The sequence below is a fragment of the Oncorhynchus gorbuscha genome, linkage group LG16, assembly GCF_021184085.1.
Source record: "Oncorhynchus gorbuscha isolate QuinsamMale2020 ecotype Even-year linkage group LG16, OgorEven_v1.0, whole genome shotgun sequence".
Lineage (NCBI taxonomy): Eukaryota > Metazoa > Chordata > Actinopteri > Salmoniformes > Salmonidae > Oncorhynchus > Oncorhynchus gorbuscha.
This window is the reverse complement of record NC_060188.1, coordinates 60,071,565-60,143,398: the sequence shown is the minus strand read 5'-3', so window position 1 is coordinate 60,143,398 and position 71,834 is coordinate 60,071,565. Positions and strand designations below refer to the sequence as shown.

General features: G+C 44.0%; 2 protein-coding genes and 1 pseudogene across 6 annotated transcripts; 1 reads left to right on the top strand and 2 right to left on the bottom strand.

The window, feature by feature from the left end:
• Window positions 1–16,598: 16,598 nt before the first annotated feature.
• On the bottom strand, window positions 16,599–21,479 carry LOC123999781 (annotated as a pseudogene).
• Window positions 21,480–26,230: 4,751 nt separating this feature from the next.
• LOC123999687 (BRCA1-A complex subunit RAP80-like) lies at window positions 26,231–38,976 on the bottom strand. 3 transcript variants are annotated; one of them, XM_046305674.1, is made up of 17 exons: window positions 38,103–38,972; window positions 37,748–37,817; window positions 36,803–36,927; window positions 36,324–36,650; window positions 34,870–35,650; window positions 34,569–34,696; window positions 34,023–34,457; window positions 31,499–31,864; window positions 31,335–31,393; window positions 31,058–31,212; window positions 28,662–28,717; window positions 28,132–28,471; window positions 27,870–27,951; window positions 27,586–27,709; window positions 27,353–27,401; window positions 27,186–27,234; window positions 26,231–26,584 (listed from the first exon to the last, which is right to left on the bottom strand). In XM_046305674.1, exons 1-17 carry the CDS (start codon window positions 38,211–38,213, stop codon window positions 26,356–26,358), a joined length of 3,486 nt encoding a protein of 1,161 aa, XP_046161630.1. In that variant the 5' UTR covers window positions 38,214–38,972; the 3' UTR covers window positions 26,231–26,355. The 3 variants fall into 3 exon arrangements, with proteins under 3 accessions (XP_046161630.1, XP_046161629.1, XP_046161631.1); XM_046305673.1 differs by having other exon boundaries at window positions 31,043–31,212; window positions 38,103–38,969; XM_046305675.1 differs by lacking the exons at window positions 26,231–26,584; window positions 27,186–27,234; window positions 27,353–27,401 and having other exon boundaries at window positions 27,862–27,951; window positions 31,043–31,212; window positions 38,103–38,976.
• An 11,837-nt stretch (window positions 38,977–50,813) lies between these two features.
• On the top strand, window positions 50,814–56,156 carry LOC123999319 (zinc finger protein 346-like). 3 transcript variants are annotated; one of them, XM_046304949.1, is made up of 7 exons: window positions 50,814–50,941; window positions 51,804–51,907; window positions 52,017–52,112; window positions 52,247–52,394; window positions 52,608–52,844; window positions 53,672–53,771; window positions 53,999–56,156. In XM_046304949.1, the coding sequence occupies exons 1-7, from the start codon at window positions 50,857–50,859 to the stop codon at window positions 54,147–54,149; spliced, it is 921 nt and encodes a 306-aa protein (XP_046160905.1). In that variant the 5' UTR covers window positions 50,814–50,856; the 3' UTR covers window positions 54,150–56,156. The 3 variants fall into 3 exon arrangements, with proteins under 3 accessions (XP_046160905.1, XP_046160906.1, XP_046160907.1); XM_046304950.1 differs by lacking the exon at window positions 50,814–50,941 and adding an exon at window positions 50,946–51,050; XM_046304951.1 differs by lacking the exon at window positions 50,814–50,941 and adding an exon at window positions 51,060–51,209.
• Window positions 56,157–71,834: the final 15,678 nt, after the last annotated feature.

Sequence of the window (71,834 nt, the reverse complement as noted above, 5' to 3'; positions counted from 1 at the left end):
AGAAAAAACATCATCCGGATGGGCCATTCGTGTGAGAAACTCATCATGCAAGCGGTCAGACAAGTGGAAATTATTGTCAGTAAAGAAAATGTAAGCACGTCTCTCAATTAAAAAAATAAAAATGTGTCAATACTTTGCCCCTTGATAACCAGCGCACTCCTGTATGTTGTAAAAGGGTTACATGGTCGCTACCCATATCATTGCATAATGCAGAACATACATGAGTGTTCAGGGGCCTTGCATTAACAAAGTTAACCATTTTCACTGTAGTGTCCAAAACGTCTTTCAAGCTGTCAGGCATTCCCTTGGAAACAAGAGCCTCTTGTGGATGTGTACCCAAGTGGTGTCTGGAGCAACTGCTTGCACGTGCGTTACCCCTACACTATGTCTCCCCGTCATGGCTTTTGTGCCATCAGTACAGATACCAACACATCTTGACCACCAAAGTCCATTTGATGTCACAAAGCTGTCCAGTACTTTAAAAAATATCCTCTCCTGTTGTCCGGGTTTCCAGTGGTTTGCAGAAGAAGATGTCTTCCTTAATTTGCCCCCATAAATGTAACGGACATACAGTATACCAGGAGCTGTGCCAGGCCCACCACGTCTGTTGACTCATCCAGCTGTAATGCATAGAATTCACTGGCTTGTATGCGAAGCAGTACTTGTTTCAAAACATCTCCTGCCATGACACTGATGCATTGTGAAACAGTGTTGTTTGATGGAGATATTGTCTGTATAGTTTTTTTGGTCTTTTCCCCCAGCATTGTCCCAGCCATATCCGCGGTAGTAGGATGAATGAAGTCCTCAACAATAGTATGGGGCTTGCCTGTCCTAGCCACTCGGTAGCTCACCATTTAAGACAACGTCATTTTTATTAATGGTATATTTTGCTTTTATACATGTCTTACTACTCGAAAGTAGTCTACTCGATCTTACTACTCGATCTTAATTCTCGCTCAAAAAACTACTGTGGCTTATTTTTCAAATTGGCATGTTTTGTTTCTAAATGTCTGCGCAAGAGTGACGGTTTCATCGAGTTGTGAGATAGTACTTTTGCACATATAACACAATGTGGCTGAGGAAAGGTATGAGGGCACAAGGCGAGACCCAACTGCAGACACAGGAGGCAGATGGTAGTGCTCCTATATTTATTATAACAAAGGGAGTAGGCAAAGGCAGGTCGGGGACAGGCGAGTTCATTAACCAGGTCAGAGTCCAAACAGTACCAGACGATAGGCAGTCTCGAGGTCAAGCCAGGCAGCGGTCAGAAACCAGATCTGAGTCCAAAATCAGAACAACGGGATAGGCAGACTGGTAGACAGAACAGGCAGAGTGGTCAGGCAGGCGGGTTTGGAGTCAGGACAGGTAAGGGTCGAAACCAGGAGGACTAGAAACAGGCAGAGACTGGGAAAAATAGGAGCAAGGAAAAACACTGGTTGACTTGGCAAACAAGAAGAACTGGCACAGAGAGACAGGAAACATAGGGATATATATGCCGTGGACAATAAGCGACACCTGGAGGGGGTGGAGACAATCACAAGGACAGGTGAACCAGGTCACGGTGTGACAGAAAGGCACTACTCCCAATATAAGTGAACCCCAAATGTATAGCCCCGTTGGAAAATATAAATGGACTGTTTGAAAATGTGAAGACATTTTTTTTTGCATTAAAAAAAATATATAAATATTTTTTAAAGTATTTTATATGTGAATCACATTTTTATTTGGTGTACCCCTGACAGCATTGTGCGTACCTCTGGTATTCCCAGTTTGGAAATACCTGCTTTAGAGAAACCTAAACTTACACAAATAACTAGCTGTAATTTTGCTGAAAGTCTTTTTGATTTAGAATCAGTTTGTACTAAAAAATATTAATTGTGTGCTCTCCACAATGTACACGTTTTTGACAAAAAATACATATTGAACAGCATTGTCTCTTCATAATGAGCAACATCTGGTAGTATAATATACACTACAATCCAGATATCATATTAGTTCCTCACACCTTACACTGAAAGTCAAACATGTGCTTATTTGTTATAAAAAAATGGATTAATGAGTGAATGATATTGTCACGCCTTGGTCATTGTATTTTGTGTCTTTGTTATATGTTTGGGTAGGCCAGGGTGTGACATGGGTTTATATGTTGTTTTCGTATTGGGGTTTGTTATTATTTGGGATCGCGGCTGATTAGGGGTGTTGTATAGGCTTGGCTGCCTGAGGCGATTCTCAATCAGTCAGGTGATTCTCGTTGTCTCTGATTGGGAACCGTATTTAGGGAGCCATAGTTTCGCTTTGTATTTCGTGGGTGATTGTTCCTGTCTCTGTGTTGTGGTCACCAGATAGACTGTAATAGTTTCATGTTCCGTTTTGTTGTTTTTTGTATTTAGTATCTGTTATTTCACGCTGCATTTCGGTCCGACACTCTTTCTTCAACAGACGAACGTCGTTACAGATATAGACTTACAAGTCAACCTATAATCTGTAAGTATGTATTAAATATATGAGTAAGATGAAGGCAGTAATATACATTATAATAAAACAATTTAACATTAAAATACATTTTACAAAAATGTTCACAATACATTAAATGTGTGCCCTCCCGCCACTACTCTACTACAACACACAATCCAGGTGTACGTGTGTGTATAGTGTGTATGTTATGTGTGCTTATATGTGTTTGTACCTGTGTTTATGACTCTTCACAGTCCTCTCTGTTCCATAAGGTGTATTTTTATCTGTTTTTTATATCATTTTACTGCTTGCGTGAGTTACTTGATGTGGAAAAGAATTCCATTCATCCATGGCTCTATGTAGTACTGTGCACCTCCCATAGTCTGTTCTGGACTTAGGGATTGTGAAAAGACTTCAGGTGGTATGTCTTGTGGGTGTCACACCCTAATCTGTTTCACATGTCTTTGTGCTTGTCTCCACAGCCTCCAGGTGTCAACCATCTTCCCCATTATCCCCAGTGTACTTATACCTGTGTTCTCTGTTTGTCTGTTGTCAGTTAGTTTTGTTTTGTCAAGCCTACCAGCGTTTTTTCCCGTTCTCCTGTCTGTCTCTAATTCCTGTTTTCTATCTTTCCAGGTTTTTGACCATTCTGCCTGCCTGCCTGCCATTCTGTACCTTGTTATATATTGGGGCGGCAGCCTAGTGGTTAGAGCGTTGGACTAGTAACCGGAAGGTTGCGAGTTCAAACCCCCGAGCTGACAAGGTACAAAATCTGTCGTTCTGCCCCTGAACAGGCAGTTAACCCACTGTTCCCAGGCCGTCATTGAAAATAAGAATATGTTCTTAACTGACTTGCCTGGTTAAATAAAGGTAAAATAAAAATAAATAAAATATCACCCTGGATTACTGACCTCTGCCTGCACCCCTGTTTTTGTAATAAACGTTTGTTACTTCAAAACTGTCTGCATCTGGGTCTTCTCCTGAGCCTTGACAGAGGGGTATGCATGGGTGTCCGAGCTGTGTGCTAGTAGTTTAAACAGACAGCTCCATGCATTCAACATGTCAATACTTCTTCCAAAAACAAGTAGTGATGAAGTCAATCGCTCCTCTATATTGAGCCATGAGAGATGTCATGGACATTTTCTGAATTTACCAAATCATGAGAGCAAACCACACACAAGACAGAGTTAGTTATCACAAAGTCCATCTTTAATTATATGAGCTCTATCACAATCCTGTGACTCTCAGATCAATTCAGTGTATCAATGAATTCTCTGAGAGTCCCTTACACATTGCAACTGAGATCCTTTATAGCAAAGACACACATAGCCAGATAGCATCGGCATAATTTATCGTTCAGCTTTGTCTCCTAAACTATGTTATTTTCTCAAACTCAGAACCATAAACAAATCCTCCATATCAACAGCCATATATCAAATCCATCCTATCTTGACAAGATTACAGAGACACATTGGCTGGCACACAGACATTGTGGAGCCAAGAGATACACGCTTGACCTCTCCCCTCTCTCCGGCCCAAGTAACTTAGTCTTGACATAGAACAGATACTGCAACCCCGTCACAGTATTATACAAACACATTCTGATGAGAAGTACCTTATAAACATATGATGAATATAAAACATCTTACCTATGTTACCAACAAACCAACAAACTGATTATTCCCCAACAGAGATTAACATACATATTATATTGTGGTCCTTCTGTAGCTCAGTTGGTAGAGCATGGCGCTTGTAACACCAGGGTAGTGGGTTCGATCCCCGGGACCACCCATACGTAGAATGTATGCACACATGACTGTAAGTCGCTTTGGATAAAAGCGTCTGCTAAATGGCATATAAATATTATTCATGTTAGCTCTATGTGTAAATTTAAGGGCCGTCTGTGCTGCCATCTTCTGGGTCAGTTGTAATTTTCCCAAGTCCCTCTTTGTTGTACCTGATCAAATGACTGGACATTAGTCCTCTGCGTCAAAACTAGGGCCTGGAGGACCTGCCTTGTTGATATTGTTGTTAAGACAGAGTAGCGCTTTATTATGGACAGACGCCTCCCAATCTTAGCTACTGTTGCATCATTATGTTTTAAACATAACAGTTTACAATCCATGGTTATTCCATCTTGCTCAATTTCCACATTATTCATTATAAGATTTAGTTGAGGTTTTGGGTTTAGTGAAGTAGCTGACGTGTATAGTGTTGACTCATCCACATACATAGACACACTGGCTTTACTCAGAGCCAGTGGCAGGTCATTGAAAAAAGTAAGGGGCCTAGCTAGACACTATCATGGGGAATGCCTGATTCTACCTGGATTATGTTCGAGGATGCCATTAAAGAACACCCTTATTAAATAACTCTCAATCTGCAGTGTATCAGGGAGTGAAAACCATAACATATACACTGCTCAAAAAAAGGGAACACTAAAATAACACATCCTAGATCTGAATGAATGAAATATTCTTATTAAATATTTTTTTCTTTACATAGTTGAATGTGCTGACAACAAAATCACACAAAAATGATCAATGGAAATCAAATTTATCAACCCATGGTGGTCTGGATTTGGAGTCACACTCAAAATTAAAGTGGAAAACCACACTACAGGCTGATTCAAACTAATGTCCTTAAAACAAGTCAAAATGGATGGCCTCCACGTGCCTGAGACATGATGCTCCTGAGAGGTGGCAGATGCTCTCAGGGATCTCCTCCCAGACCTGGACTAAAGCATCCACCAACTCCTGGACAGTCTGTGGTGCAACGCTGGTGGATGGAGCGAGACATGATGTCCTAGATGTGCTCAATTGGATTCAGGTCTGGGGAACTGGCGGGCCAGTCCATAGTATCAATGCCTTCCTCCTGCAGGAACTGCTGACACACTCCAGTCACATGAGGTCTAGCATTGTCTTGAATTAGGAGGAACCCAGAGCCAACCACACCACAATATGGTCTCACAAGGGGTCTGAGGATCTCATCTCCGTACCTAATGGCAGTCAGGCTACCTCTGGCGAGCACATGGAGGGCTGTGCGGCCCCCCAAAGAAATGCCACCCCACCCCACCCCACACCATGACTGACCCACCGCCAAACCGGTCATGCTGGAGGATGTTGCAGGCAGCAGAACGTTTACAGACTCTGTCACGTCTGTCACATGCTCAGTGTGAACCTGCTTTCATCTGTGAAGAGCACAGGGCGCCAGTGGCAAATTTGCCATTCTTGGTGTTCTCTGGCAAATGCCAAACGCCCTGCACGGTGTTGGGCTGTAAGCACAACCCCCACCTGTTGACGTCGGGCCCTCATACCACCCTCATGGAGTCTGTTTCTGACCTTTTGAGCAGACACATGCACAATTGTGGCGGTCATTTTGCAGGGCTCTGGCAGTGCTCCTCCTGCTCCTTCTTGCACAAAGGCGGAGGTAGCGGTCCTGCTGCTGGGTTGTTGCCCTCCTATGGCCTCCTCCATGTTTCCTGATGTACTGGCCTGTCTTCTGGTAGCGCCTCCATGCTCTGAACACTACGCTGACAGACACAGCAAACCTTCTTGCCACAGCTCGCATTGATGTGCCATCCTGGATGAGCTGCACTACCTAAGCCACTTGTGTGGGTTGTAGACTCCGTCTCATGCTACCACTAGAGTGAAAGCACCGCCAGCATTCAATAGTGACCAAAACATCAGCCAGGAAGCATAGGAACTGAGAAGTGGTCTGTGGTTGCCACCTGCAGAACCACTCCTTTATTGGGGTGTCTTGCTAATCGCCTATAATTTCCACCTGTTGTCTATTGCATTTGCACAACAGCATATGTAATTTATTGTCAATCAGTGTTGCTTCCTAAGTGGACAGTTTGATTTCACAGAAGTGTGATTGACTTGGAGTTACATTGTGTTGTTTAAGTGTTCCCAGTATTCTTTTGAGCAGTGTATGTTTTTTCAACAGCATACTATGATTGATATGTCAAAAGACGCACTGAAGTCTAATAAAACAGCTCCTACAATCTTTTTATTATCAATTTCTCTTAGCCAATCATGAATTTGTGTAAGTGCCGTGCATGTTGAATGCCAACCAAAAACTAAACAAAACACAGGGTTGAAACCCAAACAAAAGAGCGAGGAGTACCTTGAATAAATAACACATGCACAATGATTAACACCCGCGTTGAGACCCATAATCATCTGCAATCCACAATGGCACAAAAGCAAAAACATACAGCACAGGTACTCACACGCACCAGTGGAGATTGTAACAATAATCGACCGCCCAATGGAAACCAAAGGGCACATACAGTGGGGCAAAAAAAGTATTTAGTCAGCCACCAATTGTACAAGTTCTCCCACTTAAAAAGATGAGAGAGACCTGTAATTTTCATCATAGGTACACTTCAACTACAACAGCCAAAATTAGAAAAAAATCCAGAAAATCACATTGTAGGATTTTTTATGAATTTATTTGCAAATTATGTTGGAAAATAAGTATTTGGTCAATAACAAAAGTTTATCTCAATACTTTGTTACATACCCTTTGTTGGCAATGACAGAGATCAAACACTTTCTGTAAGTCTTCATAAGGTTTTCACACACTGTTGCTGGTATTTTGTCCCATTCCTCCATGCAGATCTCCTGTAGAGTAGTGATGTTTTGGGGCTGTTGCTGGGCAACATGGACTTTCAACTCCCTCCAAAGATTTTCTATGGGGTTGAGATCTGGAGACTGCCTAGGCCACTCCAGGACCTTGAAATGCTTCTTACGAAGCCACTCCTTCGTTGCCCAGGCGGTGTGTTTGGGATCATTGTCATGCTGAAAGACCCAGCCACGTTTCATCTTCAATGCCCTTGCTGATGGAAGGAGGTTTTCACTCAAAATCTCACAATACATGGCCCCATTCATTCTTTCCTTTACACGGATCAGTCGTCCTGTTCCCTTTGCAGAAAAACAGCCCCAAAGCATAATGTTTCCACCCCATGCTTCACAGTAGGTATGGTGTTCTTTGGATGCAACTCAGCATTCTTTGTCCTCCAAACACGATGAGTTGAGTTTTTACCAAAAAGTTATATTTTGGTTTCATCTGAACATATGACATTCTCCCAATCTTCTTCTGGATAATCCAAATGCTCTCTAGCAAACTTCAGACGGGCCTGGACATGTACTGGCTTAAGCAGGGGGACACGTCTGGCACTGCAGGATTTGACTCCCTGGTGGCGTAGTGTGTTACTGATGGTAGGCTTTGTTATTTTGGCCCCAGCTCTCTGCAGGTCATTCACTAGGTCCCACCGTGTGGTTCTGGGATTTTTGCTTACCGTTCTTGTGATCATTTTGACCCCATGGGGTGAGATCTTGCGTGGAGCCCCAGATCGAGGGAGATTATCAGTGGTCTTGTATGTCTTCCATTTCCAAATAATTGCTCCCACAGTTGATTTCTTCAAACCAAGCTGCTTATCTATTGCAGATTCAGTCTTCCCAGCCTGGTGCAGATCTACAATTTTGTTTATGGTGTCCTTTGACAGCTTTTTGGTCTTGGCCAGAGTGGAGTTTGGAGTGTGACTGTTTGAGGTTGTGGACAGGTGTCTTTTATACTGATAACAAGTTCAAACAGGTGCTATTAATACAGGTAACGAGTGGAGGACAGAGGAGCCTCTCAAAGATTAAGTTACACTTCTGTGAGAGCCAGAAATCTTGCTGTTTGTAGGTGACCAAATACTTATTTTCCAACATGATTTGCAAATAAATTCATAAAAAAATCAATTGGTGGCTGACTAAATACTTTTTTGCTTCACTGTATATACAAATACAATCAGTGGGAATAGGGGCCCAGGTGTGCGTAATGAAAGTTCCGGAGGGATCCGTGACAGCCTGAGGGCACACACGTTTTGGTATGTTTAGATTGAAAAGATGGCAAATGGGGGTGGAAATATCATCCGCTGTCATCCTCAGAAATGTTCCATCCAAGTTGGCAGTCCCAGGTGGCTTGTCATTGTTGATAGACAACAACCATTTTCTCACCTCTTCCACACTCACTTTACGGAATTCAAAATTACAATGCTTGTATTTCATAATTTGATCAGCTATACTTGGATGTGTAGGTTCAGCATTTGTTGCTGGCATTCCATGCCAAATTTTTCTAATATTGGCAATAAAAAATTGCCACTTATCTTTGTTTCATACTATAGTTTGTTCTTCTTTTTGTCTGTTTAGTCACATGATTTCTCAATTTGCAGTAGGTTTGCCAATTGGTTATGCAACCAGACTTATTTGCAATTCCTTTTGCCTCATCCCTCTCAACCATAACATTTTTCATTTCCTCATCAATCTACAGAAATTCAACAGTTTTTACAGTCATTTTACAGTCAAATCAAATCAAACTTTATTTGTCACATCCGCCGAATACAACAAGTGTAGACATTAGCGTGAAATGCTTACTTACAAGCCAAACAGTGCAGTTAAAGAAGAGTTAAGAAAATATTTCCAAATAAACTCAAGTAAAAAATAAAAAATAATAAAAAGTAACACCACAACAAAACAATAACGAGGCTATATACAGGGGATACCAGTACCAAGTCAGTGTGCGGGGGGTATAAGTTAGTTGAGGTCATTTGTACATGTAGGTAGGGGTAAAGTGAATGTCCATAGAAAATAAACGAGTAGGAGCAGCTTATAAAACAAAAAGGGGGGGGGGGGCAATGTAATAGTCTGGTGGCCATTTGATTAATTGTTCAGCTTGGGGGTAGAAGCTGTTGAGGAGCCTTTTGGTCACGGACTTGGCTCTCTGGTACTGCTTGCCAGAAAACAGTCTATGACTTGGGTGACTGGAGTCTCTGACAATTGTATGGGCTTTCTTCTGACACCGCCTAATATATAGGTCCTGGATTGCAGGAAGCTTGGCTCCGGTGATGTACTTGGCCGTACACACTAATGGGTGCATGCTTATTAGTAACTGGAGTAAGGAATTTTATAAATGTGTCTGGTTGCTCCTCATTACACCCCACAGACCAGCTAATATTATTTAAGTCATCAATATAAGAATCACTACAAATCCTCTTGTAGGACATCTTATACACAAATATTAGGTCCAGCCTTGGATCTTTGGTTTTCCTAGATATGGCTACTATATTGTTATCACTACAGCCAATGGATTTGGATATTGTTTTACAGCAGATTTCTGCAGCGTTAGTAAAGATGTGAGCAATACATATAGATGATTTAATTCCTGTGCTGTTTGTAAATACCCCAGTAGGTTGATTGATAATCTGAACCAGGTTGCAAGCACTGGTTACAGTTCGAAGCTTTTTCTTGAGTGGGCAGCTTGATGAAAGTCAGTCAATATTTTGGTCACCCAGAAAATATACCTCTCTGTTGATATTACACACTAAGCTAAGGACCCTTGGACACCTCCCTATGCAACTGGATCCTGGACTTCCTGGTGGGATACCCCCAGATGGCAAGTGTAGGCAACAACACGTCTGCCACGCTGATCCTCAACACTGGGGCCCCTCAGGGGTGCGTGCTTAGTCCCCTCCTGTACTCCCTGTCCACCCACGACTGCGTGGCCAAACACGACTCCACACCATCATTAAGTTTGCTGACGACACAACTGTGGTAGTCCTGATTACCGACAACGATGAGACAGCCTATAGGGAGGAGGTCAGAGACCTGGAAGTGTGGTGCCAGGACAACAACCTCTCCCTCCACGTGAGCAAGACAAAGGAGCTGATTGTGGACTACAGGAAAAGGTGGGCCGAACAGGCTCCCATTAACATCGATGTGGCTGTAGTGGGGTGGGTCGAGATTTTAAAGTTCCTTGGTGTCTAGATCACCAACAAACTATTATGGTTCAAACACACCAAGACAGTCGTGAAGAGGGCATGACCACACATTTTCCCCTCAGGAGACTGAAAATATTTTGCATGGGTCTCCAGATCTCCCCCCAAAATTGTCAAAGACTCTAGTCATGTACAAATGACCCCCGCACATTGACTCGGTACCGGTACTCCCTGTATATAGCCTTGTTATTGTTATTTTATTGCGTTAATTTTTATAATTTTTTTGTTCTATTTTATTTGGTAAATATTTTCTTAACTTTTTCTTGAACTGCATTGTTTGTTAAGGGCTTGTAGGTGTTATGCAGGTGAATGAGGACCCAAAAGCGACTTGGCGAAAACAGAGTCTTTAATCCAGTAAAGTAAATCTACAATCATAAAGCATAATTCCACTCGTAATGACGAGAACAGACTGGAGACTCGATCATGAACTGCAGGTTGCCTCGGGAAGGCACTTGAACGTAGCAGACTCAGACACCTGCTCACCACGCAGCATCTGAGGGAAACACGACACGACAGGGCGATACACAGACACAGCACGGTGAACAATAGACAAGGATCCGACAGGGCAGAAACGGAAAACAAGGGGAGAAATAGGGACTCTAATCAGGGAAAAAGATAGGGAACAGGTGTGGGAAGACTAAATGATTGATTAGGGGAATAGGAACAGCTGGGAGCAGGAACGGAACGATAGAGAAGAGAGAGAGGAAGGGAGAGAGAAAAAGGGGAACGAACCTAAAAAGACCAGCAGGGGGAAAACGAACAGAGGGAAAAGCAAAATGACAAGACAATATAAGACAAAACATGACAGTACCCCCACTCACCGAGCGCCTCCTGGCGCACTCGAGAGGAATCCTGGCGGCAACGGAGGAAATCATCAATAAGTGAACGGTCCAGCACGTCCCGAGACGGAACCCAACTCCTCTCCTCAGGACCGTAACCCTCCCAATCCACTAAGTATTGGTGACCCCGTCCCCGAGAACGCATGTCCATGATCCTACGTACCTTGTAAATAGGTGCGCTCTCGACAAGGACGGGAGGGGGGAGGGAAGACGAACGGGGGTGCGAAGAAAGGGCTTGACACAGGAGACATGGAAGACAGGATGGACGCGACGAAGATGTCGCGGAAGAAGCAGTCGCACAGCGACAGGATTGACGACCTGGGAGACACGGAACGGACCAATGAACCGCGGAGTCAACTTACGAGAAGCTGTCGTAAGAGGAAGGTTGCGAGTGGAAAGCCACACTCTCTGGCCGCAACAATACCTTGGACTCTTAATCCTACGTTTATTGGCGGCTCTCACAGTCTGTGCCCTGTAACGGCAAAGTGCAGACCTCACCCTCCTCCAGGTGCGCTCACAACGTTGGACAAACGCTTGAGCGGAGGGAACGCTGGACTCGGCAAGCTGGGATGAGAACAGAGGAGGCTGGTAACCCAGACTACTCTGAAACGGAGATAACCCGGTAGCAGACGAAGGAAGCGAGTTGTGAGCGTATTCTGCCCAGGGAGCTGTTCTGCCCAAGACGCAGGGTTTCTGAAAGAAAGGCTGCGTAGTATGCGACCAATCGTCTGATTGGCCCTCTCTGCTTGACCGTTAGACTGGGGATGAAACCCGGAAGACAGACTGACGGACACACCAATCAAACGACAGAACTCCCTCCAAAACTGTGACGTGAATTGCGGGCCTCTGTCTGAAACGGCGTCTAACGGGAGGCCATGAATTCTGAACACATTCTCGATGATGATTTGTGCCGTCTCCTTAGCGGAAGGAAGTTTAGCGAGGGGAATGAAATGTGCCGCCTTAGAGAACCTATCGACAACCGTAAGAATCACAGTCTTCCCCGCAGACAAAGGCAGACCGGTAATGAAGTCTAGGGCGATGTGAGACCATGGTCGAGAAGGAATGGGGAGCGGTCTGAGACGACCGGCAGGAGGAGAGTTACCTGACTTAGTCTGCGCGCAGTCCGAACAAGCAGCCACGAAACGGCGCGTGTCACGCTCCTGAGTCGGCCACCAAAAGCGCTGGCGAATAGACGCAAGAGTGCCTCGAACACCGGGATGACCAGCTAACTTGGCAGAGTGAGCCCACTGAAGAACAGCCAGACGAGTGGAAACAGGAACGAAAAGGAGGTTACTAGGACAAGCGCGCGGCGACGCAGTGTGCGTGAGTGCTTGCTTAACCTGTCTTTCAATTCCCCAGACTGTCAACCCGACAACACGCCCATAAGGAAGAATCCCTCGGGATCAGTAGAAGCCACAGAAGAACTAAACAGACGGGATAAGGCATCAGGCTTGGTGTTTTTGCTACCCGGACGGTAAGAAATCACAAACTCGAAACGAGCGAAAAACAACGCCCAACGAGCTTGACGGGCATTAAGTCGTTAGGCAGAACGGATGTACTCAAGGTTCTTATGGTCTGTCCAAACGACAAAAGGAACGGTCGCCCCCTCCAACCACTGTCGCCATTCGCCTAGGGCTAAGCGGATGGCGAGCAGTTCGCGGTTACCCACATCATAGTTGCGTTCAGATGGCGACAGGCGATGAGAAAAATAAGCGCAAGGATGAACCTTATCGTCAGACTGGAAGCGCTGGGATAGAATGGCTCCCACGCCTACCTCTGAAGCGTCAACCTCGACAATGAATTGTCTAGTGACGTCAGGAGTAACGAGGATAGGAGCGGACGTAAAACGTTCTTTTAGAAGATCAAAAGCTCCCTGGGCGGAACCGGACCACTTAAAACACGTCTTGACAGAAGTAAGAGCTGTGAGAGGGGCAGCAACTTGACCGAAATTACGAATGAAACGCCGATAGAAATTAGCGAAACCTAGAAAGCGCTGCAAATCGACACGTGACCTTGGAACGGGCCAATCACTGACAGCTTGGACCTTAGCGGAATCCATCTGAATGCCTTCAGCGGAAATAACGGAACCGAGAAAAGTAACGGAGGAGACATGAAAAGAGCACTTCTCAGCCTTCACGTAGAGACAATTCTCTAAAAGGCGCTGTAGAACACGTCGAACGTGCTGAACATGAATCTCGAGTGACGGTGAAAAAATCAGGATATCGTCAAGATAGACAAAAACAAAGATGTTCAGCATGTCTCTCAGAACATCATTAACTAATGCCTGAAAAACAGCTGGCGCATTGGCGAGACCAAACGGCAGAACCCGGTACTCAAAATGCCCTAACGGAGTGTTAAACGCCGTTTTCCACTCGTCCCCCTCTCTGATGCGCACGAGATGGTAAGCGTTACGAAGGTCCAACTTAGTAAAGCACCTGGCTCCCTGCAGAATCTCAAAGGCTGATGACATAAGGGGAAGCGGATAACGATTCTTAACCGTTATGTCATTCAGCCCTCGATAATCCACGCAGGGGCGCAGAGTACCGTCCTTTTTCTTAACAAAAAAGAACCCCGCACCGGCCGGAGAGGAAGAAGGCACTATGGTACCGGCGTCAAGAGACACAGATAAATAATCCTCGAGAGCCTTACGTTCGGGAGCCGACAGAGAGTATAGTCTACCCCGAGGAGGAGTGGTCCCCGGAAGGAGATCAATACTACAATCATACGACCGGTGAGGAGGAAGGGAGTTGGCTCGGGACCGACTGAAGACCGTGCGCAGATCATGATATTCCTCCGGCACTCCTGTCAAATCGCCAGGTTCCTCCTGAGAAGTGGGGACAGAAGAAATGGGAGGGATGGCAGACATTAAACACTTCACATGACAAGAAACGTTCCAGGATAGGATAGAATTACTAGACCAATTAATAGAAGGATTATGACATACTAGCCAGGGATGACCCAAAACAACAGGTGTAAAAGGTGAACGAAAAATCAAAAAAGAAATAGTCTCACTGTGGTTACCAGATACTGTGAGGGTTAAAGGTAGTGTCTCAAATCTGATACTGGGAAGATGACTACCATCTAAGGCGAACATGGGCGTAGGCTTGTCTAACTGTCTGAAAGGAATGTCATGTTTCCGAGCCCATGCTTCGTCCATGAAACAACCCTCAGCCCCAGAGTCTATCAAGGCACTGCATGTAGCACCGAACCGGTCCAGCGTAGATGGACCGACATAGTAGTACAGGATCTAGATGGAGAGACCTGAGTAGTAGCGCTCACCAGTAGCCCTCCGCTTACTGATGAGCTCTGGCCTTTACTGGACATGAATTGACAAAATGTCCATCAAATCCGCAATAGAGGCACAGGCGGTTGGTGATCCTCCGTTCCCTCTCCTTAGTCGAGATGCGAATACCTCCCAGCTGCATGGGCTCAGTCTCTGAGCCAGAGGAGGGAGATGGTTGCGATGCGGAGCAGGGAAACACCGTTGACGCGAGCTCTCTTCCACGAGCTTGGTGACGAAGATCTACCCGTCGTTCTATGCGGATGGCGAGAGCAATCAAAGAGTCCACACTGGAAGGAACCTCCCGAGAGAGAATCTCATCTTTGACCACTGCGTGGAGTCCTCCAGAAAACGAGCGAGCAGCGCCGGCTCGTTCCAGTCACTAGAGGCAGCAAGAGTGCGAAACTCTATAGAGTAATCCGTTATGGATCGATCACCTTGGCATAGGGAAGCCAGGGCCCTAGAAGCCTCCCTACCAAAAACTGAACGGTCAAAAACCCGAATCATCTCCTCTTTAAAGTTCTGGTAATTGTTTGAACAATCAGCCCTTGCCTCCCAGATAGCTGTGCCCCACTCTCGAGCCCGGCCAGTAAGGAGTGAAATGACGTAAGCAACCCGAGCTCTCTCTCTAGAGTATGTGTTGGGTTGGAGAGAGAACACAATATCACACTGGGTGAGAAAGGAGCGGCACTCCGTGGGCTGCCCGGAGTAGCAAGGTGGGTTATTAACCCTAGGTTCCGGAGGCTCGGCAGGCCAGGGAGTAACAGGTGGCACGAGACGAAGACTCTGGAACTGTCCAGAGAGGTCGGAAACCTGAGCGGCCAGGTTCTCCACGGCATGGCGAGCAGCAGACAATTCCTGCTCGTGTCTGCCGAGCATGGCTCCTTGGATCTCGACGGCAGTGTTACGAGCGTCTGTAGTCGCTGGGTCCATACTATGGTCGGATCCTTCTGTTATGCAGGTGAATGAGGACCCAAAAGCGACTTGGCGAAAACAGAGTCTTTAATCCAGTAAAGTAAATCTACAATCATAAAGCATAATTCCACTCGTAATGACGAGAACAGACTGGAGACTCGATCATGAACTGCAGGTTGCCTCGGGAAGGCACTTGAACGTAGCAGACTCAGACACCTGCTCACCACGCAGCATCTGAGGGAAACACGACACGACAGGGCGATACACAGACACAGCACGGTGAACAATAGACAAGGATCCGACAGGGCAGAAACGGAAAACAAGGGGAGAAATAGGGACTCTAATCAGGGAAAAAGATAGGGAACAGGTGTGGGAAGACTAAATGATTGATTAGGGGAATAGGAACAGCTGGGAGCAGGAACGATAGAGAGAAGAGAGAGAGGAAGGGAGAGAGAAAAAGGGGAACGAACCTAAAAAGACCAGCAGGGGGAAAACGAACAGAGGGAAAAGCAAAATGACAAGACAATATAAGACAAAACATGACAGTAGGTAAGCATTTCACAGTAAGGTCTACACATTTTGTATTCGGCACATGTGACAAATAAAGTTTGATTTGATTTCACACATAATATCCAGATACTGTTTGTTAGCACTTGGTGGTCTATAGCAACTTCTTACAAGAATGGGCTTTAGGTGAGGCAGATTAACCTGTAGTCATATTACTTCAACAGTTTAGACATGAGATCCCCTCTAAGATTTACTGGAATGTGGCTTTGAATAGAACCTTGTTTCTTAGGATACATATGTTAATGTGGGCTATTTTTAGCACTTTTCTGGGATGCTTGATGGTTTTGACTTTTTTTTTAGATTAGTTTTAATATTGCAGATAGATTGTGGATTCCATCAACATAATTGTCCACATCATTTCCAATCGTCCATAGGAAAAGCAGCCAACAAGTGCTGGGAACTCCTTCAAGACTGTTGGAAAATCATTCCAGGTGAAGCTGGTTGAGAGAATGCCAAACATGTGCAAAGGATGGCTACTTTGAAGAATCTCAAATATAAAATATATTTTGATTTGTTTAATACTTTTTTGGTTACTACATGTGTTATTTCATAGTTTTGATGTCTTCACTATTATTCTACAATGTAGAAAATAGTAAAAAGAAAGAAAAACGCTTGAATGAGTAGGTGTGTCCAAACTTTTCACTGGTAATGTATATAAATACATATATTTAAAAAAAAATCCTTCATTATTTTCCCGTTTTGATTGTTTTATATTAAAAGCAGTTCATATATAATTATGACAAGACTGTATGCATTATGACCACATAATAATACATCGTACATGTACGCATATAAAGTGCATATGACGTGTTTAAAAAAGTATATGCTTTATTATAGTGTAGTGTTACATAAAGTGCATATAAATGGTTAACATATTTTCATTATAACAATCAAATGTTGCAATACATAGATTAATTTTCCCCTGTGCGTTCCCTTCATCCTCCTCCTCTCCATCACATGAGGGCTTGCTTAGGTTGATCAGCCCGCCCCTGAGTCATGGCTGCCAATATGGCTGCCCCTCTCCTGCTGCCATCCTCAGAAACATGGAAAGTGAGTTTACATTTTGAGCCAGGATGGCCACAGTCTCCTTCAGCCGCTCACTAAACCTGGAGGAGACAGAAGGGAGAGAGTCAAGGATAGTCGAGAGAAGGTGTAGTATATTATTGGGACACAGGAATGGCGTTTAGATATGAATAGCAATAGAGGCAGAAATGATTAACAGTTTTGTAGACATGGTGTTGAGACAGGGTTAGCTTTGGTATGGGAGTTGTCTCTCCAGACATTTGCCTAGGTCTGGGTTTCCGAGACTTGTACGGGAGTACAGTGATAATTTTGGTCAATTGGGTTGACAAAAGGGAATACAAAATGCAAAATAGAGTTTAGGTAAGTTTGATTTATCCTTACTTGGGGTGTTCTGTATAGACAGAGCCATCCATCCCCACATTGATACATAGCTTGTCCAGTCCACGGCTGCCACGGATACAGTTGCCAATGGTTACCAGGCAAGCAGCGCACAACTTGGCAGCATGTTTAGACACCGCTTTGCACACCAAATACACTATCTCACAATCCTCAAGACTGAATGGCACCAGTCAGAATCCCCTGGACTTTCCTAGACACAGAAGGCACCAGACAGAGGGAATCAGTGGTCCAAAAAACATAACGCTATAAATAAATATTCTATAAACCAAGCAGTTTGTTCATGATAACTGGAGCTGTACTATAGTTGGGTAGCCACTCCCTGACTGAAATGTGAGTATGGTAGCTTTTTCCAAGACCATGATGTAGTACACTAGCCAGGGTACCAGTCTGTTTAGCTAACATTCCACTCCTTGTACCCAAGATTAGCAGATTAGATTGTTTAGTATGGCCAGGAGTAGAACAATAGATAAAAACAGACTGGTACCAGAATAGTGGTGCACAGTATGTCCCTGAAAATCTGAAGTAACCAATATCATTTAAAAGAGAGCTAGGGGGTGCCACCAAAAGTTTTGCCTAACAAAATCGAATTTGGTGACAAATTCTGTTGCACCCCAATTTCTTAGTCAATTAAGTAGCCAACCACATGAGAGTTAGTAGTCAGCTATTTAGCTGACTGTGTCAATGACTCACCCCAGGCCCTGTCATGGCACAAAAAAATACATATTCTTCAGTTACTCATAGAGACAGGCTCTAAAAGGATGCAAACAAATAACAAAGGCTGTTGACAATGTCTAATGTGTGACATCTCATATCAATATCAATATACCCTCTCGTATCAACATCAATATAGTAAACTGAGTCTCAAGGAGAAAATCATTTTAAAAGCATCACTTACTTTTCTATGTCTGAGATGTATTTGGTTTCAAATACAAATCCTTTGTCCACAGACAGCCTCTCAAAAAGCTTTAGCTGGTTCAGTTTCATCAAGACCAGTCTGGCTATCTCTCCCAGGTATTGTCCACCGATCATCTTCTCAAACCTGTGTAAAGTCACACATGTGCAGTGTCACAGATTCCTCCAATGTTCATAAGGGACAGGGCTGTTATTAATAAATATTACTTTGAATAGAGACATTTGCTGAGCTTCGCAATTCAGAGTCTTATCAAACTCAGTCCGGAGTAACTCTAAGGATCCGTCGTCTCCAAATCCCCCATATTCTGTGTTGATGCACATGCATCTGTCCTCCCCCTGCACTCTCTCTATAATCCTCATCTCCTCCATGTAGCACAGGTTGGCACCGGTACCTAGGTAGAACCTTAGGAGAATCACTTTGAAGCGGACTTCCTAGGTCCCATATCCAATGGATGCCCAACAGCGACCATTCCTCCATATAGAATATTTCCAGAGCCTTGATATTCTTCTTATGCGCTTCTGGACTGCCCTCTTAAATTCAAACCACAGGTTTTCAATTGGGTTCAAGTCCGGAGACTGAGATGGCCATTGCAAAATGTAGATTTAACCATTTATTTGTGGAACTTGATGTGTGCTTGTGGTTATTGTCTCGCTGGAAGATTTACTCGAGGCCAAGTTTCAGACTCCTGGCAGAGGCAACCAGGTTTTTGTCTAAAATTTCCTGGTACACAAATAGTGATAGAGAACAAACTATCACTATTGATCACACAATCACTATTGTATTATTTTCTCACTGAGACTTGAATAATGATTTAGCCAGTGGTGTTTCTAAGGTAGTGTGGTACTATACATACCGATGATGAAGCCAATCTCACACGGCAGCTCAACACATGTACCCACAGGTAATCATAGTTGCCACTGTGTTGTTCAGAATGGCCACTAGAAACAGAATCAAATCCTCCCAGCAAAGGAAAGAGGAGTAAGGCTAGGAGCTCATTTGGCAAAACATATACCAAACATTAGGAACACTTTCATCCCTACCGTAAATTGTGTTGGTGGATCTTTGATGTCATGGGGCTATTTTGCTTCCACTGATCCTGGGGCCCTTGTTAAGGTCAACGGCATCATGAACTTTACCAAGTACCAGAACATTTTTGCCAAAACCTGGTTGCCTCTGCCAGGAGCCTGAAACTTGGCTGCAAGTAAATCTTCTAGCAAGACAATAACCCCAAGCACATATCAAAATCCACAAAGAAATGGTTAAATCTACATTTTGCAATGGCTATCTCAGAGTCCGGACTTGAACCTGTGGTTTGAATTTAAGAGGCAGTCCATAAGTACAAAAGAAGGATATCAAGGATTTGGAAAGATTCTATATGGAGGAATGGTCTAAGATCCCTCCCAATGTGTTCTCCAATCTCATTAAACATTTTAGAAAAAGGCTCAGTGTCATTATACTCACAAGGGGAGGGTGCTGGTATATTGAAAACAGGGGATCCAATCATTTTTTAAAAACAACATCTATTTCTCTGAGCAATTGTATAAAACAATTTGAGCACACAATACAGATCAGTATTTGTATTATTTATTTGATACAATCTTTATCAATGCATCAAATAATTCCAGACCCCACTGTAAGTTCGTTACATAAGAACTCACCAGCTCCTTACTGTTGATGATATTCTGTAGCAGACAGATGACATTTTTTGCCCTCTTTGTCCTTACGCTCAAACCGCTTGGTCCATTTTTTCAACACAAACTGGAATTGAGAACCATATAAAAAAATAACACCTGTGTTACGTTCGTTTAAAGACGGATTGGACCAAGGTGCAGTGTGGTAGGTGAACATCATAAATTTATTAAATGAACACCAAAAACAAGAAAGAATAAATGTCAAATAAAGTTTTGTAGCGCTAACACAGCAACTAACCAAAAACAAGATACCACAAACTAAGGTGGAAAAAGGGCTACCTAAGTATGATCCCCAATCAGAGACAATGATAAACAGCTGCCTCTGAATGGGAACCATACTAGGCCAACAAAGAAATAGAAACATAGATTTGCCCACCCAAGTCACACCCTGACCTAACCAAATAGAGAATAAACAAGGCTCTCTAAGGTCAGGGCAAGACAGTACCCTCCACCCCCCCCCCCTCCCCTCCTTCAAGGTGCGGAAACCTGAACATATAGGGGAGGGTCCGGGTGGGAATCTCGTCTCGTTGGAGGCTCCGGTGCGGGACGCAGACCCCGCTCCGCTTGAGGCTCCCCCCACTTTGGTGGCGCCTCTGTTGCGGGGATCGGCGCCGGGGACTCCGGACCGTAGATCGTCGTCGCGGACTCTGGCCCGTAGATCGTCGTCCCGGACTCCGGACTGGGGACCGTCTCTGGAAGCTCCGGACCGGGAGCCGTCGCTGGAGGATCCGGACCGGGGACTGTTGCTGGAGGCTCCTGACTGCAGACCGTCGCTGGAGGCTTCGGGCCTTGGATCGTCACTGGAGGCTCCGGGCCGTGGATCATCACTGGAGGTCCCCGGACTGTGGACCGTCTCAGGAGATTCCGGACTGTGAATCATCTCAGGAGGTTCAGGACTGTGGACCGTCTCAGGAGGTTCCGGACTGTGGACCGTCTCAGGAGGTTCCGGATTGTGGACCGTCGTTGGAGGTTCCGGACTGTGGACTGTCTCAGGAGGTTCCGGACTGTGGACCGTCGTTTGAGGTTCCGGACTGTGGACCGTCGTTGGAGGTTCCGGACTGTGGACCATATTTAGAGGTTCCGGACTGTGGACCATCGCCGGAGGTTCCGGACTGTGGACCGTCACCGGAAGCTCTGGACTGGGAACTGTCACTGGAAGCTCTGGACTGGGAACTGTCGCCGGAAGCTCTAGACTGGGAAATGTCACCGGAAGCTTGGTGCGTGGGGCCGGCACTGGTGTTACCGGGCTGGTGACACGCACCTCAGTACGAGCATGAGGAGCAGCCACAGGACGTACTGGACTGGGGAGGCGCACTGGAGGCCTGATGCGTGGGGCAGCTACAGGTGGCACCGGGCTGGTGACATGCACCTCAGAGCGAGTGCAGGGAGGAGGCAAAGGACGTACTGGACTGGGGACACGTACTTCAGGGCGAGTACGAGGAGGAGACACAGGACGTACCGGACTGGGGAGGCGCACTGGAGGCCTGATGCGTGGGACCGGCACAGATTGCACCGGACTGGTGACACGCTCCTCCAAACGTCTACGTTGCCACATACTCCTCGCCAACTCCATTCTCCAGTATCCCTCCTCGCACTGTTCTATTGAATCCCAGGCGGGCTCTGGCACTCTCCTTGGGTCGACCGACCACCTCTCTACCTCCTCCTAGGTTGTCTCTGGTTCACACCTCGGCACCGCCGACCAAGCGGCCTCAAACCGCTTGGTCCATTTTTTAAACACAAACTGGAATTGAGAATCATATAAAAAAATAACACCTGTGTTACGCTCGTTTAAAGACGGATTGGACCAAGGTGCAGTGTGGTAGGTGAACATCATACATTTATTAAATGAACACCAAAAACAAGAAAGAATAAACGACGAGTAAAGTTTTGTAGCGCTAACACAGCAACTAACCAAAAACAAGATCCCACAAACTAAGGTGGAAAAAGGGCTGCCTAAGTATGATCCCCAATCAGAGACAACGATAAACATTTTATATATTTTATTTTATATATGATTGATTCCGCTCAGTGTTTGAGATCAATTGACACCCTTTACCATGGCACTTTGAGATTTATTTTAAATTGCAAAACCCTTACGCACCACTTCACTTTGTATACCAGGGTTGGCTGGCATTCTCTAGTCACTCGTAGGCTCAGGCACTGGTATACCTTTATTTACAAAGCCATTTTGGGTTTATTACCTTCTTATTTGGGCATTTTTATTGTTCAGAAATGTGGTGGGTACTCTCTTCGTCCGCTGGACTGCTAACTGTTCCAAATGTCCGAACTGAATTTGGTAAAAGGGCTTTTATGTACTCTGCGCCATCGTCTTGGAACACCTTACAAAATACTTTTCAACTGGAAGAACTTGTCCCGATTGGTATTTTTAAATCACTGATGAATGATATTGAGACTGATTCTCTGACCTTCTCAATGTTTTTAATTTGCTGTTTTTAATTTTGTTATACTCTTGTGAATTCTATGGTTTTTACTAGATTACTTGTAGCTTTTCATATTGTTTGTCTGTAATTTTTGTAATGACTTGGTGCTGCCTTTCTTGGCCTGGACCATCTTGAAAAAGAGATTTTAAATCTCAATGAGCCCTTCCTGGTTAAATAAAGGTTATATAAAATAAATAAACTAAAACAGCTGCCTCTGATTGGGAACCAGACTAGGCCAACAAAGAAATAGAAACATAGATTTGCCCACCCAAGTCACACCCTGACCTAAACAAATAGAGAATAAACAAGGCTCTCTAAGGTCAGGGAGTGACAACCTGTCTATATAAAGTAAGTGCCGTTTTTAGTCCCTTAATACAACTCTATATCAGATACGTTAACCCTTTAACCCTATTCTCAACCGTCTAGAAGAGCATGTTTTAACAATGGATTTAGAAGTGGATATGAAAAAAAAATCTTCACTTGAACTTGATTGGTCAAATACCCCAGCTTTCCTGCATCAATTTACATAATTGGTCAACTTTGGGTTGCGGCAGTTCAGGGTTGTGGCACTCTAACTTTGCCTACTCAGAGGGCTGTCAGAAAACCAAAAATCAATCTCAGAAAACTTCAAATCAGTCACCAAAGATATGGGCAGGAATTCTGTTGGTTTGGGATGAATATTTCACCACTCCTGTTATAGGGACCTTGATGATTATGAAAATAGATAGTTAAAATGTAAAAAAGCTCAAAAGCAAGAACTTTGTAAAAAATGTACTCAACCAGTTGGTTGATATGTCAGTAAAAAGTACTGTGGACTAAAATACTTATTTTGGTTAAAAAGTACATGATCGAATTGTTGACAACCCACTACATTAGACAACATACAGTTGAAGTCGGAAGTTTACATTAGCATAGCCAAAAATATTTAAACTCAGCTTTTCACAATTCCTGACATTTAAACCTAGTAAAAATTATAGTTTTAGGTCAGTTAGGATCACCACTTTATTTTAAGAATGTGAAATTTCAGAATAATAGTAGAGAGAATCATTTATTTCAGCTTTCATTTCTTTCATCACATTCTCAGTGGGTCAGAAGTTTACATACACTCAATTAGTATTTGGTAGCATTACCTATTAATTGTTTATTTGGGTCCAACGTTTCGGGGTAGCCTTCCTTTGCACTTTTCGCACCAAAGTACGTTCATCTCTAGGAGACAGATGTGATGACTGCGTGGTCCCGTGGTGTTTATACTTGCGTACTATTGTTTGTATAGATGATCGTGGTACCTTTAGGAGTTTGGAAATTGCTCCCAAGGATGAACCAGACTTGTGGAGGTCTACAAATGTTTTCCCGAGGTCTTTTGATTTTCTCATAATGTCAAGCAAAGAGGCACTGAGTTTGAAGGTAGGCCTTGAAATACATCCATAGGTACACCTCCAATTGACTCAGATTATGTAAGTTAGCCTATCAGAAGCTTCTAAAGCCTTGGCATAATTTTGGGGAATTTTCCAAGATGTTTAAAGGCACAGTCAACTTAGTGTATTTAAACTTCTGACCCACTGGAATTGTGATACAATGAGTTATAAGTGAAATAATCTGTCTGTAAACAATTGTTGGAAAAATATTTGTGTCATGCACAAAGTAGATGTCCTGACTGACTTGCCAAAACTATAGTTTGATAGCAAGACATTTGTGGAGTGGTTGAAAAACGGGTTTTAATGACTCCAACCTAAGTGTATGTAAACTTCCGACTTCAACTGTACATTGGTTAAACCACAATTCATCAATTTTCAGACTACAGGTTGCCTATATAAAAATGCATAGTAGTAATAAAAAATAGTAATAAAAAAATGTAGTTTGTCCAGAAAAACATTTTGAAGGACATTGCACGATACATCACCTTAAAATGCATTAATTTCAATGTAATAAATACTTGTGTTTGGACATACCAAAGTACCATAACTTGTTCAAATTTGACGTCAGTCCTCATTTAACAATGCTTGCCAACCTATAAAAGCCATTGAAGCAGACCTAAATTAATGCTTGTAATATTGTTGAGATTAGTAAAATTGCTATGCATATTTCCTTTCTAATATGGCATCAATGGCTACCCGGACTACCCCCCCCCCCCCCCCCCCATTTTTACGCTGCTGCTGCTCTCTGTTTATTATCTATGCTTAGTCACTCATACCTCTATCTACATATTCATATCAAATCAAATGTTATTTGTCAAATGCGCCGAATAAAACAGTTGTAGACCTTACTGTGAAATTCTTACAATCCCCTAACCAACAATGCAGTTCAAGAAATAGAGTTAAGTTAATTTAGTAAATATTTTCTTAAGTAAAAAAAACAAAATAAGAAGTAACACAATAAAATGTAATAACAATAACGAGGCTATAGACAAGGGGTACCGGTACTGAGTCAATGAGCGGGGGTACAGGTTAGTTGAGGTAACAGTCTATGACTTGGGTGACTGGAGTCTTTGACAATTTTTTGGGCCTTCCTCTGACACCGCCTAGTATATAGGTCCTGGATGGCAGGAAGCTTCCCCCCAGTGATGTATTGGGCCGTACACACTACCCTCTGTAGCACCTTATGGTCGAATGCCGAGCAGTTGCCATACCAGGCGGTGATGCAACCGGTCAGGATGCTCTCGATGGTGCAGCTGAAGAACTTTTTGAGGATCTGGGGACCATTGCCATATCTTTTCAGTCTCCTGGGGGGGAAAAGGTGTTGTCGTGTCCACTTCACAACGGTCTTGGTGTGTTTGGACCATGATAATTTGATGGTGATGTGGACATCAAGGAACTTGAAACTCTCGTTCCACTCCACTAGTCTCTTCAATGGGGGCCTGTTCAGCACTTCTTTTCCTGTAGTCCACGATCATCTCCTTTGTCTTGCTCAAATAGAGGGAGAAGTTTCTGTCTCTGACCTCCCTAAAGGGCTGCCTCATCGTTTTCGCTGATCAGGCTTACCACTGTTGTGTCGTCAGTAGACTTTCTGAAAGCTGTTCTTTGGGGAAGCCACACACACATTTCACTTCAGATTTCAGAAGATGGCGTGGGGTCCAGAAAAGAGGAGGTCAGGCAGAAACTGACCGTAATAGTTTAACAAGATTAATCTCAACTGAGTTTATTTCCGCTTTTACAACATTGAGTCTCTGCCGTTCACATTGGTTTCCAACACTAGAACAGTCCACAGTCCAGAATGTCACCTTTTATTTTAGGCTACCTTTCATACATACACTATGTATATACTTGGACAGTGAAGATAAAATTTGGGATTTGACAAATATTTTCACAGTAGAGAATAAAACCTTTTATTTAAGGGTATTTTCATGAATATCGTTTTTACAGTTTAGAAATGAAAGCACTTTATGGATCTAGTCGCCACATTTGAAGAGGTTATAAGTATTTGGACAAATTCACTTGTGTATTTAGTCAAAAATGTACTATTGAGTCCCATATTCCACACAATGACTACATCAAGCTGGTGACTAACTTTTGGATGCATTTGCAGTTTGTTTTGGTTGTGTTTAAGATTATGTTGTGCCCAATAGGTACTGCAGGAAATGTATTACTTGTGTATTTGAGGTTTAAAAATGCTTCTGAAGTTTGTAATTTCCACTTAGAAATGTCAAACTTGATTTGACCTTAAAAAAAAAAATTAACTCATACAAAAATTATAACTTGCATTATTATTATCCTGCTGTAGCAAACTGGCTCAAATTAAAGATCCAACATCTGCAATGTATCATGTCATTTGAGTCACTTATTTAAATAAGAATAAAATGTGAGCCCATAGTTTGGGTCACTGTGTGCATTTCTAGTGTGTAAAGATGAATCAAATCTAACAGATTTGTAAGAAAGTACACAAAATAAACATTTAGATGTATTATTTAATCACACATTAACACACATTTGTATCACTTGATTCAGTGTAACAAACAATACAAAGAAAAGATATGCAGTGGTATTAAAAAAAAGAAGAAGTTGACAGTATTTTCTATTTTTTAGTAAATTTGAATTTCCTATTGAATTTCCTCCCTCTTTGTCTGGGCCTAGAGGAGGAAGAGGAGGAAGTACAGGAAGAGTACTGGCGCTTGAAGTCAATAAGGCAGTCTGTGGCTTCTGAGATGGAGGTGAAGGATCGGATGGGCGAGGTGCTCACTCTGAAACCTGAGACGGCGATGTCTCCACTTCCCCCAGACTCTCCCAGATCCTCAATAAGGCCACTGAAAGCAACAATCACATGGTTATAAATGGCAGGGTCATGATCATTAGAGCACACCGTAGTAAAACTTTATGCAATGAAAAAGGAAAAGTGTTTATTGGACATGTCCAGGTAGTTCCTCCCTCTTTCAGTCCATGTTGTGCCTACTGAACATGATCCAGGTGTGAGCTAGAGGTAGTACACTGATATTGTTACAGTGACACTGTCGATAGTCACACAAACAATCAGGCAAGCACTAAACTTCGTGGTCTGCTTACCATCTCATATTCACAAAATATGTTAATATGCATTCATAAACTATTAAACCAGAAGAAAATACACCACTTCAAATGAATAACTACTTTACATAGGGGTACACAACAGTCTTAGTCAACCATGGACAAATATGAAGGCATAAGCATATAATGGAGTTGCTATGATGCTTTAGAGAGTTATTCATCAGGGTGTATCCTTGACAGACATACCCAACCAGGGTCTGCTTATCAGACTTCCCTACCTATCAAACACATGGAACAGCCTGTGTCAGAGGTGGGTGCAACAGTAACATTAGTCAAATGGAGTTTCCAAAAACAATCCATTAGTGCATTTCCTGTTTTGCTTACCTGTGTTGGCTCCTGAAGGCAGCATCACATGGTCCGGCCTCAGCAGTCCCTAAAAGGAGACAAAGTAGAGTGAAAACATTGGCTCTCTTTTTCACCAATTCAAACAAGGTGGAACGAGGCATTTTGAACATGTAAAACAACATCACAGTTTGAGAGAGTGAATGTACCTAAATCTCTGTGCTCTGTCTGGTCCAAAGCACTCAGCAAGTCTCCACTCTGGAAGATCATCCATCACACAGAGGGAAGAAAGAGCAGAAGACCAACGGTGAGTGCTTCACGACAGCTAGGGAAACCACACTGTCTGCAATTAACTACCAATGGTCTACAACAGCTGGCTTGGTTTTGATAACAACTACATATACAGTGTATAATGCTGTGCAATAGTGCTAACTAGGAGTACCTTTCCGGCCCTGGATGCAGCCTTGGACACTTCTTGGTTTCTGATGCAGTCCTCTACGTGCTTCTCATAGTCCCGGAGATGAAATAGCTGCTGACACAGGAAGCACTTCTCTCCCTGCACTGCCCTGCTCGGAAGACAACACAGACAGGTTAAAAGGTATGAACAGGTTACTCTATAGTAGGTATGTCAAAATAATTTAGCCTAAAGTGACGTTCCCTGTGAATGTAAACTATGTATAGGAGACTAGTTGTTAGACCAAGGTCAATCCACCCATACCTACTTACTTGCCAGAGTCAGAAGAACAGGGCTGCTCCTCTCCAATTCTTTCTCCCCTTCTGGTCCTCTTCCTATGAGACTTCACTGTAACTACATATTAAGCAAGGGACTGTTTTACGCTCTGGGGTCAAACATAATATTTCACTACACATCCTTGACTTGCATTGTTCCTTTGTCAACATCCTTGCAACATCCTTGCAACATCATTACTTTAGATTGAGCTGAAGAAACGAGTGTCTGTTGTATGCGTGTCTTGCTGCGTGTTCTCACCTTGCGATTGGCTCGGAGCCATCATCTCCTCTTCCTCCATGTTAGCGGTATTACCATCACAGTAGGCAGCGTGCAGCTCAATCTCCGTCAGGGGGAAGGGGCGCATGCACATGGGACAGTCCATGCTGAGGCTCTGAGGGGGTGCAGGTTCTGAGACCCCACCCTGTACCTCCCCAGTCTCCTCCATTTCCACCCTCACGTCCTCTCCTCTAGCAGGACTCCTAACAGGGCCACTCCTCCTCTCCTCTTTCACCTCCATCCCCTCTACACGCTGCTCCAGAGGATGGGGTAATGAGAGAAAAGTCTGGATCTGAGGCAGGGACTGCCTCTCTGGTTGGGGCTAGGGGTAACCAAATCAAACCACAGACATTAAAAAACACACAACTATGATAGACATCTACAACACAACCTCACAATTCGATGAACACAGCCACAATTTCTAGGTGTTGGATGAAAGAAGGAGAATCAGTCAGAACTGTAATCAGAATGCTCAGTTTAGGTGTGTCATTTGTAGTGCAGAAGTTACTGACCCGTGCAGGGTTGGTGACCATCAGGTCTTGGGTGTCATCGTCACTGAGTTGAGTCTCTGCCATCAGAATCAACAAGAACAAAATAGAGGCATGACACCCAACTACACATCCAATTAAAAGCTACATATTATGAAGTGAAGCTCACAACATTTAGTATTTAGTTCTAAATGTAACCATATACACAAAGTATAGCAAACAATAGACATTAGGCACACCTTCCTAATATTTTTTCACCATTATTTAACCAGGTAGGCTAGTTGAGAACAAGTTCTCATTTACAACGGCGAGCTGTCCAAGATAAAGCACAGCAGTTCGACACATACAACAACACAGAGTTACACATGGCATAAACAAACAGTCAATAATACAGTATATATATTTTTTAAGTCTATATATAGTGAGTGCAAATGAGGTAAGGTAAGGCAATAAATAGGCCATGGTGGCGAGGTAATTACAATATAGCAATTATACACTGAAATGGTAGATGTTCAGAAGATGAATGTGCAAGTAGAGATACTGGGGTGCAACGGAGCAAGATAAATAAATACAGTATGGGGATGAGATAGTTGGATGGGCTATTTACAGATGGGCTATGTACAGGTGCAGTGATCTGTGAGCTGCTCTGACAGCTGGTGCTTAAAGCTAGTGAGGGAGATATGTGTTTCCAGCTTCAGTGATTTTTGCAGTTCGTTCCAGTCATTGGCAGCAGAGAACTGGAAGGAAAGGCGGCCAAAGCAGGAATTGGCTTTGAGGGTGACCAGTGAGATATACCTGCTGGAGAGCGTGTTACGGGTGGGTGCCGCTATGGTGACCAGTGAGCTGAGAAAAGGTGGGGCTTTACCTAGCAGAGACTTGTAGATGACCTGGAGCCAGTGGGTTTGGCAACGAGTATGAAGCGATGGCCAGCCAACGAGAGCGTACAGGTCGCAGTGGTGGGTAATATATGGGGCTTTGGTGACAAAACAGATAGACTGCATCCAATTTGTTGAGTAGAGTGTTGGAGGCTAGTTTATAAATTACATCACCAGAGTTGAGGATCGGTAGGATGGTCAGTTTTACGAATGTTTGTTTGGCAGCATGAGTGAAGGATGCTTTGTTGCGAAATAGGAAGCCGATTATAGATTTAATTTTGGAATGGAGATTAATGTACAGTGGGGCAAAAAAAGTATTTAGTCAGCCACCAATTGTGCAAGTTCTCCCACTTAAAAATATGAGAGGCCTGTAATTTTCATCATAGGTACACTTCAACTATGACAGACAAAATGAGAAAGAAAATCCAGAAATCATATTGTAGGATTTTTAATGAATTTATTTGTAAATTATGGTGGAAAATAAGTATGCAAATTAATTACTTAAAAATCATACATGATTTTCTGTATTTTTGTTTTAGATTCCGTCTCTCATAGTTGAAGTGTACCTATGATAAAAAATGACAGACCTGTACATGCTTTGTAAGTAGGAAAACCTGCTAAATCAGCAGTGTATCAAATACATGTTCTCCCCACTGTATATTGTCCTGCTAATAACAGGGTTAATTATATCTATGAGAATATCCAACAGGCTTTTATATAATTCTAAATGATTAATAATAAGAATTTGCTTTGTTTAAAAATATATATTTTGGAGATGATTTTGTTTTCAAATAACGTAAATAGAGCGAGAAAAAGGCCATTCTTGAATATGGGGTGAGACATTGTTACTAATTTGTAAATAAAGCCAGTTTGTTATTTAGAATTATTTATTTCTGGTTTTAGAGGGTGAGAAACCAAATAAAAATAGTAATCTCATGGGTATCCCAGTCGAGGCCGGCACAGGTATTGAACCAGCATCTGAAGCAACACAGCTTGCACAGCTATGCAGTGTTTTAGACCGTTGCACCACTCAGGCGCTGCACAACGTGACAGGTTGGGAGTGGCCTACAGTACAAGCAAAATAACCCTAATAAAATCAAATAAAACTAGTGTCAAATTAGTGTAACAACAGTTTTAGTAAGTAATACTGAAGTTGTGCACAATTATCAGTTTGTATTTAGGTTTATGTCACCCAATCAATGTCAGTTAGAGACACAGTAGGACCCAAAATCATAATCAGTGCTCCAACTCCCCCTTGCGCTGGTCTGGAGCAATGAAGTGGTGACGTGCTAAACCACAAACTACCTCTAAGTCCTGAAGCATAATCACACAACTTTTAGTGGAGCAAGCCACTGTAGGTATCATAACCAGCCATAAAATAACACAATATATGTCACAACAGGTCTAAAAATGTGTCATGACAGTGTTATGACCATATTATGACAGGTTATGAGAAATTGTCTGCTGTTATTACATGGTTATGACAGTGTCACAATATGTTATGACGCTGGGTGTCAAGTAAAGTCTTACCATCATTTCTTATACCTGGAACTTCTAAGCCACCGTCATCCACTACTTCCTCCCCCATTATTTCTTCCTCCTCCCTCTGCTCTCCCTCTTTTTCATCTTCTTTCTTTTCCTTCTCCAGCGGGACCAGCAGTGGCGATGGTCTTCTCTCTTCTTTTCTAAGGCCAAGACTCCTGGAAATGAGAAATCAACATGTTTTCATTCCTGTGCACATTTAAAGGACTTAAATCATTGAGATTATAGACAAGCTAGGTCCATACTGTATAATGTAGCAGTTTATGCCTCCCTTTCTTACCTTCGAGGTAGAATTTGTTGTTGATTGGATTCTACATGAAATACAGGTGAGGGCGATTTCTATGGGAAGACAAAACAAAGAGATACTTTTCTGGAGAAGAGCCTTTAGAAATACATAAATGTATTGCTCCTTATAAGTATTGACAAAAGTTAAGCAATACTCACTTCGTCTTGTTCAGGAGTGGACACAAACAGTGACTGATAGTCCTTCCACTCCAGTCTTCCTCTCCTCCCTCCCTCTCCCTCTTCCATCCCTCCCTGTGACCGCCGCCACTCCCTTTCCTCACCCTCCTCTTCATCATCCTCTACCACCTCCACAACCTCTTCCTGCTGGTTTCTCACTCCCTGGACTTCTTCCTCCTCTTCCTCCAGAAGTTCTGGGGCCCTGTGTCTCTTGGGGCGTCCACTCCTGGAAAAAGGTCTCTCTGGGGGCCCAGGAAGGACAGGCTCCCCCCAGCCTGCCTTCCTCAGCAGACCCCTCTGGGCTTCCTTCAGGCTCTTCTCATACACCTCCAGCTGGGACATGATCACCTGTAAGGAAGAATCTGTTAATTGCTATCAGTTACATACTCAGTTAGAAGTCATGACATCTGACATCAGGTCAATGAAATATTACAAAATGATGGATGGAGTGTCTACAATACAGTAGCACACAGAATTTATACAATGCATTCGGGAAGTATTCTATACTGAGGAAGTACAGTTCCCGCTCAGCCCAGTCAAAACTGTTCGCTGCTCTGGCCCCCCAATGGTGGAACAAACTCCCTCACGACGCCAGGACAGCGGAGTCAATCACCACCTTCCGGAGACACCTGAAACCCCACCTCTTTAAGGAATACCTAGGATAGGATAAAGTAATCCTTCTCACCCCCCCCTTTAAGATTTAGATGCACTATTGTAAAGTGACTGTTCCACTGGATGTCATAAGGTGAATGCACCAATTTGTAAGTCGCTCTGGATAAGAGCGTCTGCTAAATGACTTAAATGTAAATGTATTCAGACCCCTTGAATTTTTCTACACTGTTACGTTACAGCCTGATTCTAAAATTAATTAAATAAAATGTTTTCCACAATATACATGCAATACCCCATAATGACAAAGCAAAAAAACAACATTTTTTTACAAAATGTTAACACTTTTTTATTTTTATTTTTTATAAATACACACATTAGTACTCAGATCCTTTGCCATGAGACTCAAAAATGAGCTCAGGTTCATCCTAGTTCCATTGATCATCCTTGAGATGTTTCTACATCCACCTGTGGTAAATTCAATTGATTGGACATGATTTGGAAAGGTGCATACCTGTTTATATAAAGGTCCCACAGTTGACAGTGCATGTAAGAGCAAAAAGCAAGCCATGAAGCAAGCTGTTCCTAGGCAGTCATTGAAAATAAGAATTTGTTCTTAACTGACATACCTGGTTAAACAAAAGGTACTTACAAAAAATGTTTTTAATGAAGTTGAAGGAATTGTCTCCGAGACAGGATTGTGTTCGAGGAACAGATCTGGGGAAGGGTACCACAACATTTCTTCCGCATTGAAAGTCCCCAAGAACACAGTGGCCTCCATCATTCTTAAATGGAAGAAGTTTGGAACCACCAAGACTCTTCCTAAAGCTGGCCGCCCAAACAAATTGAGCAATTGGGGGACAATGGCCTTGGTCAGGGAGGCGACCAAGAACCTGATGGTCACTGACAGAGCTCCTCTGTGGAGATGGGAGAACCTTCCAGAAAGACAACCATCTCTGCAACACTCCACCAATCAGGCCATATTGTATAGTGGCCAGACGGAAGCCACTCCTCAGTAAAAGGTACATGACAGCCCACTTGGAGTTTGCCAAAAGGCACCTAAAAGACTCTCAGACCATGAGAAACAAGATTCTCTGGTCTGATGAAACCAAGAATTTAACTCTTTGGCCTGAATGCCAAGCGTCACGTCTGGAAGAAACCTGGAACCATCCCTACGGTGAAGCATGGTGGTGGCAGCATCATACAGTAGGGATGTTTTTCAGCGGTAGGGACTGGGAGACTAGTCCGTATCGAAGGAAAGACGAACAGAGCAAAGAACAGAGATCCTTGATGAAAACCTGCCCCAGAGCACTCAGGACCTCAGACGTTCCAAAAGGACAACAACCCTAAGCACACAGCCAAGACAACGCAGGAGGGGTTTCAGACAAGTCTCAATGTCCTTGAGTGGCCCAGCTAGAGCCTGGACTTTAACCCGATTGAACATCTCTGGAGAGACCTAAAAATGGCTATACAGCGACGTCCCCATCTGACCTGACAGAGCTTGAGAGGATCTACAGAGAAGAACGGGAGAAACTCCCTAAATACAGGTGTGCCAAGCTTGTAGCTTCAGACCCAAGAAGACTCAAGACTGTAATTGCTGCCAAAGGTGCTTCAACAAAGTACTGAGTAAAGAGTCTGAAACTGTTTTTGCTTTGTCATTATGGGGTATTGTGTGTAGATGGATGAGGGGGAAAAAACAATTTAATCAATTTTAGAATAAGGCTGTAAGATAACAAAACACAGAAAAAGTCAAGGGGTCTGAATCGTTTTCAAAAGCACTATATGCCCCTTTTTGAGTTCCCAGATGTCAGATACCCACATTGACTCCTAATCCAGAGAATGTCTATGAGAGAGAATAATAAATTAAGACTACATCAGAAGAAAGATAAAGGATAACCTGTGTGTAGGCATCTGGGTCCTGCCCTCGCGGACAGAAAGGCACGCCCCAATAGTAGCACACCACTCCCCCATCCCCCTGGCCACCTGTGGGGGGAGAGAGGTGGCTGGAAGAGGCCTGGGGCTGGTGGGAAGAGGGGTATCTGGCTTGTGCCTCATCCTGGCTCCCTCTACCTGCAGCCTGTCTGGGGAGAAAGGGGGAGGGAGATCCATACATGCCCTTGAAGGTGAACTTCTTCCGGATGCGCTTGGACTGGCTCTCTCCGTCCTCGCACGAGGAGTCTTCAGAGATGTGTGTGCGTTTCTTGGGGACGAGGCAGGGGCTGTGTATGTGTGGAGGGGAACAGTGGTGGTTGGTGTTTGTGGAGAGACATTGGTTGCTTGGTTGTGGGAGGTCATTCTCTTGTGGGAAGACTGGGCTGGGCAACTGAGCCGACTGCAAGAGAGAGAAGTTCCCACAATACACTGTAAATTAGGTTTCAGGTGAAGTCAAAGGCTAAATAACAGTACTGCTAACATACAATCTCTTGTAGTTCCTTGGCATTACCTTTGCAGGACCGTCTTCCTCTTCGTCATCATCTGACCAGCGTAGCGCCATATTACTGGTTAACTCCTGCATTGGCTGAGTCTCAAAAGCCAATGTAAGTTCCTCTGAATTAAGGTCTTCTTCTGCAGCTAAAGAGAACAATCATGCCAATACATACATAGGGTCAGAACATAGAAAGCCAAAGGGCAGGAAGAGGCCATATGAACCTGCCCTACCGCTATTACTTGCTCTCATTAAAACTCAGTGTTGTTGTAACATTATTCTGTATGTATGATAGTTGTTAAAACAATAGAAAACATACCAAACTTTGCAGGCGTACTAATCCTGTTTACAGCGCTCTGCGAGGATTCACCCTGACGTTCCTCTTGGTCAACAACTTTGTCTGCAACTCCAGCTGTCTTCCTTATAGGCATGAGTCTCTTGTTCAGGGACAAGGTTGTTCTGAGGCGTGGTGGAAGGCACTTTGAGGATTCACTGCTCTTCACATCCTCTCTGTCTCTGACCTCATGGTCTTCTGATGTAGAGACACTTTCAATACAGTTCTGTGGACCCTGGTCCCTTATCTGATCAATTCTGGGGAAGACTGGGCTTCCAGGAAAGGTGGGACTTGCCGCTTTCTCTTCTTCTCCTGTATCACTACTGGAGAACATGGCACTTTTAGGAAAAGTTGGACTTGCCTCTTTTTCTTCCTTTCCTGAATCAGTCTCAGAGAACATAGGGGGACTCCCTTGGCCTGGTTCCCCACCTGCAGTTCTCTCTGTCCTGGAGAACACAGGGCTTTTGGAGAATGTAGGGCTCTTTGGCTGAAAAGACTGAGATATCTGGGACTTTGTGGAAAGAGTTACACTTGGAGGACTCTCTTGAGAACATAGTAGGAACCCAGAGGCCTGACAGTCTACTAGGAGGTCCTGGCTGAGCTTATGCAGGCACAGGATGAGTTTGCTGGCTGAGGGGACTGTAGTGGCGAGAGGGAATACAGGGGACTTCTTCCTGAGTTGGGACTCATTCTCTGTGGACTTGCATTCCTGAGATTCGACGTGGGCTGAGAGGTCTCCGAAAGGGTTCTTTAGAGAAGACCCCTCCTTAAAGTGGCATAGAAAATGTCATTAAAATAACTTTGTTTTTTATTTTACCATTATTTAACTAGGCAAGTCAGTTAAGAACAAATGCTTATTTTCAATGACTGCCTAAGAACAGTGGGTTAACTGCCTTGTTCAGGGCCAGAACAACAGATTTTTACCTTGTCAGCTCAGGGATTCTATCTTACAACCTTTCAGTTACTAGTCCAACACTCTAACCACTAGGCTACCTGCCGTCCCGGTAAGATCACTAGAACCACCTCTTTAAGGAATACCTAGGATAGGATAAAGTAATCCTTCTCACCCCCCCTCCCCCCCTTAAAATATGTAGATGCACTATTGTAAAGTGGCTGTTCCACTGGATGTCATAAGGTGAATGCACCAATTTGTAAGTCGCTCTGGATAAGAGCGTCTGCTAAATGACTTAAATGTAAATGTAAATGTAACTAAATTGATTTGGAATGCAATCTAGACTGGTGATGATTGAAAGATGTGGCATTTAGATATAAGTAAGTAATTGGTTCTTCTAGACCTACATTAATGCTTATTAACACAAGTCTTCAGGTTAAAGTATCAATCAGACTCATAGAGAGTTAGATTTAGGCCCATAGTATCCCCTGAAGAAAGACAGAACTAAATGATTGCCATGACAGACAAATAATGAGGCACCACTGACCTGTGAAGAGAGAGGCATGGAGGTGGAAGCTTGGCTGAGGGGAGAAGACTGGGAGTAGACCTTCTGGGTCTGAGACAGGTCAGGCATATCTAGTAATGGACTAGCCTCTTTTTTCCCCCTCCTGCTGGTTTCTGGGTTAGAAACCCCTACACTAACACCTACACCGTGAGCTCCCTCCCTGTCAGCCACACCATGGTTGGGGTAAGAGAGCTTCCGCCTGGGGGGCTGTATGCTGCTTTCTGCCTCTGGTGGGGAACATTGATATTTCTGGGTAGGGCTCCTGTCCACCAGCAGAGATTCTGAGTGGGGATGAGTGTGTCTGTCCGCCTGGAGGGATAGAACAACACTCATGTATCACAGGAATAGATACAATGGGAGAAACATTTGTGGTTTTATCTGAAATAATGGCGAGGACTGCGACTGTCCTAGAGGAAATGTCCAGGCAACCTTTTATATCTGTCAGTATTTTCGACACTTACATAGAGGCTTTCAGCGATGGCCTTCCTCATGGTCTCCTCCTCCTGTCGTTGCCTGAGAGCAGTGTTGCTGGCCTCCTGTTCACTCAGCCTCATGGCCAGATCCAGCATCTCTTCCTCAGTCATCTCTGAGAAGAGAGGGGACAGCTTCAGTACAGTAGATGACAAAGCTCCAACTAGCAGTGCTTCAGTGGTTACATTTTGGTGATTGATCATGACTCAGTTCCATTACAATATGTACAGTGGAGTTGTGTAAGGAGCCCCGGCGCTCAGTCTGAACATTAACACGCATCACTTGTCTAACGGTTTTGGGCGGCAGGTAGCCTAGCGGTTAAGAGCATTGGGCCAGTAACCAAAAGGTTGCTGGTTTAAATCCCTGAGCCGATTAGGTGAAAAATCTGTTGATGTGCCCTAAAATGTAAACGCATAACAACCTTATCTTTCATATCAGCTAGAAATAATTATATATAAAAAAAAGAAGGCTCAATTGATACACACCTTTATAGGGTTAGTGTTCTCACACAGCCATATATCCATGTTACAGCCTATGTTTATTGGAAAACAGACAGTAGACCTGTGCTAATTAGCTACCTGCATCTAACACCTGCGTGTAAACGGAAGACAAACGTGTTGTCACAAAATACTGTTGACTGCAACTGTGTTAACACCAGTTAAAACAGTGTAGAATAAGTGTGTATTTTGCATTTGTGAAATTATTTTTATGTGATATGAAAGTAGAGATTTATGTTTCTATAACCATACTGCAATTGAGAATTGACTCAGGTTTGAGTATTTGGCCGTTTTGGCTTCCAGAACATGTAAGGTCCTTGGACTATAAACAATTAACGCTAGGCTCCTTTAGTCCATTATAGGGCTAATGTGCTACATGAGAATGATACGTCTAATTCGCTACGTTACAAATAAGGAGACGTATATTGGACAGTATACCGTTAGATCGTATTTTACTCTCCTTCTCCCGTTTATGCTCCTCTAACGATGTTGGTCTGAAGTCTTCATCCTGGGTTAGAAGAGAGATGAGTTGTCAATTACAGATTATTTTATATCTTGGGTCAGGTGCCTTTCTTTAAGAGACATACAAGTGGTCTGAAGCAGAAATACTACTTGGCCGACAATTATCAAGTATAGTATAGAGTTATTATTTTGTAGTTAACATTTAATGATAGGTCACTTTACACATATAGATAACCAGTAGTTAGGTAGTTCTGTATCCGTGTAGCTAGCTAGCCAGTGTGTAACCAGCTTGCTAGCTAACGAGTTTGTCAGTTCAGCTGGGTAACGTTACCTCGTCGCTGTCTGAGATGACGACTCTGTCCTCTTCATGATCAACTGCTCGTTTTCGTTTCCTGGGACCATCATCAGCGTATCTGTTCTCTCGCTTTTTCCGAGGAGGCATGTTGCTGGGTTGAATTTGGTGCTTGATAACAAATAGACGGTAAATTAGCTTAGCTAGCTACCGTTAGCTATCCTTACGACTTGTGTTTGCGGATGTCTGCACACTCATCTTCCTGAGAATTACGAAAAACCGAAAGTAGAAGAGTTACTTAGCTAGCCATGTATATATCGATACATGGAATTTAAGTTACAAATCATTCAGTTAAAGACTGTTAACCACATCCAGTGTTAGTTGGTAGGATTCCTACTTTTACCAAAACATTGACAAATCTCGATTCAAGAAGCCATGTTTTCTTCGATCACGTGACTCAATAAAAGGGAGGTCAAACTATGAAGGGGACTGAAACTAATATTTTTGTAACTAAAACGTTTCATTGTTCTGTCTTTGGCTGAAATGTACGGTGCAATACAGCACTACAATTGCACATTTCAAACAGGAAGAGCATGCTTTTTTTAACGGGACCAGTTAAAAACTGTTCACAAATGAAACTACAGCATGGTGTATTAAACGTCCCTGTGAAAATAATGTCCAAACGTGTGAGCAGAGGCCAGCAAAGTACTTTATGGCACTCTCAAAACACCCCCCTTTGTGGCTTTCTCGACCAATCCAAATATTATCAAAACACTCTTATACTCATTGACCCAGATAACATTTCTAGCTCACACACATAATATTCGTTATTTTGAACAAACTGTAGAAAAAAATGTACAACGTCAGGATTAAACCCTACTGCCAGAGAGGGTGGGCCCTGCTAACGTTACCACAACCACACCATCTTTGCTGCAACTGTCTTTGGTGTAGTCTGAGCGCAAGAGGTGAAGTGAGCACCTGAAGTAAGAGGCTCCTGTCAATCTGTCTTCTTCGATGAGGTTTAACGGAGGTTGGTATCCAATAAATGTTGCATTACTGCCACCAACTAGACTGGATTATAATCCCTTATATTTTGTTTGGGACTTTAAAAAAAAGCTACCATCCAACCCTACTCCATTAAATCTGTCTAGTCGTACCTCAAGCCAACAGCCTGAAATGACAGGACACCCCCTGTAACTCTTCTGCCGTCAAATCCCGTATAAAGCTGTGTATATTCCCCTTCAAGCAAAAGCCACGACAGCTTTTCAAGTAACTACACTGGAAACCACACATCCTGAGGACCAACAGAAACAAACCATTTTCACAAGACCACTCCGGGTTACCATCACCGATTCCACAACACTTAACTCCATTTCCACTAGCCTGAAACCATGGATCAGCCAAAATCAAGGGTCCACTTTTTCCCAAAATGTCAAACTCATCATTACTGTCAGATTCATCTTTATCCTGACCCTCGGTGCAAGCCTCGGGCTCCGAGAACTTCACCACACCTACCACTTTAATAACTCTACATATGACCTTGACTAACCGGTGCCCCCATACATTGACTCCACTTGTACCCTCTGTATATAGCTTCGCTATGGTTATTTTTCTGCTGCTCTTTAATTTTGTTATTTTTTAGGTATTTTTCTAAACTGCATTGTTGGATAAGGGCTTGTAAGTAAGTGTTTCACTGTAATGTCTACACCTGTTGTATTCGGCACATGTGACAAATAAAATTTGATTTGACCTCCGATACCTCCGATACTTCCATTTCTCCTCCTGTCTTCGATCAGTTGTTCAGCTCACTCGGTTTACATTTTCTAACATTTTTCAACAAACCACCTCCCATTTTCCTAAATTTTTAAACAATTCAAGCACACCCTCTTCCTCAACCTCCTGTCTCTCCTCCCTAATCCAAGTTTGTCTCCTGAAAATACTGCACTTGTCCTGACATCTTGTTCTTGCATGTCAGCAACTTTGAGAAAAATATTTTAAATCGGAGTTATACGTTGTTCACACGTACAGTGCATTCAGAAAGTATTCAGACCCCTTCACTTTTCCCACGTTGTTACGTTACAGCCTTATTCTAAAATGGATTAAATACATCTACACACAATTCCCCATAATGACAATGTGAAGTTTTTTTTCAAGATTTTTGCAAAGGTATTAAAAATAAAAAACTGATACCTTATGCACATAATTATTCAGACTCGTTGCAATGAGACAAGAAATTGAGCTCAGGTGCATCCTGTTCCTATTGATAATCCTTGATGTTTCTCGAACTTGGAGTCCATCTGTGGTAAATTCAATGGATTGGACATGATTTGGAAAGGCACACCTGTCTATATAAAGTCCCACGGTTGACAGTGTATGTCAAAGCAAAAACCAAGTCATGAGGTCGAAGGAATTGTCCGTTGAGCTCCGAGACAGGATTGTGTCGCTGCATAGATCTGTGGAAATGTACCAAAACATTTCTGCAGCATTGAAGGTCTCCAAGAACACCATGGCCTCCATCATTCTTAAATGGAAGAAGTTTGGAACCACAAGAGTCTTTCTAGAGCTGTCCGCCCAGCCAAACTGAGCAGTAAGGGGAGAAGGGACTTGGTCAGGGAGGTGACCAAGAACCCAATTGTCACCCTGACAGAGCTCTTGGTTTCATCAGACCAGTGAATCTTGTTTCTCATGGTCTGAGAGTCCTTTAGGTGCCTTTTGGCAAACTCCAAGTGGGCTGTTATGTAACTTTTACTGAAGTGTAGCTTCCGTCTGGCCACTCTACCATAAATGACTGATTGGTGGAGTGCTGCAGAGATGGTTGTCTTTCTGGAAGGTTCTCCCATCTCCACAGAAGAGCTCTGTCAGTGACCATCAGGTTCTTGGTCACCTCCCTGACCTAGGCCATTGTCCTGATTGCTCAGTTTGGCCTAGCGGCCAGCTTTAGGAAGAGTCTTGGTCTGGAGGAAACTAGACACCGCACATGGCTCCTCATCCTTGCAGACCCTGGAATTGTGCCATTGCAGAAAGACGTGGTTAGGAGAGGACAACAACTCAAGGCCAGCCAATCATGCCAAATAGTCCTTTGTTTCGACTGCTCACACCTCCCTAGATGGACGCAGACTCAGTTCTTTGTGTGCACTATGAACCAAAACACTTTGTACTAAAATGTAGTTTTAATCTTGTTAATTAAATGAAACCTGATGTCACTGTTCAGTAATTTAGTAATGTTGGAAGTACACCAGAAATAGAATAAATCCTTTAAAGTCTGTGGCACACAGCTCTTCTGTACATTGTCAGCACTTGATGTTCAAAGAATGCACTGAAACACCTTGTATTGAGATGAAGAAATGCCAAGAGAGCTTTTTCAACACACATAAATAAACCTTTATTCTTGCTTCTGGGCTCTGAAAGTAAGCCACAGTACAAAAGTGTCTGCTGAGAACAGACATGTAAACAAGTGTCTATGGAAACAAATGTGTCTGACTTCTGAGATGTCTGAACAACAACCAAACTTAATTTCACTGTAGTCCCAGTCGTTCAGACCACGTCCTCCTCTTGTCTTGCAGCTGGTGATCAAGTTTCTCCCAGAGTTTTGGCAAGAGTTCATCCCATGAAGTCAGCTGTAGGTGCCAGGGACCTGCGGAGAGGGAATTAAGAGTGTCTGGAGAGGTAGTGTTTGGGGCCGGTGAATAGGCAGTGCTGGGGCGAAGAGAACAAAACCAGGTGATGTCTCCATTCACTGGTGTTTGTGCCTTAAAGAAAAAAAGGGCTATTTAGTACACATATCCAAACCATCCAAAACGTTCGATGAACATCAAATATCATTAACCGACACTACAATAGACTTATCATTTTGCAAAGGTTTGAGCAGTTGAGCAAGACTGGACAGCTACTCAATTCTGCTCAAACGTTTTCAACATTTTGAGTAGCTGGACCTAGCTACAAAACTTTGACTTTGGTTTTACCAATTTGGGAAGCGTATGATGTTCTTTGACAAAATCATGTTTGATCAAATATTGTAAAGGTCTTTAGTTTAGTTGGCTTGATTTCTCTGCACGAGTATGCTCCTAGGCTAGCTAGCCACTAGCCAGCGCTAGCTATTGTTAGCAAACCATGGCTACTCTTTTCAGTGACTACAATAGAAAATACAACATACCTCTCATCCTTTGGTGAAGACATCATGTTGCTTTCAGTCTTCCCGTGCTGAACAAGCCAGCAGCAACATTTATGTAGGAGCATTTCCACTGTGGCCCTTGTTTCTTTTCTTTGCCTTGACAAACTTGTTGCAAGCCATACCCCACTTTTTCAAACAAGTGGTTGGATCGGACCCCAGCGTTTCCGCAATCACCCTCCATTAATTGGCATTTACATGCTGTTCTTTATATAATGCATGGCAATAATTGTAGTGGTTAAGGTACTTCTGTACCTCCTCGGTCAATCCATGCTTGAAGTTGTTTTGTTGTTGTTTTTTATGCTTGAAGTTGTTGTTGTTTTTTATGCTTGAAGTTGTTGTTCGCCATGTTGAATACACACTGAGTTTAGGGCTTCTTCTTCTTTAAAGTTGTATGGAAGACTACACCGGGTGTGTTGCCGCCACCTATGAGTTTCGGGCTGAAGAAGAAGAAACCTACGTCACCCTTACAGTTGACCAATCAAGGACGAAGGGGCATATACTTCGGCTCCCGAATTTCGGCTGGCCTCCAGAACAAAATGTAGTGTGCACGAACAGCCGTCAAAACCCTCGCCGAACACCATAACGAACAAAAACTTCACAAAATGTCGTCATAATTGTGGCGTATAGCAGGTCAGCCATCAGGGGGAGACAGGTCGCGAGCCCTGGTGACAGACCGAGTATACATCACGAGGCGATGGCTCCCTCTACTGGACTTGCCAGGTCTCGACGGGCTCTCCGGCCAGGACTAATTGGGGCTGATTGTGGTTGGTGAGTAATCAAGGGCTGATTGCTCACCAGCTGGACGGGTCCCATAAAGCTGCCAGAAGGGCAGCACACGTATAGCTGGGGATGGTTCTGGAGGTAAAGGGAGGGAGTGCCGTTTTTGTTCACCACAGGATACAGCAAGACCCGGAGCCCAGAAGAAGGTATCTCCTGAGAGGGTCTCTTGAAACTGAGCTGGTCCTGCTCTCTGTGTATACGTTTTGACCAACCCCTCTGGTCTGCCGCATAATATATGTACCAAATGTTTTAAAATGTTTCGGTTGGGAAGCAACCCTGCCTATTTCAGCCATTTCTCTTTTTAAAATTAGATTTTAAACCAAACTGTAATCTTAACCACACTACTAACCCTATTCCTAACCTTAAATTAAGACCAAAAAGCACAGTTATGTTTTTTGGGGGGGGGAGTATAGGCTGTGGTAATTAGTGTAAACTGTTGTGCTTGTTCACATGTGTATCTGCCCTCTCATTGGCTAGAATTGTCCCACCTGATATTGCATCCTTCTCAAAACCCATTGCATGACAGGTCAGAGGTTCCTCCACTCTGACCTCCTTCATGGGTTTTGAGGAAGAGAGGACACTAGGAGTATGCAATTGAGATGATCCCATTGAGATTCTTCCATTTGCTGCGTTCACATGCTAGTCGGGACTGTAAACTTGTCCGACTTGCTAATAGGTTGTAGTTATACACGTGCCACGTTCAATCAGTTAGCAAGTCAGGACATTTCTGTGTTTCCTAGTTCCGACTAGCACTTTTTAAATTTTTTATTTCACCTTTATTTAACCAGGTAGGCTAGTTGAGAACAAGTTCTCGTTTGCAACTGCGACCTGGCCAAGATAAAGCATAGCAGTGTGAACAGACAACACAGAGTTACACATGGAGTAAACAATTAACAAGTCAATAACACAGTAGAAAAAAAAGGGGAGTCTATATACAATGTGTGCAAAGGGCATGAGGAGGTAGGTGAATAATTACAATTTTGCAGATTAACACTGGAGTGATAAATGATCAGATGATCATGTACAGGTAGATATATTGGTGTGCAAAAGAGCAGAAAAGTAAATAAATAAAATATGTGGGGATGAGGTAGGTGAAAATGGGTGGGCTATTTACCAATAGACTATGTACAGCTGCAGCGATCGGTTAGCTGCTCAGATAGCTGATGTTTGAAGTTGGTGAGGGAGATAAAAGTCTCCAACTTCAGCGATTTTTGCAGTTCGTTCCAGTCACAGGCAGCAGAGTACTGGAACGAAAGGCGGCCAAATGAGGTGTTGGCTTTAGGGATGATCAGTGAGATACACCTGCTGGAGCACGTGCTACGGATGGGTGTTGCCATCGTGACCAGTGAACTGAGATAAGGCGGAGCTTTACCTAGCATGGCCTTGTAGATGACCTGGAGCCAGTGGGTCTGGCAACGAATATGTAGCGAGGGCCAGCCGACTAGAGCATACAAGTCGCAGTGGTGGGTGGTATAAGGTGCTTTAGTGACAAAACGGATGGCACTGTGATAAACTGCATCCAGTTTGCTGAGTAGAGTGTTGGAAGCAATTTTGTAGATGACATCGCCGAAGTCGAGGATCGGTAGGATAGTCAGTTTTACTAGGGTAAGCTTGGCAGCGTGAGTGAAGGAGGCTTTGTTGCGGAATAGAAAGCCGACTCTTGATTTGATTTTCGATTGGAGATGTTTGATATGAGTCTGGAAGGAGAGTTTGCAGTCTAGCCAGACACCTAGGTACTTATAGATGTCCACATATTCAAGGTCGGAACCATCCTGGGTGGTGATGCTAGTTGGGCATGCGGGTGCAGGCAGCGATCGGTTGAAAAGCATGCATTTGGTTTTACTAGCGTTTAAGAGCAGTTGGAGGCCACGGAAGGAGTGTTGTATGGCATTGAAGCTCGTTTGGAGGTTAGATAGCACAGTGTCCAATGACGGGTCGAAAGTATATAGAATGGTGTCGTCTGCGTAGAGGTGGATCAGGGAATTGCCCGCAGCAAGTGCAACATCATTGATATATACAGAGAAAAGAGTCGGCCCGAGAATTGAACCCTGTGGCACCCCCATAGAGACTGCCAGAGGACCGGACAGCATGCCCTCTGATTTGACACACTGAACTCTGTCTGCAAAGTAATTGGTGAACCAGGCAAGGCAGTCATCCGAAAAACCGAGGCTACTGAGTCTGCCGATAAGAATATGGTGATTGATAGAGTCGAAAAGCCTTGGCAAGGTCGATGAAGACGGCTGCACAGTACTGTCTTTTATCGATGGCGGTTATGATATCGTTTAGTACCTTGAGTGTGGCTGAGGTGCACCCGTGACCGGCTCGGAAACCAGATTGCACAGCGGAGAAGGTACGGTGGGATTCGAGATGGTCAGTGACCTGTTTGTTGACTTGGCTTTCGAAGACCTTAGATAGGCAGGGCAGAATGGATATAGGTCTGTAACAGTTTGGGTCCAGGGTGTCTCCCCCTTTAAAGAGGGGGATGACTGCGGCAGCTTTCCAATCCTTGGGGATCTCAGACGATATGAAAGAGAGGTTGAACAGGCTGGTGATAGGGGTTGCGACAATGGCGGCGGATAGTTTCAGAAATAGAGGGTCCAGATTATCAAGCCCAGCTGATTTATACGGGTCCAGGTTTTGCAGCTCTTTCAGAACATCTGCTATCTGGATTTGGGTAAAGGAGAACCTGGAGAGGCTTGGGCGAGGAGCTGCGGGGGGGGGGCGGAGCTGTTGGCCGAGGTAGGAGTAGCCAGGCGGAAGGCATGGCCAGCTGTTGAGAAATGCTTGTTGAAGTTTTCGATAATCATGGATTTATCGGTGGTGACCGTGTTACCTAGCCTCAGTGCAGTGGGCAGCTGGGAGGAGGTGCTCTTGTTCTCCATGGACTTCACAGTGTCCCAGAACTTTTTGGAGTTGGAGCTACAGGATGCAAACTTCTGCCTGAAGAAGCTGGCCTTAGCTTTCCTGACTGACTGCGTGTATTGGTTCCTGACTTCCCTGAACAGTTGCATATCGCGGGGACTATTCGATGCTATTGCAGTCCGCCACAGGATGTTTTTGTGCTGGTCGATGGCAGTCAGGTCTGGAGTGAACCAAGGGCTGTATCTGTTCTTAGTTCTGCATTTTTTGAACGGAGCATGCTTATCTAAAATGGTGAGGAAGTTACTTTTAAAGAATGACCAGGTATCCTCAACTGACAGGATGAGGTCAATGTCCTTCCAGGATACCCGGGCCAGGTCGATTAGAAAGGCCTGCTCACAGAAGTGTTTTAGGGAGCGTTTGACAGTGATGAGGGGTGGTCGTTTGACTGCGGCTCCGTAGCGGATACAGGCAATGAGGCAGTGATCGCTGAGATCCTTGTTGAAGACAGCAGAGGTGTATTTGGAGGGCCAGTTGGTCAGGATGACGTCTATGAGGGTGCCCTTGCTTACAGAGTTAGGGTTGTACCTGGTGGGTTGCTTGATGATTTGTGTGAGATTGAGGGCATCTAGCTTAGATTGCAGGACTGCCGGGGTGTTAAGCATATCCCAGTTTAGGTCACCTAACAGAACAAACTCTGAAGCTAGATGGGGGGCAATCAATTCACAAATGGTGTCCAGGGCACAGCTGGGAGCTGAGGGGGGTCGGTAGCAGGCGGCAACAGTGAGAGACTTATTTCTGGAGAGAGTAATTTTCAAAATTAGTAGTTCGAACTGTTTGGTTATGGACCTGGAAAGTATGACATTACTTTGCAGGCTATCTGTGCAGTAGACTGCAACTCCTCCCCCTTTGGCAGTTCTATCTTGACGGAAGATGTTATAGTTGGGTATGGAAATCTCTGAATTTTTGGTGGCCTTCCTGAGCCAGGATTCAGACACGGCAAGGACATCAGGGTTAGCAGAGCACAGCTAAAGCAGTGAGTAAAACAAACTTAGGGAGGAGGTTTCTGATGTTGACATGCATGAAACCAAGGCTTTTTCGATCACAGAAGTCAACAAATGAGGGTGCCTGGGGACATGCAGGGCCCGAACGCGGCAATTGACTGCCACTTGAACGCGGCAATTGACTGCCATTGTTAGGGCGGAGACAAGGGGAGAATCGTGCATCCTCCTCGGGTCGTCTCACCTCCTCAAAACCCATCAGAGGAGAAGGACCTCTGGCTTTCTCATCCAATTGGTTTTGAGAAGGAGGCTAGGAGAGGGGATTCAAGGAGTATGCAATTGAAATTTTCTGAAGACAATCTCATAATTAAAAAGTATCTCTGTCGTCACAATTACACATGGCACTGGTCTGAAAGCTGAGGTAGAATATGCACACGGTTTTTCTGTGTGTGGCCACTGCTCATGCTGTTAAGATGTTGGTTCCCGGAGAAGACATGTTTCTGAGGTCAGCAGGAGGATTATGAGATGGAGTTATGTCGGGATGCCACCGGGCCTCAAGCAAAGTCAAGAGAAGAGGAATGAGGTGGAAGGTGTGGTGAAGAGCTTGGAACCCGAGCCATGCTAGGATATATCAGTTATCCTTTTAGAGCTTTTGTGCCAAATCCACTGCGCTGTTTCATGTGCCAAGTTTATGGTCAAGTCACAGAAGTTTGTAGGAGGTAGATTACAAGATGTGGGAAATGTGCAAGAAGGCATGGTATAGAGGATTGTGTAGTTTCAGTGGATAAAGTTGTATGTGTTAACCGTAGGGGTGCCCATGTTGCTGGGGCTCAGAAGTGTCCAGTGCTAGAGAGAAAGCTTGAGGTGGGTAGACTCAGAGTATTGCAGAAGCTGTCATATGCTAAAGCAGTGAAGAAAGTAAAGGAGGAAAGGTCAAGGGTGAGAGGATCCCTGTAAGTAGTAGATCTGTGCCAGCACAGAGGGATAGGCCAATGAGTGATATATGCTTCAGTAAGGTTCGCTGGCTTCTAAGCAATGGTTATCAACTGTAATGCAGAAATGGAAATTAAATCACAGAAAATAGATGTAGTGGTAGTTGCAGGGAAGTATTTGTGTGTACGGGATTTGACTTCAGAAGAGTTACAGGGTGTAATGAGTGGTGGTGTCCTTTCCTCCCAGGCTGTTGGCACGGTGCAGGAGCAGATAGGGTCAAAGTAGTGGAATGGGGTAGTGGGTTTTTAATGATTGTAAGGTTAGTTGGTAGGGTAATTAAATATATATTTGTTTTCAGTGGCGATCCGTCATTCAGGGCAGGTGGGGCAGAGCCACCTGTTTTGAGCCTCACATTTTTACCAAAGAAAAAATAACATGCCTGTTTTGCATGTTATTTTGGCATTAATACGTGTCACATATCAGTTTGCAAACAATGTAATAACTAAAATAAATCATTGAGTTAATAAAGTCACATACAAACATGGTCTCTTTTTCTGTGGTGGTGGGGCACCCAGTGGAAAATACGTAGTGTATGGGGTTGGGAATGTTCTCTAGTTGCACAATGATTGGCTCAGTGTTCTGTCACTCATGGGGACACTATGTCACCAGCAAGTCTAAGGGTAGAGCTCGAAAATTCAAGCCACTTGGGTGCTGCTATAGATTGACATTAAGAAGTGCCCATCCAATAAGACTCAAGGTCATTGGCCACAGATAAAATTACGTCAAATCACGTTATATCAACAGTAGCTTTGATTGGACTGATCATATTTTCAAAATCTTAGCAAGCAGTCATCATCATGAATCAAGTCAACAATATACTGGCAAATCCTTTTAAATCCTTGTCATATGAAGAGAAATAATGAAGAGAAATTATAGATAAAACATATCGGTGCTCATTGGCCATTGGACATAAACATTACACAACAAGTTGGAAACGGTAAATTCAACAATGAGTGGTTTGGAAGGAATCAGTGGCCAACTGCAAGCATTGCAAAGCAATCACTTGCCTGCAATTCAGTGGAGTGGCTGTGTGGTCCAAAGTCTGGTTGTAAGGGTCTCTTTTCCAAGCTTAAAAGGATAAACATTCAACATTGGCCATGCTGTCAATCCAGCATGATTTCTTCCACGCTCAAAACAACTGTTAACTTGGAACTGGGAAATCTGATTTCAGTTAGTTCTAGACAAGCATTTCGCTACACCCGCAATAACATCTGCTAATCACGTGTATTTTTTCAAATATATTTCACCTTTATTTAACCAGGTAAGCCAGTTGAGAAAAAGTTGTCATTTACAACTGCGACCTGGCCAAGATAAAGCAAAGCAGTGCGACACAAACAACAACACAGAGTTACACATGGAATAAACAAATGTACAGTCAATAACACAATAGAAAAGTGTATATATACAGTGTGTGCAAATGAAGTAAGATTAGAGAGGTAAGGCAATAAATAGGCCATAGTGGCAAAATAATTACAATTCAGCAAATAAACACTGGAGTGATAGATGTGCAGAAGATGAATGTGCAAGTAAAGATACTGGGGTGCAAAGTAGCAAAGAAATTGCAATAAAATAAACAATATGGGGAGGAGGTAGTTGGATGGGCTATTTACAGATGGGCTATGTACAGGTGCAATGATCAGTAAGCTGCTCTGATAGCTGATGCTTAAAGTTAGTGAGGGAGATATGAGTCTCCAGCTTCAGTGATTTTTTGCAATTTGTTCCAGTCATCGTTCCAATATGTGACCAATACAATTTGATTTGATTTGAACTAGGAACTCGGGGGAAAAAAACTAGCTCCGACTGGGAAAATACATCTTGAACGGTGATCCAACTCAAAATTGTAGGTCAGGAACTACGGCCTCTTTCTCGAGCTACAACCTGAAGATCACTGACGTCATCATGATTCGACTTTGTTTTTTTCAGAGTTCCCAGTTGTCTTGAAAGCACCATAAATCCAGAGAATGCCAGACTTTGATGACAAAGTTTGATGACAAAATTTGCCTACGAAGGACCGTCACGCCACCTTCCTGTTCAAGTGAGCACAGAACAAGAAGGTCAGTCCAAAAATGTATTGTATGCTGCTGCATGAATTATGTAATATGTCAGGGGGATATGGATACTGTAGCTAATAAAGTGTACTAGGTGTATGTTGTGTAGTAAGTTGTTTGTGTGCTCCACCCTAATAAGTTGGTCTATTTTCCCTTCTTAATTTTGCCTACTGTTCTGATTTGGTGGTGCACATGTAGCCTATAACCTGTTTTAGAGAAATGTAATCATTGAATATTGTAAGAGCTTTCATTGTCTGCTTATTTGCCCCCTTTATTTATCATATGGTTCTGACTTGGTGTACAGGGAGAGCACTGTAAGAACAGCCCATGTTCTGAATTCTGTCGCTGTACATTTCAAAAGTGCTGAACAAATTGTTATATTGACTACGTTTGTCCTAGCTCGCTCATTAATGTCTTAATCAAAATTACGGATTGCCTTTTATCCGCTTGTCGTCCCCTTATGCCATAGTTTGTACATATCAATTGTCAGTAGAAACTACATTTGTTTAAGCAAGTCAGCCATATCAGCTATGTTTTTTTAAAGGCAGTAAATGAGGCGGAATTAACTGTTTTGCTGCCAGACAAGACTCCTCTGAAAGAAAGATGTAGCAGTGGTAAGGTGTTGGGACTGGTACTGGGACAGATGTAGCAGTGGTAAGGTGTTGGGACTGGTATTGGGACAGCTTTATGTAGGCCCTAACAGATTGTGGGCACCGTTTGTCACTGTTATAGTGCAATTAATGTATTGTTTAGTGTTGTGTAGTGGCTTTGCCCCACCAATATTTAAAATGCAAAAATCGCCACTGTTTGCATTTTTTACGTTTCCCCTTTTGTATCACAAAGCGAAATGGATTTATACCATAGTTCAGTTGGGGGCGGTAATGCAACATATTGGATGCCAACTGCCGTTAAACTTCACCAAAGAAGAAGAACAATTACGCATGTACTCCCTGCTGCCGAAAGAAAACATGGCGCTCGAGGAACCTAATGGAGATTTTCCATATTTACCTTCAGGGGCGGTGGAGGGTAAACTCGCGTTATCCTATGCTCAATATCATTGACATCCACTTTGGTCTAGTATGGTTTATTTATTATTGCTGTGAGCAGAGCATAAACAATCAACGCTAGCTTTCAAGTAATTCAATACCATTATGATTGCTAACGGTAGCTATTTAGCCATTTGAGATTCAAGCTCCAAGGTCGATGCAAGGCATTAGTGAAGGAGTAATGTTTGTTAGTAGATGGCTTGCTATTTTCAAAGCCACCTTGGCCTTCTGAAGAGTGCCTTTTATATGTGTGTACCTTTCGTCTTCTGTGTCTTTTAAGTACATTTGCTAAATCAGTAGCTAGCTAGTAGCCGAGTTGTTCTCGTGCAGCTAGCAGACACGAGATCCACATAGCACGTTGGGAGCGATGAAACATCTGAAGTACATTCATTTTCAGTGAAGTGGGCGGGAGGGCCTTTGGGCGATGTGAGCATCGGCAAGGGACGTGAACAGGGCGGACCAAAGTTGGGGAAAGCTGAACTTAATGCAAATACTCCGCGACATCGCGTTATTGACCAATCGAAACTCACTATAGTTTCCAGACCCTATTGGATTGGCTGTTGATACCTTCCACTTCCTAAGTCTGTTTGCTCGCACCAACATCAGGTTGATGCAAGCTATCCGAATTTACAAGTTAAATGAATCACGGCCATAAGTGTTAAAAGCTAAGTGTACTAGCTAGCTACAACTATGCATAAAGCAATATTATACCTTAGCTGTGAGCTCATCACAGGCCATAGAGCATCATAGATAATGATATACCATAGATGGATAGATCTATATGAGTATTTGGTGATTCTGTGTTTTCTGTTAAATTAACACTAACATCCATTCTTTTTCAGTAAACAGGATGATAAAGGAGAATGGTGACCTGTTTTCTGATGCCCTGTGCAAAGTCTGCAGTGCTGTCCTGAATTCTGACTCACAGAAACTTGCACATTATCAGGTCAGTGATCCCACTTGATTTTGACTCTTGTATGGTTGTTTTCTCAACCAGTATACAGAGCAGCAGCTGATGTTTTCATTATTTTGTTCTGTTTTCACATTCTTTTCAGAGCAAAAAGCATGCCAACAAAGTCAGGCGCTACATGAGCATCCACAAAGAAGAGGAGCCCACCATCAAAAGGTTCAAGTTGCCTTCGGGAGACAGCGTAAGTTACTTTTCAGCTAGAAAATGTTTCATCCAGCACTGCTCTTCCCAGTAGAGACCGTGTTCATGGATAGAGCTCCCTTAACCTTTTGTCTTCTTCACGGTTGCTGCCACCCCCCCCCCCCCGATATTCAGGCCAACAGTAATGAAGAGACGGACCGCTCCAAAGCCTGTCTTATATGTAATATGACATTTTCCTCTCCGGTGGTGGCTGAGTCCCACTACCAGGGCAAGGTGCATACCAAGAACCTGAGACTGAAGACTTTTGGCCACCAGCCCCCAGGTAAGAGGTTGCCTACATGGATTGTATGGACATATGGAATAAGCCTGTTTTAAATTTTCCACCCCATCTGCACACGTTCTTTTTCTCCTACTGTGTTATTCCTTCATCTCACATGCCTGTATTTTCCAAATGTACAAAAATATTACGTAAACTCCTTCCTGTCTGATTAATGTGTCATATCCTGCCTTCTATATCTGCCTTCTACCTCTCCAGTAGCACTACCTCAGGCCTTGGCCCCAGTAGTGAAGAAGAAGAAGACTCAGTTAGAAGAGGCGAGCAGCGTGGCATCGTCAGGCCCGGCCGAGGACGACCAGGACCACTTCTGTTCCATCTGCCATGCCTCATTCAACAACCCCCTCATGGCCAAGCAGCACTACGAAGGCAAGAAGCATAAAAAACAGCTGACCCAGCAGAAGCTGATGGAGACCTATGGGCCGTCCACAGCACCAGGTAGGACCTGGCCTTTAAAACTTCTCACGTTCTGTTCAAAAGCCTGGGGAAGTTCTCCTCAGGAAGACAATCAAAAGTGTTGGAGTCTAGATGGAAATATTTGTATATATTTCACATGGATATAGAGCTCCAAATAGAGGTGGTATTTGAGAAAATATTTCTGACTTGCAACAAGCTACTAAAACTTTGTCCGACACAGTAAGATAATAGGCACGCATAAAACAAGGAAACACACTCCCTTGGGCAGGGTTTACCAAACTCTGTACACGTTTGGTTTGTTGCCCTAGTACCACACTGTTGATCCAAATAATCAACATGCTTTGATCATTTGAATCCGCTGTGTAATGTTTGGGCAAAAACCAAAACATGCACCCGTAGGGGGCCCGAGGACCAAGTTTGGGAAATGCTACCCTAAAGGAAACCGAATTTATAAGAGCCAATCAAATGTGAGCATTATCAGCCAGCACTCCCATTGAAAAGCAAAATAAATCCAATACTGAAGTTCTCCAGACTTATAATAGACAAGACGAGATTTGGAAGGAGGCCCTACAAAACTAAGACCAGACAGCCACTGACACCCAACAGCCACTGACACCCATGTGGAAAGAAAAGCACTTGATTTAGAACTTTGTGAATATGGGCATATGATTATGTACATTTTTTAAAGATTCTATCAAGTGTAAATAATTGTCTCTGGAGGGTCATATACAGTAGCTGCAAGACAGTACAGGACCTTGTGTACCAATGCCGTATTGGGTCATTGCATGTTAGTGTCATGTCTAAAATGGCATTCCTTGCTAACTAGTCCCTCATATATGTGTCTCCAGCTTCTACAGTAAAGGGCTATCCATGCACTGTGTGCAACATTGAACTCAACTCTGTGGAACAGTATCAAGCTCACATCAGCGGCTCCAAACATAAGAACCAGTATGTGTCCCTCTTGCTCATTCCCACTCTCCCATGCCCCGTGAGCCAGTAGAAACAACAACCACTGCATGCACACACACCAACTGGAGTATACCACACTGCATGCCCAGATAACTTCTGTTTGGACTCCAAACAGAAGTTTTCGTATTCAGAAAATACCTGTTATTTTCCCTTCATATTTTAGTCTATAACATGGCTTTGTTGTAACACGTTTTATATATTTCCAGTGTCAGAGGGAAGAAAGGGAGCAACCCAACATTTGTCAGCCCCTCTGAAAACCAGTACACAGCAGAAAACCAGCAGTCTGAGTACCGTTATATGCCTGAAGCCGAACCTGTCCAGGAGGACTGGGGCGCTTTCAACCAGGACTACGAGTGAAGAGACTCCCAGTACCCCCACCTCTCTCCAACTACCACAGTTCACCAGCTACTGGTGTCCCTCAGTTAGGGCCAGGAGGATTTCCTGACCACATCACCTGACCAGGAAAAATTATTTGTTATAGGCTACAACTACGCCCCAGAGTTTTCCCTGTTCATGTCACATGGTCATGTAAAATCCCTGGAAAGAGAGTGTGTCCTCCCTTCTTCTCTCTGTGGTGTCGTATCTGCCTCATAGGTGAATCCTATCTATCTACTCCAGTTCTACTTCATTCTATCTGTACTCAGAGACGGTCAGTCTCCCAGTACATGTGTTGGTTGTGTTCTCAGTCGGTCAGACCAGAGAGGTATAGACACTTGGATATGTTGTCTATTATTCCTGTTCAAAATGTCAAATTTCAAATTCCGACATAATACAGTACAATAATATGACGTTGGTGTGATGGACTTGCAGTAGTGTTCTGGTTCTATTTTTATAGAACCCCCCCTCCCTTCTAGAGTTTTGTCCAACACCTACAGTGGGGCAAAAAAGTATTTAGTCAGCCACCAATTGTGAAAGTTCTCCCACTTAAAAATATGAGAGGCCTGTAATTTATCATAGGTACACTTCAACTAAGACAGACAAAATGAAGGAAAAAATCCAGAAAATCAAATTGTAGGATTTTTAATGAATTTATTTGCAAATTATGGTTTGCCCCACTGTAAATCTTTTGATCCATCTCTTTACATAATGTTTCTCTGTGACTGGCTGAGAGGAAAAACTCTCAAGAACATATCCTGTACGGAAAGTTATTTTTCTTGAACTTTTACTCGTTCTAGTATTTTCAGCTTGCGGATAGCAACATGGAGAGTAACTTGGACTTTCTAAAACAAATATTATATACATGTAATTTTCTGCACCCTACAACTTCAGTGTTTGTGAGAACCTTCTAGTTTGATGTCTATTGTAAGTAAAAGACTGCCAGATGATAAGTACGTCCTATAATCGTTTTATTATATGTACATGCGTTCGTATCAATTTAAAACGGGGCTGTCACAAACTAACCATACGTTGCAGCAGATAAGCAATGTCATACTCTAACCGTACTCTGTATTAGGAATGCGCTGTCAGTACCAGGGCTTAAAAAGCAATGTCATTTTGTTTTTATTCCAGTTTATTTCTGTTTTTAGTCACATGAAAAATGATATGAAGCAACTTACAATGTGAAATATGCCTTTACTAGACATCTGCTGTGGTATGTCATAGTTGTAGAAATCATACTGTTTTACTCCATAGTTGTCCATCTGTGCTGGTAGGGTCATGAAAGATTGTCTGAATATTGGTCAACATTCTGTCTGAGGGAGTGGTTTTTGGAATGGTATTTGACTGTGAATGTAAAGATAATCTGAGAGTGTTTCAGTGGTGATGGTGAGACTAAAATAAGCTATTTTAAAAGCTCAATGTTTGGTGTAGTAAGTGCTAAAACTTATGTTTTTGCTGCATTTATTGAATGGACAAAAAAATATCTACTTGGATATCGGTTGTATTAGTGAGGGATTGGATGTGCAGAATCGTCGTAGCAGTCCCGGGTGCGTTACTGACCGACAGTAAAGGATCCTAGATTTGTACTTTTATTGTTTCAAGTTAAATACTATGTTGATCTTTAAAAGCATAAATAGATTTTGATTGATCTTAAGATCCCATTCCCATTATTTCATTTTGTGACGAGTTGTGAAAGTTTGTCATTTCCTAAGATTGTTTTTTTTTCATCAGACATGACAAGTTGACTATCTATTACTGAATGTGTCGCCCTGCCTTTTGGCTGAAGAAACGTTACATTCATTTTGGATGTAATTCATTAGAAGAGGGCTTCTAAATACATTGTAAAACAAGCAGAAATATGGCCTTTTATTTCAGACCTCATTCTTATTGTGTTGTAAATTATCAGATTTATTTTCAATACAAACTATGTATGCCTAAAGAAGTGCTAGGGAAATGTGTATGTAGTAAAACAATGTTTTAACTAAAGTCAGATTTCCTGTATTTTTATTCATTTTACTAAATGTATTCCTGACACCCAAACATTTTGTCCGCTCTTCAAGCCCATTACTGTACAATGTCACTGGATGGCGCACTTACTCCTTTCTAGCCTGAGCAATAGATACTCTGGCTCACAATCAACGTTTATTGGTAGCATACACACATTTTCAGAGGTTTTCCCAGGTGCAGCGAAATGCTTGTTTCTAGCTCAAAAAGCACAGTAATACCTAGGAATAGTAAATACATCCCCCCCTACATCCTCCCCTTCTAGTCATGACTAGAATACAGTATATACTCACACAGTGAAACAGTATGTAAACATTAAAGTGACCAGTTTTCAATGGCTGTACATAGGCCAACAGTCTCTAAGGTCCAGTGTAGAGTACAGGGTGGTAGCCGGCTAGAACAGTGATTAATGTTCAGGGCAGGGTTCTAGGCAGAGGTCGCCTAGTGGTGACTAACAGTCTGATGGCCTGGAGGTAGAAGCTGTCTCTCGGTCCCAGCTTTGATGCACCTGTACTGTCTCCACCTTCTAGATGGTAGCGGGGTGGCTGAGGTCCGTTGATGATCTTGGCCTTCCTGTGACATTGGGTGCTGTAGATGTCCTGGAGAGCAGGCAGTGTGCCCCCGGTGATGCGTTGGGCTGACCGCACCACCCTCTGGAGAGTCGTGTGGTTGTAGACAGTGTAATTGCCATACCAGACGATGATGCAGCCCGAAAGGATGCTCACAATGGGGCATCTGTATACGTTTGTAAGGGTCTTGAGGGCCAAGACACATGTCTTCAGCCTCCTGAGGTTGACGAGGTGCTGTTGCGCTTTCACCACGCTGTCTGTGTGAAGGGACCCTTTCAGGTTGTCAGTGATATGTACGCAGAGGGACTTGGAGCTTTAGACCCACTCCACTTCGGCCCCGTCGATGTGGATGGAGGCGTGCTCTCTCCTATAGTCCACGATCAGCTCCTTCGTTTTTAGTTGACGTTGATGGTGAGGTTATTTTCCTGTCACCACTTCGCCAGAGCTCACCTCCCTGTAGGCTGTCTCATCGTTGTTGTACTTCATGAAGTGAGTGCTACAGGGCGATAGTCATTTAGTTCTGTTACCTTCGCTTACTTGGATACAGGTACAATGGTGGGCCGAGGCTTGCTCGGCCTCGGAAGCCTCTTGCCAGGGTTGTGCACCATACAGACAAGCAAACATCCATCGAACACAGACTCAAATTATTTCTCAAGAACAGTTTAAGCTTTTCAACATGTTCTGTATTGTTATCACTATTTTATTTGTAATCACTATAATTATACACATCTGTTTGTTCATTTTATGTGGTTCTCAACTAAGATTGAACCACAAACGTCTGTATTTGGATGATGTTTTCGCTTTTTAGTTCACATTTAATTTGAGAACATCTGTTTTCTTATGATTGAATGTTTTGAGGTGTGTGTGTAGAGCTTATTCTGAAATGGGTCATTTTATTTGAGTGAAGTACACATTGATCAAACGGGGAGGAAAGTTATTAGCTGACACACAAAGGCTGCTTTTGACACGTTTCTCTCCCTGTGTCTATTCAGGACATTGCTCCTGCACCACTGCACCATAGAGGTCAATGAGATTGATTTGGCAAAGGTACAAGTTCCATTCATAAAGTGTGTGTGTGTGTGTGTGTGTGTGAGAGCGTAGGAGGTAGAGGGTTCAGTCTTTTCATTGATAGCATCTATTTACTCGAATGGGGAGGTGTTTGGGTCCTCCATTCATAGAGCCAGGCCCTACTAGGCATCCGTTGGAGGCGCCAAGGTTTATAAACACTGCAGCCACACGTAGGCCAGCTCACGTCTGGAGCAGGCCAAGCACACAGCCCCCTGTTGTGGAGCAGAAGATAGGATAGCAATGCTGTATCGTGAAACTTTTTCCATAAACATTCACAGGCTGCCTAGTGTGTTTACCCTCGTGCTGTCATTGTGTGTAACTGTGCAGGCTGCCTGATGTTGTCAGGAGGGGAAATGGCCATAACACAACCAGACAGGAGGATTCATCTTGGTTAGGATGAATGGGCTGCTCTTTGTTTGGAACGAGAGATTCAAGCCAGCACTAACATGATAGCATCCCAAAATATACCGTTGAAATGAACAATAATCCAAATAAACCATGGTACCTTGTCATATACTTTAGAGGTACTGAATTGTGAAGTTTGGAGGTTGCCAAAATGTATTTTTCAGTGTCACATACTATATATTGTAGTCTGAGCAACTGTGCCGCTATCCTTATATCGTTCTAGGCCCATATTCATAGGAGTAGGACTGCTGATCTAGGCGTTGTGTTGAAAGAAAAATACCTTGTTCTTTATAAACTTTTTGGGTTTATTAGCCACAACTCTAACATCTTCACATTCGTGAGCTAGCATAACAAGGTTTAGCCAAAGTATGGTGGCCCTTCAGGATAACAATACAGTGAGTCAAAAGGAACACACAACAAACTCACAGGGTAGGCTATACAGCGGACATAACATTTACCCCCATCCTCCCAAAGTCTATGCTTGAAAGATAGTGTCCTGAAAATGAACAGGAATACAAATATCCCGAAGTGGATCCTCTGTTTGGATGACCACCCAGGACAATGGATCTAATCCCAGAAGCTGACCCAAAACAACTCGCCGCAGAAGGGACAGACTGAGCTGCTACCCGGTCAGGCTCCGTAGATGTGCACATCACCCACTACTCCCAAGTATACTACTCGCCAATGTCCAGTCTATTGACAACAAGGTAGATGAAATTCGTGCAAGGGTTGCCTTCCAGAGAGACATCAGAGACTGTAACATTCTCTGTTTCATGGAAACGTGACTCTCGGGATATGTTGTCGGAATCAGTTCAGCCACCGGGCTTCTCCATGCATCGTGCCGACAGAGATAAACACCTCTCTGGGAAAAGGAAGGGCGGGGGTGTATGCTCCATGATTAATGACTTATGGTGTAATCATAACAACATACAGGAACTCAAGTCCTTCTGCTCACCCGACCAAGAATTCAATACAATCAAATTCCATCCACATTACCTCCCAAGAGAATTCTCGTCAGTTATCGTCACAGCTGTGTACATTTCCCCTCAAGCAGACACCAAGACAGCCCTCAAGGAACTTTACTCTATGTAAACTGGAAACCATATATTCTAAGGCTATAATTTTAACAAAGCAAATTTGAGAACAAGGCTACCTGTCACGCCCTGACCTTAGAGAGCCTTTTTATTCCTCTATTTGGTTAGGTCAGAGTGTGATTTGGGTGGGCATTCTAGTTTTTCTATTTCTTTGTTGGCCAGGTATGGTTCCCAATCAGAGGCAGCTGTCTCGTTGTCTCTGATTGGGGATCATAGGCAGCCTTTTTTCCACCTTTAGTTTATGGGATCTTGTTTTTGTGTAGTGCCTGTGAGCACTCCAGTCATTACGTCTCGTTTGCTGTTTATTGTTTTTGTTGGTGAGTTTCATTTTAATAAACATGTGGAACTCTATGCATGCTGTGCCTTGGTCCGCTCATTTCAACGAACGTGACACTACCTAAATTCTATCAGCATATTGATTGCACTACGAGCGGGGATAATACACTTGATCACTGCTACTCTAACTTCCTCGATGCATACAAAGCCCTCCCTTCGGCAAATCCAACTATCTTGCTCCTACCGTCTTATAGGCAGACACTAAAACAGGATGTACCAGTGACTAGAACCATTCAACGCTGGGTGAAGATGGTTTTGATCACGCGGACTGGGACAGGTTCCGGTCAGCCTCAGAGAACAACATTAATCTATTTGCTGACTCGGTGAGTGAGTTTATAAAGAAGTGCATTGGAGATGTTGTACCATCTGTGACTATTATAACCTACCCTAACCAGAAACTGTGGATGGATGGCGGCATTCGCGCAAAGCTGAAAGCGCAAACCACCGCATTTAACCATGTTAAGAGTTCTGGGAATATGGCTGAATATAAACAGTGTAGTTATTCCCTCCGCAAGGCAATCAACAAGCGAAATGCTGTTACAGGGACAAAGTGGAGTCGCAATTCAACGGCTCAGACACGAGACGTATATAGTAGGGTCTACAGGAAATCACGGACGCCAAAAAGAAAACCATCCCCGTCACGGATGCCGACGTCACGCTTCCAGACAAATTAAACACCTTCTTTGCCCACTTTGAGGATAATACAGTGCCACCGTTGCTGCCCGCTAACAAGGACTGCGCCCCCTCCCTCTCATTCTCCGTGGCCGACGTGATTAAAACATTTAAACGTGTTAACCCTCGCAGGGCTGCTGGCACAGATGGCATCCCTAGCCTCATCCTCAGAGCATGCGCAGACCAGCTGGCTGGTGTGTTTAAGGATATATTCTATCGCTCCCTATCTCAGTCTGCTGTCCCCAAAGCTTCAAGATGGCCATCATTGTTCCTGTACCTAAGAAGGCAAAGATAACTGAACTAAATGACTACCGCCCTGTAGCACTCACTTCTGTCATCATGAAGTGCTTTAAAAGACTAATCAAGGATCATATCAGCTCCACCTTACCGGCCACCCTAGACCCACTTCAGTTTGCATACTGCCCCAACAGGTCCACAGACGGCATAATAGACTTTCTGACGGGCCGCCCCAGGTGGTGAAGGTAGGAAACAACATCTCCACTTAGCTGACCATCAACAATGGGGACCCACAAGGGTGCTTGCTCAGCCCCCTCCTGTACTCCCTGTTCACCCACGACTGCGTGGCCATGCACGCCTCCAACTCAATCATCAAGTTTGCAGACGACACAACAGTACTGTGCTTGATTACCAACAACGACGAGACAGCCTACAGGGAGGAGGGGAGGGCACTCGTGGATTGTGGTGTCAGGAAAGCAACCTCTTACTCAACATCAACAAACCAAAGGAGAAGATCGTGGACTTCAGGAAACAGCAGAGGGAGCACCCCCCCCTATCCACATGGAAGGGACAGCAGTGGGGAAGGTGGAAAGTTTTTTTAAGTTCCTCGGCGTACACATCACAGACAACTGAAACGGTCCACCCACACAGACAGTGTGGTGAAGAAGGCACAACAGTGCCTCTTCAACCTCAGGAGGCTGAAGAAATGTGGCTTGTCACCCAAAACCCTGACAAACTTTCACAGATGCACAATCGAGAGCATTCTGTCGGGCTGTATCACAGCCTGGTACGGCAACTGCACCGCACTGAACCGCAAGGCTTTCCAGAGGGGGGTGCGGTCTGCACAACACATCACCGGGGGGGCAAACTACCTGTCCTCCATGACACCTACAGCACCCGATGTCACAGGAAGGCCAAAAAGATCATCAAGGACAACAACCACCCAAGCCACTGCCTGTTCACACTGCTACCATCCAGAAGGTGAGGTCAGTACAGGTGCCTCAAAGCTTGGGCCAAGAGACTGAAAAACAGCTTCTATCTCAAGGCCATCAGACTGCAAACAGCAATTATTAACTCGGAGAGGCTGCTGCCTACATTGAGACCCAGTCACTGGCCACTTTAATAAATTGATCACTAGTCACTTTAAACAATGGCACTTTGATAATGTTTACATATCTTACATTACTCATATCATATGTATATACTATATTTATACCATCTATTGCACCTTGACTATGGCACTCGGCCGTCACTCATCCACAAATGTATATGTAAATATTCTCATTCACCCGTTTAGATTTGTGTGTATTAGGTAGTTTTTGGAACTGTTAGATTACTCGTTAGATATTCGTGAACTGTCAGAACTAGAAGCACAAGCATTTCGCTACACTCACATTAACATCTGCTAAGCATGTGTATGTGACCAATAACATTTGATTTGATTTGATGAGGCTAAGCAAATGGAATGGCAACAGGAATGTCCTGCCTGACCACTGGAACAGTGGCCACATTCGGTGTGTTCACGGGAGCAGGAATCCTGTGTTGACAACTGGCGTGCCAACGAGATCCAGCTAAAATATCACGGTCCAGTTAATGACTGAACTGATTTGGAGAGGACCAGAACGTGCTAAGTTAGTTGGCCCAATGGGGTCGACGGGCTCTGACCCAGTCACACACCTTGATGATTGGCGTCTGAGTTTTGTGCTTTTTGTCGAACCTCTGCTTCATTTCACGTTGGTGTTTCTGTGCAAAGGTCCCACTGGTGGGAGCAGTGGAAGTGCCCTTGGTGTATGGAGTCTGGCTGAGGGCAGCACAAGCTCACGTTCCAACATAAGTAAGGCGGGGGAGACTCCTGTAGTGGAGTGACAAGCTGCACGGTAGAGGAGAAGGGTCTTTGATAGTGCAGTCACCAGAGAGCAACATTTTGAGAGACTGATTCACCTGCTGGTGATAGACAGTGAGATGGATGTGTGTGACATCTTTAGCTATGAGGTAAGAGGTGAAGTGGTTCGACAGGAACTGGGTTCCGTTGTTTGTAGTCACGGGCAAAGGTCACGGGCAAAGAGCTGGCCCAAAAAGTTGACTATGGCCTCCACTATGTCTATGCTCATTGGAGTAACTTCGGGCCATTTAGAGTGAAGATCATAAAGAACAACGAAGAACCTTTGATGATTTTTGACGTTGTGTAGCTCCCCACAGGTGTCGAGCTGTGGTACTACCAAGGCCCAAATGGCCAGTCCAGGGGCCGTAGACAGGGAGGGGCAGGTTGGCCAGTCTTCCCACTGATGAGGCATGGCATGCAGGACTTGACAAGCTCTTCAAGGTCACCACACCATGTCACGACACTCGTCGTTTTATTTTGACAATGCCGAGGGGACCTTCATGCGCCTTCACCCTCACACGAATCCTGAGGGTCGAAGGGATCACGGCACAGTGCAATGCAGACAATGCCCCAACATGACAGTACATTTTTCAGTGTGTCCGGCTACAAGATGAGCTACGTGCCAGGAACCACTGCTTTATTGGCTGCTCGCATGTCAATGCAGGTTCTGATACCCCTGATTTCTGCTGAACGATCAACAGGTTCGTTTGGATCCTCGGTCACAAGGCGTTTGAGATCCTCCTCGACGTCCTTGCGAAGGGCAAGGAGGATCCAATGCAGCAGTTGAATTACAGGAGGAACTTTGGGGTCCAAGAGCTGTTTGTGTGTGAATGCAGTCAGGCATCCCAATACACTGAACATCTCTGGATACTGTTGGTGCCTACTGGAGGACATATGAAGTATCTTGGCCCTACATTTGTCCTGTAGAGACAATCCATAACTGACAAAAAGGTCCAGGTGCAAGGCCTTGGAACCATAACGTATTGGGAGGCGGAGGAGGCCAACGACTCCTATCTTGCTTTGGCCGTAGCCACAGAGCGTGGTGGAAAGAGGTTGCAGCGGTAAGTTCTGGAAGAACTGGTTGCATGTTGCTGCATTTAGAAAAGACACCATATCACCGGTGCCAAGGAGAGTGGAGACGCAGCGCTCTTCCAAGTAGAGAGGGTACATAGTAAAGTTCACTGAGTGGAGCCCTACTGTATGGATCACTGCCTGTGTGTTGCGGCTGTCATAGCCACCTGGTTGGGCTGATGTGTCAGCGGATGTGGAGCGGCACCACTTTACAAAATGGTTAAACTTTTTACAGTGTCTGAATGTCTGGCCCTTAGCAGGGCAATCTGGAGCCCTTGTAGCGAGATGGGTAGATCCACAATGTTCACAGTGCCTCTGCTGGCACCCTTGATGGAGCCGTGCTAGCTGTATTGCATTTGTTGAGTCGGTGTCACACATGTCATAGCTTCACTTTTTGGGGGTAAGCTTGTGTTTTGGCTATTTTAGTTCCACATTCAGTGGCTTACTCAATTTGTAAAGCAAGTGTGATTGAATTAGCCAGGGTTAAATTTGCATCTTCAAGTAAGTCTTTCTTGTACCCGGGGGTTAGATGTTTTTTCAATCAGCTGTTCTCTTATTAGTTTGTCTTGTATTGCTCCAAAATTACGTGACTATGCTAGAGCTTTCAAATCAGCTACAAACTTGTTAGCTGACTCACCAGCTCACTGGCATCGTTGTTTGAACAGCAGCTATCTGTCTCTGTTGAACAAAATGCGGCGTCCCTCCTCTCCGAGGCAGTGTAGGAGTATAGCACATTTCCTGGAGCCAATAACAGTATCCAGTACATTTCAAACGAGCCTTTCCATTGCTCCCAGGGCCCACTTTTTCTACAGTTATCTGATTGGATTTTGGCAATTGGATAGGATTAAATGTTAGAATTGGGTTTTTCAAAACAAAAATATTCTGATCCTCCGGATAGGGATTCGGATCTGGTAATCCAATCTGACCTTTAATCAGAGTCAAATGTTGATTTAGTGTTTTTTTTTCATTTACATTTACATTTAAGTCATTTAGCAGACGCTCTTATCCAGAGCGACTTACAAATTGGTGCATTCACCTTATGACATCCAGTGGAACAACCACTTTACAATAGTGCATCTAAGTATTTTAAGGGGGGGGGGGGGTGAGAAGGATTACTTTATCCTATCCTAGGTATTCCTTAAAGAGGTGGGGTTTCAGGTGTCTCCGGAAGGTGGTGATTGACTCCGCTGTCCTGGCGTCGTGAGGGAGTTTGTTCCACCATTGGGGAGCCAGAGCAGCGAACAGTTTTGACTGAGCTGAGCGGGAACTGTACTTCCTCAGTGGTAGGGAGGCGAGCAGGCCAGAGGTGGATGAACGCAGTGCCCTTATTTGGGTGTAGGGCCTGATCAGAGCCTGGAGGTACTGAGGTGCCGTTCCCCTCACAGCTCCGTAGGCAAGCACCATGGTCTTGTAGCGGATGCGAGCTTCAACTGGAAGCCAGTGGAGAGAGCGGAGGAGCGGGGTGACGTGAGAGAACTTGGGAAGGTTGAACACTAGATGGGCTGCGGCGTTCTGGATGAGTTGTAGGGGTTTAATGGCACAGGCAGGGAGCCCAGCCAACAGCTGGGTAATAAGGTAATAAGAATAGTTTTGATGCTGAAAATCAGCATTATCGTAATCCCACTGGAAGGGTGGATTCAGGATGGATTTCGGAAGTGATGTGCAGGCTCTATAATATATATCTATACTTTTTTAATCTAGGTACTTTTATTAATGTAGTTTACTCTTCTCTATTTTCCTGAGGCCTGTTCCCAAAAACTCAGAAAATCTGGATTCTGTGATCTTGATAGTGTGGTATCTGGATCAAAAGGATCCTATCTGTTTATTTTTTTTAAATGGTTTAAAACCAGCCAAATAAATCTGATATGATCCTTGATTGCAAAAAAGACGATTATAGAATCTGGATCATTCTGAGGGTGAGGCAGAAAAATGGTCTGGAGGAAGCAGAAAGATGGTGGGGATGACAGGTGCAGGATCAGCCATCATAGTCGCCAATGTGTAGAATATACAAACGTTGTTCTTTAAAACTGTGCAGGTTTATTAACTACAACTCTTACGTCGTCATGTTCGTGAGCTAGCAAAACAACTCTGTTTAGCGAAAGTACAGTGTCCCTTCAGGATATACGGTGAGTCAAAAGGAACACACAAACTCACAGGGTAGGCTATATAGTGAACATAACACTAGGATGAATAAAGTTAGTCTTATCACATTTTAATAATTCAAGAGAGAACATTTAGAGATTTGCTGGTTTCTGATCCAGCTTTTGTTGTGCAAGAAAGGATATCTGGACTCTGATTTGAAATCTAGTCCTTTTGGCCATTGGGAGAGTTACTGCTTAACATGGCTTGCAATCACTCATGCAGCAATAACACTCAAAAGAACAGGATGAACCTCAAAATCCTAATAGAAGCAACTTGAGATCTTTAAAATGTTCTCCATAATAAGATTAGTGAGATAATAAGGTTTGTAAATGAAAAAGAGACCCAAAATGTCCAGGTTTATTGAGTAAGGAGAGGATTGCCTTACTCGGCCCGGTACACCTGCTTGGGGGTCGGGATTGGGGTGTGGGGGAGGAGAGGACACATATGCCTACATACTCTCAGCCTGTCCTGTATTACCCTCATTGCGTGGAGACCATATAATTACAGATCAGATATACACAAGCTCTGATGAAATTGTGCAATTAGGCTACTAAAACCTCAGACAACTTCCAGGCAGGTGACCTTGTGAAACCAGGCCATTACCTGGGCTGGGTCTCTTGGACTGTGGACTGGGAGCCAGGCGGTCTGGGATGTCATGGCCTGGGGCTGATGGTGGTGGGGTGTGACGAGTTATAGAATAGGTAGCTACTACCCTAAACATAACCACCATTAGCCTTTTCTCTCATTAGCTCATTAGCCCTCCACTACAGTAACCCTCCCAGACTGTCAATTACCCCGCTACCAGCAGCATTTCTCCCCAATCCACCCCAGCTTCCCAAGAACCCCACTTACCCTCTCTGGAGTGCTACGCTGAAGGTCCCGGAACCTGCCGGGCGTCTGCGGAATTGCTCCAGCAATGTGTTGAAGGCATGGTCCTGGCGTTTAGCCAAGGTTTTGAATCCTTCCATAAGACCTTGAAGTAACTTCTTGTGTCTTCCAATGGTGGCTCCCTGGGAGGAGACGACATTGTGTAACTGGTCCGAGTCTGCTGGGTCAGTCATGGCCAGTTCATACTATCACGACTCAGGTTATGACCCAGATGCAGACACGGGAGGAGGATAGTACAGTTTTCAGATGATTTATTATAAACACAGGGCAGGCAGAGGTTCGTAATCAGGTCAGTCACGCAGGTACAGGGTGGCAGGGAGGCTCAGAGTCAAGGCAGACAGAATGGTCAGAACTGGGAAAAACTAGGAAACGGAACTAGTGAAACAAGAAGGCGGGAAAGAACGCTGGTAAGACCTGACAAGACAAGACGAACTGGCAACAGACAAACAGAGAACACAAGTATAAATACACACAGGATAATGGGGAAGATGAACGACACTTGGAGGGGGGTGGAGACACGCACAAAGATAGGTGAAGCAGATCAGGGTGTGACAAAATTCCTTGGCCTACTTAGCCTAAACAAGAGTTAGTTTGTGAATGTCTGTATATTTGATACCCAATGAAGGTAATTGTGACAGATTTACTTTCAATTTGCTCCCTTTACTATTTTAACATGAATACTATCAAGAACGCTCTTGTCATTTCATTGTAGAACTTAAACCACATGTTGCTCAACTATTATAACATTAAATCCGATTTTACCCTTATAGACCTGTGGTTCAAATGACACTCATTAGCCAATAATGGGTCAATTATTTTCAGTTAGGCTCTGCTTAGGGACTTAAAATGAACTGGATACATTTCCATCAACAACTGGCACCCCCTGGTCTATTGGAATTCAGTATACAGAATACAGGACAGTAAATAAAAACAGGAAAGAGGAGGTCAAATCACTCAGAACCACTCCAGTACTGCTGTCAGAAGTTGGTGTGCGTGTAGTGTCCATGTCCAGGATATGGGTTGGGGGAGCTTTTAAATCTTATTTAACCTCAAACCTCCCTTAAGTGTACATGACCTGAGTGAGAAAGTTTGCTTGTGTGTGTGCATGCGCTCATGCATGCATGTATGTGTTTGTTGAGGCTGGCTGAGGGAGGGTGTTGGTGAGGACCTCATTCACACTGTTTTGTCTGTGGGGGGTCGTTTTCTGAAAATGGAGACATCCGGAGGCCCTGTGCATTGTGTTGTGAAGAGGGCACGACAACACAGATTCCCCCTCAGGAGACTGAAATGATTTGGCATGGGTCCTCACATCCTCAAAAAGTTCTACAGCTGCACCATCGAGAGCATCCTGAATGGTTGTGTCACCGCTTGGTGTGGCAAGTGCTCGGCATCCAACCGCAAGGCGCTACAGAGGGTAGTGTGTACAGTCCAGTACATTACTGGGGCCAAGCTTCCTGCCATCCAGGACCTCTATACCAGGTGGAGTCAGAGGAAGGCCCTAAAAAGGGTCAAAGAATCCAGCCACCCAAATCATAGACTGTTTTCTCTACTACCGCATGGCAAACAGTACCAGAGCGCCAAGTCTGGCAACAAAAGGCTCCTTAACAGCTTCTACACAATTGTATTTTATTTTATTTGCAGTGTTTGAGCAAGGAACAAAACCAAGGGTCTTTCTCCTCCCAGGAGTTGGCTGTTAGAGTGGGAGATACAGGTGTCAGGGAGGCAATCTCTATGGAAACTAGCTCTGGGCTTGGGGGGTGCAACACAATTTGGTTGTATTTCACGGATGAGCTCCCCTTGTTTGGCATTGAGGGCTGAACTTGGAGCTCACAGAAGGACTTGACTGAGGGAGAGTTTAGACTAGGTAATGAAACCATGGTTAGGAGGATAAGGGGAAGTGAGTTGTTTTGTTGTCCGTATGTTTTTCACCCCACGTGAGTCGGATTTGGGTCTTGCAACCAGAGCTTGTGGGATTTTGCAATTTCGGTCTGTTTTATGTCTTGTCTTCCAATGAAAACAAAATATGAGAAACATTTAGGATTTCCTCAGCATATTCTTTGAAAACACTGTTGTTTTTCTTTCGACAGTGTTGTCTAAACAAAAAATGTAACATTACTATGGGCTTTAGTGTGTGTCACTAATATGCAATCTGGGGTAATATTCCTTTGGGTGCACTGCTAAGAACACTGCAGGTTTTGCCCTAGAAGCTGAAGGTATTGTTTGGGCTATGGTTAATCAAATAAAATGTCAATTTAGTACAACTTAATTTATGAATCCTCTGCTCACTGTAACTTGAATGACCGTTTACCTTCCCTTTCTTTCCTGTGATTGAACACTGAGAATGGGACTGGGAATGCTTGTAAGGGATTTTGTTGTCAGCACTCTTCTTTCGAAGAGGAGAGGCGAAAAGGATCAGAGGACCAATATGCGGCGTGGTAAGTGTCCATGGTTCTTTTTAATACGTAAACATGAACAACTGACTATAAAAACAAGAAATGTGAAAACCCCAAACAGTCCTATCTGGTGCAAACACAGGAACAATCACCCACAAACACACAGTGAAACCCAGGCTACCTAAGTATGATTCTCAATCAGAGACAACTAATGACACCTGCCTCTGATTGAGAACCATACTAGGCTGAAACATAGAAATACCCAAAACCTAGAAAAACAAACATAGACTGCCCACCCAACTCACGCCCTGACCATACTAAATAAATACAAAACAAAGGAAATAAAGGTCAGAACGTGACAATGCTGAATGGTAATCAAATAACATTTTATTTGTCAAATGCACCGAATACAACAGGTGTAGACTTTACCGGGAAATGCTTATCTTACCTTACCGTGAAATGTCTGTGGCCTGAGAACGCTGAATGACTGATGAGAAGGGAGGAGAAAATAACAAGAGCACACTTGTGAATGATTTTCAACACCACTGTTGTTTGGACAAGGTAGCATGGGCAGGCGGAGGTAGGGATGGTGGAGAGGCTGTTGTGGAGTGATAGAGTTGTTGGGATCGTGTTTACATCCTGACTGAGACTAATGTTAACACCTGTACAGCTTGGCATTCCACTGCTGCGTTGGCACATTCCCTTGTTACCGGTCCTCTGAGCTTTCAGCCAATCAGAGGGATCACAGAGGGAGGGTGGGACAAGTTGTCATCACCTCTTTCCTCTGCCACCCCTGTCTCCTATCTCGTGCCCAGTCAGTCACTCAGCTAGGGGCAATACTGGTCAGCCTGCCAGTCCAACACCTGTGTCTTTTGTCAGTATTGTGTGGTCTAGGCTGTGTGAAATTTGGATGCGTTACATGTATTTTCTGTTGTGAATGTACACATGTATGTAGTATATTTGGATATGATTTGCCCCAGAGTGTTTGGTCAAACTTGTAGTATGCTATGAGGCTAGTTAGGCCCACTGTTGTGTTATAAGCCAAGGGATTGATTGATCCACAGGTGAACAAGTGAGCAGAGGGTTGTGCAAGTCGCTTGTGATTAGACGCTCCATTTGATTCCACACTAATCCCTGTCAAACTTTCCCTTGACACTCGTCGCATAATGGGGGCTAGCTGCATATATTCTGCATGTCACTCTCCTCCTAGCTCAGAGCGTTGCTGAGGGAATGGACCAATGGACTCCATTTCCTGGGCTCTCAGACCAGTGCAACTGTCTAGGGAGCTCAGGTTACACACCCCAGTGAAAGTTCCTCTCCAGCTCTCCTATCCCTCTGACAACCCCCCTTCCCGTTCCTCCCTCCCCTCTTCCACCCTTGCCATCCCTTCACAATCTGCAAATTCCTGCGGATTACCCCTAATTCTTCTGACAGATGGGCACACTTAATCTACCTTGGGCAGGCTGTGAATAAGTGGTACAACCTGTGAACAGGCAGCTTGGACAGCCACCTGTTAGGACCCCCTGTCACATGATACACATGGTATCGCCACCCTATCTGGCTTAAGACTGGAGAGAGAAAACTGGCTCATCCAAATGTTTCCGCTTTCTGTTTCCTCCCTGCCTTTCGGACAGATTGCTGAGGGTGTTGAGTTAGAATAGGAGGTCTATTCTCAGAGGAGGAAATGTATTGGGTAAACATAATGAATTGGATTCATGTGGCACTTTTGCAAGTGCTTAAAGGGCTTTATATTGTAACTTACATTGTAACCCACCTCATTTTGGCTGCACTATGTAGGCTACATTACAAGAGGTCTCTGCAATGAGAGAGGAGGTGGTACACAATGAAATAAAACAATCCAATCCTGTAGAGTTAACTCAAACACAATCAAGACCTCAAAACACAGATCTGTATTCAAGCTACAACATGATTTTCAAAAGGTTTTCCCCAAATCTAAAGTTTTCCACCCAAAGTCTACGTGGCCCGCTTCCAGATGGCTGTCGTTGTTTAACTGTGAGTGTTTTACGTGTCCAGGAAACCAGAGATACAGTTCTGTCCTGAGCCCAGTACCCTGACCAGACAACAGGTGAGCGGTTATAGTCACAAGCACATCTCATTGATATTCTAACCTGTTGCACTTTCCCAGAGCACTGCTCCCCCTGTAGACACACATTATTGCATTACAGGGCCTCTCCCCCCTGACTTTGATCGGCTGAATGCAAAGCAGATCGCCGCCACGGAGGGCTAAACGGAATCTAATGTAACCAGCATAGCCGTGAGGAGAGAGTGGGGCTCAGGCCCAACACAATTACCTCTTTCAGTTGTTGATCGGGCTTAGTATAGAGGCTTGTACAGAGCAGCAGTGAAATGAGACGCTTTCCGAATCCAACACCTCTGTTTGGCAGTCCCAAGGGCGTTTAGGAGGCACGGGTCACTGCCTTATGCCCTGAACCAGAGCAGGTCAGTTAGTGGACGTCTGATCTATGGGATAGTCCCTATATCCATGCCTGGGTCTGAGGGGCTTCTTCCTCTACATGGAAGAGCAGGTTTCTCCGTGGGTCTCTCTCTGAGGGCCAGTGAAGGATTTCTACCTTGATTTAAGTATCCTACATTTTGTGGTGCACAGCAGTACTTGAATGTGACAGAACACCATGCGAACAAGTGGTACAACATGTGAACAGGCAGCTCGGCCAGCCACTTGTTGGACCCCCTGTCACATGATACACATGGTATCGCCACCCTATCTGGCTTAAGACTGGAGAGAGAAAACTGGCTCATCCAAATGTTTCCGCTTTCTGTTTCCTCCCTGCCTTTCGGACAGATTGCTGAGGGTGTTGAGTTAGAATAGGAGGTCTATTCTCAGAGGAGGAAATGGTTTAGAAAGGTTACAGGGGGGAAATGTC

Bases quoted from the DNA above. Each gene is read 5' to 3' on its own strand.
- LOC123999319 (XM_046304949.1), top strand. From the start codon at position 50,857: ATGTACTCCCTGCTGCCGAAAGAAAACATGGCGCTCGAGGAACCTAAT. The intron at 52,113-52,246 runs GTAAGTTACTTT...CCCGATATTCAG, and splicing joins AGTTGCCTTCGGGAGACAGC to GCCAACAGTAATGAAGAGAC. The intron at 52,395-52,607 runs GTAAGAGGTTGC...CTACCTCTCCAG, and splicing joins TTTTGGCCACCAGCCCCCAG to TAGCACTACCTCAGGCCTTG.
- LOC123999687 (XM_046305673.1), bottom strand. From the start codon at position 38,213: ATGCCTCCTCGGAAAAAGCGAGAGAACAGATACGCTGATGATGGTCCC. The intron at 37,818-38,102 runs GTAACGTTACCC...CTTCTAACCCAG, and splicing joins TCATCTCAGACAGCGACGAG to GATGAAGACTTCAGACCAAC. The intron at 31,865-34,022 runs GTTATCCTTTAT...TCTTCCTTACAG, and splicing joins ACCCAGATGCCTACACACAG to GTGATCATGTCCCAGCTGGA.